The sequence below is a fragment of the Glandiceps talaboti genome, chromosome 10 (assembly GCF_964340395.1).
Source record: "Glandiceps talaboti chromosome 10, keGlaTala1.1, whole genome shotgun sequence".
NCBI classification, from domain to species: Eukaryota; Metazoa; Hemichordata; class Enteropneusta; family Spengelidae; genus Glandiceps; species Glandiceps talaboti.
This window is the reverse complement of record NC_135558.1, coordinates 23,076,954-23,137,901: the sequence shown is the minus strand read 5'-3', so window position 1 is coordinate 23,137,901 and position 60,948 is coordinate 23,076,954. Positions and strand designations below refer to the sequence as shown.

At 36.6% G+C, this 60,948-nt stretch overlaps 1 protein-coding gene across 1 annotated transcript; it reads right to left on the bottom strand.

The window, feature by feature from the left end:
- Positions 1 to 1,323: 1,323 nt before the first annotated feature.
- On the bottom strand, positions 1,324 to 58,958 carry LOC144441392 (U3 small nucleolar ribonucleoprotein IMP3-like). The gene is made up of 5 exons (XM_078130958.1): positions 58,817 to 58,958; positions 53,807 to 53,914; positions 3,367 to 3,573; positions 2,083 to 2,155; positions 1,324 to 1,444 (listed from the first exon to the last, which is right to left on the bottom strand). Exons 1-5 carry the CDS (start codon positions 58,951 to 58,953, stop codon positions 1,418 to 1,420), a joined length of 552 nt encoding a protein of 183 aa, XP_077987084.1. The 5' UTR covers positions 58,954 to 58,958; the 3' UTR covers positions 1,324 to 1,417.
- Between the last annotated feature and the right edge of the window lie 1,990 nt (positions 58,959 to 60,948).

Here is a 60,948-nt window from a genome sequence, read left to right as displayed (position 1 = left end):
GTAATAGTTTATGTTAACTTAATGCAATTGGAGGCTACACATAGGGTGATAGTTTATGTTAACTTAATGCAGTTGGAGGCTACACATAGGGTGATAGTTTATGTTAACTTGATGCAGTTGGAGGCTACACATAGGGTAATAGTTTATGTTAACTTAATGCAATTGGAGGCTACACATAGGGTGATAGTTTATGTTAACTTGATACAGTTGGAGGCTACACATAGGGTGATAGTTTATGTTAACTTAATGCAGTTGGAGTCTACACATAGGGTAATAGTTTATGTTAACTTGATACAGTTGGAGGCTACACATAGGGTGATAGTTTATGTTAACTTAATGCAGTTGGAGTCTACACATAGGGTGATAGTTTATGTTAACTTAATGCAGTTGGAGTCTACACATAGGGTAATAGTTTATGTTAACTTAATGCAGTTGGAGGCTACACATAGGGTGATAGTTTATGTTAACTTAATGCAGTTGGAGGCTACACATAGGGTAATAGTTTATGTTAACTTAATGCATTTGGAGGCTACACATAGGGTGATAGTTTATGTGAACTTGATAAAGTTGGAGGCTACACATAGGGTGATAGTTTATGTGAACTTGATGCAGTTGGAGGCTACACATAGGGTGATAGTTAATGTGAACTTGATACAGTTGGAGGCTACACATAGGGTGATAGTTTATGTTAACTTAAAGCAATTGGAGGCTACACATAGGGTGATAGTTTATGTTAACTTAATGCAATCTTAGAGGTATGAAAAATAGGGACAACAAAACATTTTGGATCAGTGTTTCTATAGTTTGATGAAAGTTATACTTTTTTAACATGTTTAGAATTGACAACTATTGCTGTACAGTTAGAATATTTCATAAATAGAAAAGCTGAGTTTGAGTTTGTTAAGAATTGAGCAGTATATAAGAGTTGAAGTTTTAACCATAGCAGTTGTAACTGAAATGCTATTTTATTGTATGAAATTCTAACCATAGCAGTTGTAACTGAAATGCTATTTTATTGTATGAAGTTCTAACCATAGCAGTTGTAACTGAAATGCTATTTTATTGTATGAAATTCAAGCACTTGTGAAAGTACTGCCACAGAGAATACTGCAAGCAATTGTGCAAATACACTAAGTACACCACACTTGCACTTGCAGGTCATGGGGTTCTGTTACATCATTTTTGTAGTAAAGAGGTAATCCTGCCCATTGAAGCTTTGGTGTATTTTGAGACTAAGTGTGTTACTTACAGCTACTGGGGCACTCTTAATTTGTTTCATAATACTCCATTATTGTCATTTGAAATGTACAAAGTTTTATTGAATGTTGGAATAAAAGTTAAATTACAATTTGATCCTAAATAACAATGTCAAATGGAAGGTAGACTGCTTTCTTGTATAAAGCTGCACCAGGATTGTTCATGCCATCAGATCAAAGTCATCTCTCTGAAATTAATCAAAATTAATGTTACAGTATAATTAGAAAATATGTATGTGTCCTTGTCTCTGTCTTTTTCTCATTAAATTCTGTCAGAAGACATAGCTATAGTACAGGTTTGTGGTAATTCCAATGGTAGTACATATGGGGTAGGTGTGGTAAGGTATGTGAAACAGCATGTCTGACATATGACATTAATTTGTAATTGGGTTCATGATTTGACAGATGATTGACATGTCAAGGGAGTTGTCTTCATGTGCATTACATTACATTCATATATATATATATATATATATATATATATATATATATATATATATATATATATATATATCTCTCTCTCTCTCTCTCTCTCCCTCCCTCTCTCTCTCCCTCCCTCCCTCCCTCCCTCTCTCTCTCTCTCTCTCTCTCTCTCTCTCTCTCTCTCTCTCTCTCTCTCTCTCTCTCTCTCTCTCTCTCTCTCTCTCTCTCTCTCTCTCTCTCTCTCTCTCTCTCTCTCTCTCTCTCTCTCTCTCTCTCTCTCTCTCTCTCTCTCTCTCTCTCTCTCTCTCTCTCTCTCTCTCTCTCTCTCTCTCTCTCTCTCTCTCTCTCTCTCTCTCTCTCTCTCTCTCTCTCCCTATCATAAGTGAGATATTAGTATACATACTTGATCATTGTATTCCATTACATGTTGCCTTATCTTTGAAGTGTCAGTCCAGGTTACAAAGTCTTCCATATTTCTACAACAGCAAATAACATTGGTGAAGTGTTAGGCAGATGAGAAGTTAATTTCAAACTACGTTTAGCAAATAAAAAGGATAACATGTAGAAGTTTGAAGTGTAATTTAATTGTATCAACAAATCATGAGGTGTTTGATTATTCCAACAAATATAGAATTATTATCCTGGTTATTATTATGACAACCTGTGTCTATTTACTTGGATCTGTGGTACTCAAAATATAAATCAAAATGTTCCATATCATTAATTTTTTTAATTGGTAGTCCCAATTCTTGATAGATTATGCTATAAGTTTTAACTTGTTATAAGGAATGCTGTAAGTCTCACCTTGTTATAAGGAATGTTGTAAGTCTCACCTTGTTACACAAGGAATGTTGTAAGTCTCACCTTGTTATAAGGAATGTTGTAAGTCTCACCTTGTTATAAGGAATGCTGTAAGTCTCACCTTGTTATAAGGAATGTTGTAAGTCTCACCTTGTTACACAAGGAATGTTGTAAGTCTCACCTTGTTACACAAGGAAGCTGTAAGTCTCACCTTGTTATAAGGAATGTTGTAAGTCTCACCTTGTTATAAGGAATGTTGCAAGTCTCACCTTGTTATAAGGAATGTTGTAAGTCTCACCTTGTTATAAGGAATGTTGTAAGTCTCACCTTGTTACACAAGGAATGTTGTAAGTCTCACCTTGTTACAAGGAATGTTGCAAGTCTCACCTTGTTACAAGGAATGTAGTAAGTCTCACCTTGTTATAAGGAATGCTGTAAATCTCACCTTGTTATAAGGAATGTTGTAAGTCTCACCTTGTTACAAGGAATGTTGCAAGTCTCACCTTGTTACAAGGAATGTAGTAAGTCTCACCTTGTTATAAGGAATGTTGTAAGTCTCACCTTGTTACAAGGAATGTTGTAAGTCTCACCTTGTTACACAAGGAATGTTGTAAGTCTCACCTTGTTACAAGGAATGCTGTAAGTCTCACCTTGTTATAAGGAATGTTGTAAGTCTCACCTTGTTACACAAGGAATGTTGTAAGTCTCACCTTGTTATAAGGAATGTTGTAAGTCTCACCTTGTTACACAAGGAATGTTGCAAGTCTCACCTTGTTACAAGGAATGTAGTAAGTCTCACCTTGTTATAAGGAATGTTGTAAGTCTCACCTTGTTACAAGGAATGTTGTAAGTCTCACCTTGTTATAAGGAATGTTGTAAGTCTCACCTTGTAATAAGGAATGCAGGATCAGTAATGACATCAGGACCAACTCTGACATGTCCCTGCTCTATAAATGTAACTGCAGTCTTTAGAGTCTGTGCCATTCTGTGTTTTACCATGACAACTGGTAGTCGTCTTCTGCAGAAAGCAGATGCTGTCACCTTTTCACACAACATCAAATTGCCTTTTGCTGGAACAAGTCCCATGTTATACCTGAAATACACACAATACCTAACATTAATTAAGTAATGTTACAAATATTGCTTGTTTACACATGTACACACACACACACACACACACACACAAACACATATATACACATGCACGTGTGAGTTCCTGCCATACATGAACCTAATACTAATAGCTATCAATAAGTGTCTGAACCATCACAATACACAAATTCAACCCATTATAAGGTGCCTGTACTTTATTCTCTGTTTCTCATCATAACACCTTTAATATACTGCCAATGGCGCTGCAGCACAACTATTGTTGGCTGTTGATAAGGGCATGGTCTTGTTGCCAGATATATTTTGCATACATGTTTGCAATCTTTATTAATTTGCCTACCCTTTTCGGTTTTCATCTTTGCAATATAAACCATCATTTTGCCGTTCCTATGGCTATAGTCCTGTTGTTAAGGCATATTTGCATACACTTTTCAGTTTTCATCTTTGCAATATAAACCATCATTTTGCCGTTCCTATGGCTATAGTCCTGTTGTTATGGCATATTTGCATACACTTTTCAGTTTTCATCTTTGCAATATAAACCATCATTTTGCCGTTCCTATGGCTATAGTCCTGTTGTTATGGCATATTTGCATACACTTTTCAGTTTTCATCTTTGCAATATAAACCATCATTTTGCCGTTCCTATGGCTATAGTCCTGTTGTTATGGCATATTTGCATACACTTTTCAGTTTTCATCTTTGCAATATAAACCATCATTTTGCCGTTCCTATGGCTATAGTCCTGTTGTTATGGCATATTTGCATACACTTTTCAGTTTTCATCTTTGCAATATAAACCATCATTTTGCCGTTCCTATGGCTATAGTCCTGTTGTTAAGGCATATTTGCATACACTTTTCAGTTTTCATCTTTGCAATATAAACCATCATTTTGCCGTTCCTATGGCTATAGTCCTGTTGTTAAGGCATATTTGCATACACTTTTCAGTTTTCATCTTTGCAATATAAACCATCATTTTGCCGTTCCTATGGCTATAGTCCTGTTGTTAAGGCATATATTCAATGTACTATGCATACAAGATAATACTTCCCATGTAATTTAGACTCAAAAAAATTGTGTTAATTATCTAATAATAAATAAATCAAAGAATATTCAGTTATACAAAGGCTGTTGGTGCTATTTTACACCTCATCACTTTTATTTTATGGAACAAATTCATTGAACTTTAAATCATTTCAGGACAATATTTCTGTGTAGTAACTTACAATAAGTTGACAACACTACTGTGCACAGTGTAGTAACTTTAATTTCAGGGCAGTAAGTTGATAACACTACTGTATGACATATGACACATCACACCTGACTGACAAACAGATCCCACATTACTAACAGAGCCCTCTATATACCAGGTTTATGTAGGACATTTCTCTATTTCAATGGTAGAGGGAGTCCTGTCAGAGGAGTGAGAGGACGTCTGCAGGCAACAAGGGGTGAATTTATTAAATGCTTGACAAGTCTTGTTTGGCAAGTTTCCAAGTTCCCAGCCTAACAGTGGCATGGATAGTGCCAGAGTTCATCATGGTTGTATACACAAATACCCACAGCAAAATAGTTTTGGGGTAATACAACACTGGTTCATGCAACAAACCATTGTAAGTACAGTTTGTCAGAGCTGAACTACACTTAATATATATAACATTTTACAAAGGTACTGAGAGAAAGACAATGTTATGGCACTCTGTGAATTATGACAATAAACGTGAGTCACATGAATTTTGAAATCATACAATCATGTATGCAATGATTGACAATTTACAGATGAAATCTGTCTGCTTCATAACCAGTTATGTTCATTGGTTAAATGTGTAATTGTTAATCACATACAATCATGTATGCACAACTCAACTCAGTGAAGCATAATAAGTGATGTGAATTAAGTTGAATGAATTCAAAATATAGGATTACAAATTTAATCAACAATAAAGTCATCATATCATTATTACCACATCCCTAAAATACAATAAAGTCATCATATCATTATTACCACAGCCCTAAAATTCTGCAACTTTTGAGTGTGAATACATTTTGGCCGTCTCTGGTCCTCTGCAGTTGATGACATCATCCATAGCAATTACCCATCTATTACAGTAATGACAGTTGTGTCAAAGTTGGTTAGCACAATCCAATATGAGTGCTCCAGTTTAATGACAAAATTCAAACTAAAGTCAACCCTAGTCCCTGTAATGTGAATCTAGTAATTGTTTTCATGATATAACACTTTAAAATGTAGTCTATATAAGTGAGGTACTGTCTATGGAATAATTTTTTGAATGACATTTCTTTGTATTGATTATTTCAACCACATTTACCAGTTTGATTAAATGTTAAATATTAAATCTTCCCAATCAAGCCCTCTCTCTTTATATACAAACTAAGCACTCCATAGCAGGAGCACTCGTATCTACATTTTTCTAAACTGATAATTTTACCTTCAAACATGTCAAATTAAGACTAAAATTCAACATTCCAAATCTGTATCTACGCTTTAACATTTTATGTTTTAAATATTTCATACTTGTATCTACTTTTACATAATTTGATTTAAATATTTCAAATCTATATCTGATTTCACATAATTTTATATTTTAAACATTACATATCTGTATCTAATTTTACATAATTTTATGTTTTAATTATTTCATGAAAAATTTCCTTGTACAGTATAGAAGTCAAGAAAGGTGATTTCATTATAAAATTTGTGAGTTATTAAATTTTATAATTCCTGTCAATCATCTGTTCAACTATTTCTGTCAAATTTTAAAACAAATATGAAAATCTTTCACTCAGTTTGAAAGTTTTACTGTAGTTTATAAAAATTGAGAAGATTTAAAGTGCAAATAAGTATCAAAGGATGAGTCAGACTGAATCATTAAAACAGTATACTAATAAATTATGCATAAGCAGCTGAACTCACTAACCAGCCATGTTTCACCTACATACATGTACAGCCTTAAAAAGTTCGTAATTTTTATCACATGTAATAAACAGTCATTTGATAGGCCTAGCATGTCTGGCATCAATTTTCATGATTTAAACCAGTGTCAAAGGTTAAACCAGTACACAGACTAGCATCGGGTGAGTGACTGCAAACTGCTCACCATACAGCCAGCCACACGCCTTTTGATGAGTCTTATAGCTAGCTGTGAAAATAACAAAACATGTCCAATGCTATCCACAACCATATAACATTTATAATCATCATGTCATCATGGTGTATGTAATAAAATGATGCACATACACTCAATATGACAAAACAAAACAAGACTGTCTTAATATAGTATGTATGTATGTATGTATGTATGTATGTATGTATGTATGTATGTATGTATGTATGTATGTATGTATGTATGTCTGTCTGTCTGTCTGTGTGTGTATGTATGTATGTATGTATGTATGTCTGTCTGTCTGTGTGTGTGTGTGTATGTATGTATGTATGTATGTATGTATGTATGTATGTATGTATGTATGTATGATGTTATGAAAACTGGTGTGTTCATTTTTTGAATATTTATCCACTTCCTTACTCAATCCTGTTGTCATTTTTGCAATGTACACCATTATTTGACTGTTGCTACAGGTGTGGTAATGTTGCTAAGCATATTTATGTTCACTTTTTGAAAGTTTAATAAATTGGCAAGCCATCCCTGTCATATTTGCATGATACACAACCACTTGGTTGTGGTGTGGCCTTGTTGCTGGGCATAAATGTAGTTTTTGGATGTTTATTCACTTGCCTACCCATCCTTGCAATATACATAGATGTCATCATCATTTGACTATTGCTATGAGTGTGATCTTGTTGCAAGGCATACATGTCAGGGCTCCCACTAGCAAATTAAAACATTTAGCCACTGAATTAGTCAATGTCAAAACATTTTTGCCACCTTCTGTGAATATTAGCCATTACGTTAGGGCTTTACAATAGTGAAATGTAGTGACGTAGGATATTTTAGCTCGAGAGGAGAAATGACTAGATAAAAGATGCATACGGGCATGGAAAGCTGCTGTGATTATTGATGACATGGAGCACCACACAGCCTGGTAAGAGAAATTTATTTTGAGACACGTTGGCCTCTGCTGACCATCATTTTCATTCAATACTATCGATATACTGAGTTGATATTTTGGTGGTAAAGGATAAGAAACAAATTAATTGTGTTAAAATTCTAAGTACTGTAAACATTTCTAATTAGACTAATTTTTCTTTAACGATAAAATAACAAAATTTGAAAAGCGTCACTCATATGCTTGACATACATCAATCTTGGGATCAACCATCAAAACTTGACAATATAACTTGGATGAATAATTACCGTCACCACATTGTTATTTGTTGACAAAATTTTTCATCATGGGTTACAAAAAATTAATGTATTTATGAATCATTTAAAAAATCAGCAGCACTTGGTTCACAGCTGACTTAGCGTAAGGTCATATACATGTTCATAGTTATGCAACATTACAGCAGCGATGTAGTTCAGTCTGAGTTTTGACTTCCAGAAGTAGAAATCAAACGGTCCAATCTCACTTCCAAAGGATTTATACATGTATTCTGTTGAAAAGTCACGAGATTTTCCCATGATTTATCAAAAATGTTGGATAGCATGATCTTATGATGTATAACAATTAGCTGCTTTATGATTTTGTAACACGTCTAGTTCAATCTAATGATGATGTATTCACATACTTTGTGCTAGATGACATCAATAGTTCTTACTGGGTTTTAAATCTACCCACTGTGCTAGATGACATCAATAGTTCTTACTGGGTTTTAAATCTACCCACTGTGCTAGATGACATCAATAGTTCTTACTGGGTTTTAAATCTACCCACTGTGCTAGATGACATCAGTAGTTCTTACTGGGTTTTAAGTCTACCCACTGTGCTAGATGACATCAATAGTTCTTACTGGGTTTTAAATCTACCCACTGTGCTAGATGACATCAGTAGTTCTTACTGGGTTTTAAATCTACCCACTTGCACTCACTACACTCATCAAAGTACGGGCACAGAGAACACTTCAAGTACTTGTACAAACACCCCGAGTACACCACACTTTCACTCACTACACTCATGAAAGTATGGGCACAGAGAACACTTCAAGTATTTGTACAAACACCCTGAGTACACCACACTTTCACTAACTACACTCATCAAAGTACGGGCACAGAGAACACTTCAAGTACTTGTACAAACACCCTGAGTACACCACACTTGCACTCACTACACTCATCAAAGTATAAGCACAGCGAACACTTCAAGTACTTGTACAAACACCCTAAGTACACCACACTTTCACTCACTACACTCATCAAAGTACGGGCACAGAGAACACTTCAAGTACTTGTACAAACACCCCGAGTACACCACACTTTCACTCACTACACTCATGAAAGTATGGGCACAGAGAACACTTCAAGTACTTGTACAAACACCCTGAGTACACCACACTTTCTCTCACTACACTCATGAAAGTACGGGCACAGAGAACACTTCAAGTATTTGTACAAACACCCTGAGTACACCACACTTTCACTCACTACACTCATCAAAGTATGGGCACAGAGAACACTTCAAGTACTTGTACAAACACCCTGAGTACACCACACTTGCACTCACTACACTCATCAAAGTATAAGCACAGTGAACACTTCAAGTACTTGTACAAACTCCCTAAGTACACCACACTTTCACTCACTACACTCATGAAAGTACGGGCACAGAGAACACTTCAAGTACTTGTACAAACACCCTGAGTACACCACACTTTCACTCACTACACTCATCAAAGTACGGGCACAGAGAACACTTCAAGTACTTGTACAAACACCCTGAGTACACCACACTTTCTCTCACTACACTCATGAAAGTACGGGCACAGAGAACACTTCAAGTACTTGTACAAACATCCTGAGTACACCACACTTTCACTCACTACACTCATCAAAGTATGGGCACAGAGAACACTTCAGGTACTTGTACAAACACCCTGAGTACACCACACTTTCTCTCACTACACTCATGAAAGTACGGGCACAGAGAACACTTCAAGTTCTTGTGCAAACACCCTGAGTACACCACACTTGCACTCACTACACTCATGAAAGTACAGGCACAGAGAACACTTCAAGTACTTGTGCAAACACCCTGAGTACACCACACTTTCTCTCACTACACTCATCAAAGTATGGGCACAGAGAACACTTCAAGTTCTTGTGCAAACACCCTGAGTACACCACACTTTCACTCACTACACTCATCAAAGTATAAGCACAGAGAACACTTCAAGTTCTTGTACAAACACCCTGAGTACACCACACTTTCTCACACTACACTCATCAAAGTATGGGCACAGAGAACACTTCAAGTACTTGTGCAAACACCCTGAGTACACCACACTTTCACTCACAACACTCATCAAAGTATGGGCACAGAGAACACTTCAAGTTCTTGTACAAACACCCTGAGTACACCACACTTTCACTCACTACACTCATCAAAGTATGGGCACAGAGAACACTTCAAGTTCTTGTACAAACACCCTGAGTACACCACACTTTCACTCACAACACTCATCAAAGTATGGGCACAGAGAACACTTCAAGTACTTGTGCAAACACCCTGAGTACACCACACTTTCACTCACAACACTCATCAAAGTATGGGCACAGAGAACACTTCAAGTTCTTGTACAAACACCCTGAGTACACCACACTTTCACTCACTACACTCATCAAAGTATGGGCACAGAGAACACTTCAAGTTCTTGTACAAACACCCTGAGTACACCACACTTTCACTCACAACACTCATCAAAGTATGGGCACAGAGAACACTTCAAGTTCTTGTACAAACACCCTGAGTACACCACACTTTCACTCACAACACTCATCAAAGTATGGGCACAGAGAACACTTCAAGTACTTGTACAAACACCCTGAGTACACCACACTTTCTCTCACTACACTCATCAAAGTATGGTCACAGAGAACACTTCAAGTTCTTGTGCAAACACCCTGAGTATGCCACACATACGTGGTCCTTTCAACTATCTACAATGACTTACAAAAATTCATAACAACTTGAAATGCAATTCCACTTGGCGGGAAATATTAGTCCCCGACCTGAACACCAGGAACACATTATGGCGGGAAGTCTGTGTCTCTTTACTTGTCAATGAACAACCTCCAGTGATGCACAGCTGTTACAGTATGTCTAGTTTGAAAGTGAATGAAATATTGGATGTCACCAGGTCAAGGTATTAATGAAATTGTACTATGTCTTGGGGAATGTCACCTTTGACCCCTGTACTAGACCTTAGCATTTTGTCATTGGGTGCTTCACATGACAATAATGTAATATAGATGTGGTTGAGGTCTATAGTTTATAGGTTGCTTTATGCATGACAGCATTTCATTTAGGATTTGATAAACTCTGCAGGAAGGTGTGTCAGTACACTGCAAAGTATGTTAGTGTTTTCCTTCTCTACATGAAATATATGCCTAGCATACAGGAGTGTTGACATACACACTAACTATACAATGTATATGCCTAGCGTACAGGAGTGTTGTCATACACACTAACTATACAATGTATATGCCTAGCGTACAGGAGTGTTGACATACACACTAACTATACAATGTATATGCCTAGCGTACAGGAGTGTTGACATACACACTAACTATACAATGTATATGCCTAGCGTACAGGAGTGTTGACATACACACTAACTATACAATGTATATGCCTAGCGTACAGGAGTGTTGACATACACACTAACTATACAATGTATATGCCTAGCTACAGGAGTGTTGACATACACACTAACTATACAATGTATATGCCTAGCTACAGGAGTGTTGACATACACACTAACTATACAATGTATATGCCTAGCGTACAGGAGTGTTGTCATACACACTAACTATACAATGTATATGCCTAGCGTACAGGAGTGTTGACATACACACTAACTATACAATGTATATGCCTAGCGTACAGGAGTGTTGACATACACACTAACTATACAATGTATATGCCTAGCGTACAGGAGTGTTGACATACACACTAACTATACAATGTATATGCCTAGCGTACAGGAGTGTTGACATACACACTAACTATACAATGTATATGCCTAGCTACAGGAGTGTTGACATACACACTAACTATACAATGTATATGCCTAGCTACAGGAGTGTTGACATACACACTAACTATACAATGTATATGCCTAGCGTACAGGAGTGTTGACATACACACTAACTATACAATGTATATGCCTAGCGTACAGGAGTGTTGACATACACACTAACTATACAATGTATATGCCTAGCGTACAGGAGTGTTGACATACACACTAACCATACAATGTATATGCCTAGCGTACAGGAGTGTTGACATACACACTAACTATACAATGTATATGCCTAGCGTACAGGAGTGTTGACATACACACTAACTATACAATGTATATGCCTAGCATACAGGAGTGTTGTCATACACACTAACTATACAATGTATATGCCTAGCGTACAGGAGTGTTGACATACACACTAACTATACAATGTATATGCCTAGCGTACAGGAGTGTTGACATACACACTAACTATACAATGTATATGCCTAGCATACAGGAGTGTTGACATACACACTAACTATACACACTAACTATACAATGTATATGCCTAGCTACAGGAGTGTTGACATACACACTAACTATACAATGTATAAGCCTAGCGTACAGGAGTGTTGACATACACACTAACTATACAATGTATATGCCTAGCGTACAGGAGACGAGTGTTGGCATACACACTAACTATACAATGTATATGCCTAGCGTACAGGAGTGTTGACATACACACTAACTATACACACTAACTATACAATGTATATGCCTAGCTACAGGAGTGTTGACATACACACTAACTATACAATGTATAAGCCTAGCGTACAGGAGTGTTGACATACACACTAACTATACAATGTATATGCCTAGCGTACAGGAGTGTTGGCATACACACTAACTATACAATGTATATGCCTAGCGTACAGGAGTGTTGACATACACACTAACTATACAATGTATATGCCTAGCTTACAGGAGTGTTGGCATACACACTAACTATACAATGTATATGCCTAGCGTACAGGAGTGTTGGCATACACACTAACTATACAATGTACATGCCTAGCTTACAGGAGTGTTGACATACACACTAACCATACAATGTACATGCCTAGCGTACAGGAGTGTTGACATACACACTAACTATACAATGTATATGCCTAGCTTACAGGAGTGTTGGCATACACACTAACTATACAATGTACATGCCTAGCTTACAGGAGTGTTGACATACACACTAACTATACAATGTATATGCCTAGCTTACAGGAGTGTTGGCATACACACTAACTATACAATGTACATGCCTAGCTTACAGGAGTGTTGGCATACACACTAACTATACAATGTATATGCCTAGCGTACAGGAGTGTTGGCATACACACTAACCATACAATGTACATGCCTAGCTTACAGGAGTGTTGACATACACACTAACTATACAATGTACATGCCTAGCGTACAGGAGTGTTGACATACACACTAACTATACAATGTATATGCCTAGCTTACAGGAGTGTTGGCATACACACTAACTATACAATGTACATGCCTAGCTTACAGGAGTGTTGACATACACACTAACTATACAATGTATAAGCCTAGCGTACAGGAGTGTTGACATACACACTAACTATACAATGTATATGCCTAGCGTACAGGAGTGTTGACATACACACTAACTATACAATGTATATGCCTAGCGTACAGGAGTGTTGACATACACACTAACTATACAATGTATATGCCTAGCGTACAGGAGTGTTGACATACACACTAACTATACAATGTATATGCCTAGCGTACAGGAGTGTTGATATACACACTAACTATACAATGTATATGCCTAGCGTACAGGAGTGTTGACATACACACTAACTATACAATGTATATGCCTAGCGTACAGGAGTGTTGACATACACACTAACTATACAATGTATATGCCTAGCGTACAGGAGTGTTGACATACACACTAACTATACAATGTATATGCCTAGCTTACAGGAGTGTTGACATACACACTAACTATACAATGTATATGCCTAGCTTACAGGAGTGTTGACATACACACTGACTATACAATGTATATGCCTAGCTACAGGAGTGTTGACATACACACTAACTATACAATGTATATGCCTAGCGTACAGGAGTGTTGACATACACACTAACTATACAATGTATATGCCTAGCGTACAGGAGTGTTGACATACACACTAACTATACAATGTATATGCCTAGCGTACAGGAGTGTTGACATACACACTAACCATACAATGTATATGCCTAGCGTACAGGAGTGTTGACATACACACTAACTATACAATGTATATGCCTAGCGTACAGGAGTGTTGACATACACACTAACTATACAATGTATATGCCTAGCATACAGGAGTGTTGTCATACACACTAACTATACAATGTATATGCCTAGCGTACAGGAGTGTTGACATACACACTAACTATACAATGTATATGCCTAGCGTACAGGAGTGTTGACATACACACTAACTATACAATGTATATGCCTAGCATACAGGAGTGTTGACATACACACTAACTATACACACTAACTATACAATGTATATGCCTAGCTACAGGAGTGTTGACATACACACTAACTATACAATGTATAAGCCTAGCGTACAGGAGTGTTGACATACACACTAACTATACAATGTATATGCCTAGCGTACAGGAGACGAGTGTTGGCATACACACTAACTATACAATGTATATGCCTAGCGTACAGGAGTGTTGACATACACACTAACTATACACACTAACTATACAATGTATATGCCTAGCTACAGGAGTGTTGACATACACACTAACTATACAATGTATAAGCCTAGCGTACAGGAGTGTTGACATACACACTAACTATACAATGTATATGCCTAGCGTACAGGAGTGTTGGCATACACACTAACTATACAATGTATATGCCTAGCGTACAGGAGTGTTGACATACACACTAACTATACAATGTATATGCCTAGCTTACAGGAGTGTTGGCATACACACTAACTATACAATGTATATGCCTAGCGTACAGGAGTGTTGGCATACACACTAACTATACAATGTACATGCCTAGCTTACAGGAGTGTTGACATACACACTAACCATACAATGTACATGCCTAGCGTACAGGAGTGTTGACATACACACTAACTATACAATGTATATGCCTAGCTTACAGGAGTGTTGGCATACACACTAACTATACAATGTACATGCCTAGCTTACAGGAGTGTTGACATACACACTAACTATACAATGTATATGCCTAGCTTACAGGAGTGTTGGCATACACACTAACTATACAATGTACATGCCTAGCTTACAGGAGTGTTGGCATACACACTAACTATACAATGTATATGCCTAGCGTACAGGAGTGTTGGCATACACACTAACCATACAATGTACATGCCTAGCTTACAGGAGTGTTGACATACACACTAACTATACAATGTACATGCCTAGCGTACAGGAGTGTTGACATACACACTAACTATACAATGTATATGCCTAGCTTACAGGAGTGTTGGCATACACACTAACTATACAATGTACATGCCTAGCTTACAGGAGTGTTGACATACACACTAACTATACAATGTATAAGCCTAGCGTACAGGAGTGTTGACATACACACTAACTATACAATGTATATGCCTAGCGTACAGGAGTGTTGACATACACACTAACTATACAATGTATATGCCTAGCGTACAGGAGTGTTGACATACACACTAACTATACAATGTATATGCCTAGCGTACAGGAGTGTTGACATACACACTAACTATACAATGTATATGCCTAGCGTACAGGAGTGTTGATATACACACTAACTATACAATGTATATGCCTAGCGTACAGGAGTGTTGACATACACACTAACTATACAATGTATATGCCTAGCGTACAGGAGTGTTGACATACACACTAACTATACAATGTATATGCCTAGCGTACAGGAGTGTTGACATACACACTAACTATACAATGTATATGCCTAGCTTACAGGAGTGTTGACATACACACTAACTATACAATGTATATGCCTAGCTTACAGGAGTGTTGACATACACACTGACTATACAATGTATATGCCTAGCTTACAGGAGTGTTGACATACACACTAACTATACAATGTAATGTGCCCTCTAATGATAGCCAAATTTTGTTGTTTTCTGTCAAAATGATAAAACATGGGATTTCTTTTGAGTCACCACATAGTGACTGTAATTACTAATATCAGTCAAAGATAGTTACAAATCTAGACTTCCATCACTAACATGCATACAGCTTGTCTCTGAGCCATGTCAATGTTGAATTTATCTGTAGCTGTATGTGGATTCCAGGTATAGCAAGATAAGTCTGACTGGACTTTTTCTTTAAATTTATTCACCTGAGGAAAACATGAGATATATATATGATAATTTGATATAGGCTTCAAGAATTCAAAGTATAATATAGACAAAAGCCTCATTATTTTCTGGGTAAATAATGCAATATTGACGAATGTCATACTTCTACCTCTGTAAGGGTAATGAAAAACAAAGAAAATTATTTTAAATATGTTTTGGCTAGAATTGCCAGCACTTCAACAGAACATAGACTGTTCAACATAACATAGACTGTCTAACATAACATAGACCGTCCATAACATAGACTGTTCAACATAACATAGACTGTCTAACATAATGTAGACTGTTCAACATAACATAGACTGTCTAACATAATGTAGACTGTTCAACATAACATAGACTGTCCAACATAATGTAGACTGTTCAACATAACATAGACCGTCCATAACATAGACTGTTCAACATAACATAGACTGTCTAACATAATGTAGACTGTCTAACATAACATAGACCGTCCATAACATAGACTGTTCAACATAACATAGACTGTCTAACATAACATAGACTGTCTAACATAATGTAGACTGTTCAACATAACATAGACCGTCCATAACATAGACTGTTCAACATAACATAGACTGTCTAACATAACATAGACTGTCTAACATAATGTAGACTGTTCAACATAACATAGACCGTCCATAACATAGACTGTTCAACATAACATAGACTGTCTAACATAACATAGACTGTCTAACATAATGTAGACTGTTCAACATAACATAGACTGTCTAACATAATGTAGACTGTTCAACATAACATAGACCGTCCATAACATAGACTGTTCAACATAACATAGACTGTTCAACATAACATAGACTGTCTAACATAACATAGACTGTCTAACATAATGTAGACTGTTCAACATAACATAGACCGTCCATAACATAGACTGTTCAACATAACATAGACTGTCTAACATAACATAGACTGTCTAACATAATGTAGACTGTTCAACATAACATAGACCGTCCAACATAGAAATTTTAAATTATAGACAGATTAACTCTACTTTTTAAAATGATTGTAATCTGTAACGTATGAAGTATCGTAAGCTCTGATCTGCTTGTTAAATAAACGTCTGTTTAAGCTATGGGATGTTTTGAACATTGTTGTGTTCTTGTTTCCCCAAAATAAAGTTTAATAATAAAAATACCCCCAATGGCGTTGTAGCACTACCATACATTTTTAAAAAATGTTTATCCATATTCTCGTCCATGCTAACATGTTGCTATCTTTGCGATATATGCGATCATTTGGCTGTTGCTATGGGTGTGGTCATGTTGCTAAATATATTTGCATATATTTTTTAACGCTTTTGTTCACTTGTGTATGAATGCCTGATATTGTTGCTAGGCACATTTGCATACATTTTTAAATGTTTATCCATTTGTCTATCAATCCTAGTTATCTTTGCAATATATGTGATTATTTGGCTGTTGCTATGGGCGTAATCTTGTTGCTAGGCAAATTTACTACACTTTTCAATGTTTATTTAATTGTTTATTAATCCCCGTTGTTATCTTTGCAATATATGTGATCATTTGGTGGTTGCTATGAGTGTGGTCTTGTTGCTAGGCTCATTTGCATACATTTTTTGAATGTTTATTCATTTCTCTTTGAATTCCTGTTATCTTTGCAATATGCGTGATTATTTGTTTGTTGCTACGGGCGTGGTCTTGTTGCTATGCAAATTTACATACATTTTTGGGAATGTTTATTCAATTGTCTATTAATCCCTGTTGTTACCTTTGTGAAATACACAACCTTTTGGATGTTGCTATGGGCGTGGTCATGGTTGCTATGAATGTGTGCATACATTTTTTGAATGTTTACTCACTTGCTTATCAGATAATGTTGTTATTTGACCAAAATATACTGCCATTTGGTTGTTGCTAAGGGCGTGGTCATGGTTGCTAGAGCCAATTGTGTCAAAATATTTTGAAGAATATCTGCAGAATAACACTTCTAGAAACATTTCACCAAGTTTCAATCTCATTGACCAAGTACTTTTTGAGATAAATATTTGACCAAAATTCACATTTTTAAACCTAATTTGCATATTAGTGATGAGATCATTATATGCTTAATATTTCTTTATCTATACACCCACAGATGCATCCCTATTAAATTTCAGCCAAATCTGCTGAGTAGTTTTGGAATCATAGGTGTTTTGACCAAAAAGACTAATTTTTAGCCCTAATTTGCATATTGCTAAAGGAATCATCATGTCATGAACAAATCTTAATTTATTCAGCCCTACAAACACCCACCAAATATTATGGCAATCGGGGGGGGGGGGGGGGGGGGGGAACTATCAGTCCAGCAGTTTTAAGTTGTTTACACACTCAACACACACACACACACACACACACACACACACACACACAGCACACACAGACAGACAGACAGACAGACACTTTGCCATGCCTATAGCACTAATGAACCTTATCAGTTCAGTTGTGCTAATAAACCAATCATGTATTTTCATCTCGGGATCAGAGTTGTAAAGTATCTAGTATTTTTGTTTGGGAATAGACTTTCTCAACAAATAGCTCCCTCTAGTGGTGTACATGTAATATATAGTAGTAGTAACAAACAATGCCTTGTAGATAAGTCATGTAGCAGCAAGGTTATAAAATCATGCACTTTACATGGTATTATATTTTCATATCGTTACAAACATTACACAAAGATGTCATTGTTGTGTGCAAGGTGTTGTGTTTCTATGTTTTCTCTCTCTCTAATCACATCACAACAGTGGCCCTGGAATGCCTAGTTATTTTGCCTTAAGTCAAATATACCATCCTTTCCCACATCCATCACCAGTAGCAGACAAGGCTATCAAGATATCAATTTAAATAAGCATAACTTTGAAAGGAGCCTCCCCTATTGCTGGAGGATGGCACCTAAATCTTGATGTCTACTAATATTGTGTTCTGTGCAAGAATACTGTAGTACAATAGTTTCAGTTAGTCAACTCTACTAAAGTCCACTATTATCAGTCACAAGTACCTCTTTATTTATTGTCTTGTCATTTTGTGTCCTCACATATAAGGACTGTGCAGTCTAGTCTGACTGTTGTCATACCAACAGCAACCCTCTGTTCACCCTCTATGCATGATGTTCTAACCAAACATATTTGGTAGCTGACCCTCGGAGCACTGCCAACCTGGGGCAATTCCAGCACTTGGCAGTACTCCAATGTGATGAACACACAGCACTCTTCATTGTATTGTTTACCATAGAAACAGGCCACCTTAGAAGTAACTGTACTTTTTCATTTGAGCTATAAATTGCTATACAAAGTATCATGCGCAAGGTGAAGTTAGAAATTAGATTAAAGAATTTGTACTCTACACAAAACAAGACAATTCAATTTGTACTCTACACAAAACAAGACAATTCAATTTGTACTCTACACAAAACAAGACAATTCAATTTGTACTCTACACAAAACAAGACAATTCAATTTGTACTCTACACACAAGACAATTCAATTTGTACTCTACACAAAATAAGACAATTCAATTTGTACTATACACAAAACAAGACAATTCAATTTGTACTCTACACAAAACAAGACAATTCAATTTGTATTCTACACAAAACAAGACAATTCAATTTGTACTCTACACACAACAAGACAATTCAATACATGTAGGACACATAGATGTCAATTAGCATAGGACACATAGATGTCAATTAGCATAGGACACATAGATGTATTTATTACATTGAATGTGGTATATTGTGCACAATGTATAGTGTATTTCCAATTGTTGCATTATCCAAATGATATAATCTCAACCCATAACGTCAGCACTTAGTTGACTTGTAGCAAAATGGATGATCTATCAAAGTCAATTTTGAAAACAGTAACAGTAAGGTGACCGGTGGCAGTCACACATTTGGCTAGACTAACATATACACTTTCTAGAAACAAAGGGCTAATACAAATATCATACTTCACCCAAGATGGTATATAACATATACACTTTCTAGAAACAAAGGGCTAATACAAATATCATACTTCACCCAAGATGGTATATAACATATACACTTTCTAGAAACAAAGGGCTAATACAAATATCATACTTCACCCAAGATGGTATATAACATATACACTTTCTAGAAACAAAGGGCTAATACAAATATCATACTTCACCCAAGATGGTATATAACATATACACTTTCTAGAAACAAAGGGCTAATACAAATATCATACTTCACCCAAGATGGTATATTTTCTATTGCTCTATTAGATTGTTGGATGATTGACCTTTAGGCTACAAATAATTAAAACAAGCCTTCAATTGAACACATAGTCCCAACTTGTGTGTTTTATGCCAAAGTTAAACACGGTCCCCAACTTGTGTGTTTTATGGCAAAGTTAAACACGGTCCCCAAATTGTGTTTTATGGCAAAGTTAAACACAGTCCCCAACTTGTGTGTTCTATGGCAAAGTTAAACACAGTCCCCAACTTGTGTGTTTTATGGGAAAGTTAAACACGGTCCCCAACTTGTGTGTTTTATGGCAAAGTTAAACACAGTCCCCAAATTGTGTTTGATGGCAAAGTTAAACACGGTCCCCAAATTGTGTTTTATGGCAAAGTTATCATGCAAATTTGAATGGTCTCTCTCTTTTTTTTAGATACAAAACTTAATTTATTGACCAATTTGCTATTTGACTTTGAATTTGGAGGTTAAAGTCAAAGGTCAGGATATGGAAAGAAAGCTGACCTTTGGGTTATAGACATTTAAATGGACTCCTTATGTATTCAACTTCCTAAGTTAATTTAGAAAGAAATATTTCAATCATTTCACGATGAAAATGTTTGTCATGGTCAAAGGTTATGATACATGATATTGTGAAATTTAACAACAAATATGGCTGCCATACAGCAATATTTAAATTGATCACAAAACAAAGTGACGTATATATGTCTCACATAGAATGTTATCTTTGTGAAAGGTTTGGTTGAAATCAGTTGGTGCATGCCGGAGATATGAGGGTAAATACACATAAGGAACTAATGCAGTGCTAATAAACATGGTGAACGATAATAATATGATGTGTATACAAAGTATATAATATGTATATTAAGTAATAATATGTATATTAAGCATGTAATATGTATATTAAAAAATACAATATGTATATTTTACAACAAGTCTACATACAGTAATTATTTGATGAGATCAAAATTGACAGGCTTTATGCCAAATGGGGCAAATACTTGAAATTGTAAACATATTTATGATTAGAAATGAAGCAATAAAGGGTACATTTATGTCTACTGACTTGTAAAATGCTTGGGTGCACTCCAACAGTCTGTGTTCTAAAACTTGATACAGCATAGCCTTTACTACACCCTAGGGAGCAATAAACAAACATTGGTAGATTTTATGAACCATCTTGACACTAAAATGTTTATCTACATTGTTCACCTACAAAAGATAGTTTACAATTCACTACAAGTTGAAAGACAAAAGCCATTACGAAATAAAAAGGTCAGATTAATTTTATGAAATTAAATTTATAGGTTCTTTAACAGGCCAAGTAATATATTTGTCTGTGAAATAATAAGGTTATTAAATGCAACAAAGACAGAGACAGTTCTTCTCAGCCTGCCCTCATTTTAGGTCGTATAAATGTCTTTGCTGTACACGTGCTTTGGAATGGTACATGAATCATTCTACTAACATTCTGTTCACAACAAGGTCATCCATCAATAGATCTGAAAAAAGCCTTTGTGACTCTTTAAAGCGTACAGCTCTATGCATGCTACTTCAGTATAGTTACTACTGGTATCTCTGCATTGAAATGTATGTTTGGGTATGTGTGTTACATAGTACAGTTACCATCTCTATTAAAATATACAGCTATGTTTGGGTATGTATGTTGCATAGCATAGTTACTATCTCTGTATTAAAATGTACAGCTATGTTTGGGTATGTATGTTACATAGTATAGTTACCATCTCTGTATTAAAATGTACAGCTATGTTTGGGTATGTATGTTACATACATGTAGTATAGTTACTATCTCTGTATTAAAATGTACAGCTATGTTTGGGTATGTGTGTTACATAGTATGGTTACTATCTCTGTATTAAAATGTACAGCTATGTTTGGGTATGTATGTTACATAGTATGGTTACTATCTCTGTATTAAAATGTACAGCTATGTTTGGGTATGTGTGTTACATAGTATGGTTACTATCTCTGTATTAAAATGTACAGCTATGTTTGGGTATGTATGTTACATAGTATGGTTACCATCTCTGTATTAAAATGTACAGCTATGTTTGGGTATGTGTGTTACATAGTATAGTTACTATCTCTGTATTAAAATGTACAGCTATGTTTGGGTATGTATGTTACATAGTATAGTTACCATCTCTGTATTAAAATGTACAGCTATGTTTGGGTATGTATGTTACAAGTATAGTTACTATCTCTGTATTAAAATGTACAGCTATGTTTGGGTATGTATGTATGTAACATAGTATAGTTACTATCTCTGTATTAAAATGTACAGCTATGTTTGGGTATGTGTGTTACATAGTATGGTTACTATCTCTGTATTAAAATGTACAGCTATGTTTGGGTATGTATGTTACATAGTATGGTTACTATCTCTGTATTAAAATGTACAGTTATGTTTGGGTATGTATGTTACATAGTATGGTTACTATCTCTGTATTAAAATGTACAGCTATGTTTGGGTATGTATGTTACATAGTATGGTTACTATCTCTGTATTAAAATGTACAGCTATGTTTGGGTATGTATGTTACATAGTATAGTTACTATCTCTGTATTAAAATGTACAGCTATGTTTGGGTATGTATGTTACATAGTATGGTTACTATCTCTATTAAAATGTACAGCTATGTTTGGGTATGTATGTTACATAGTATGGTTACTATCTTTGTATTAAAATGTACAAAAGAAGAAAAATGGATGAAATAACAAGATATCAATTTACGTTAAAAATGAAAAACAAAACATTACAAAGTAAACATGACAACAACAATAACAACAAATTACGTCCCTAAAATGATAAAAGAACACTACACTCAGTAAGATTCAATTGTACTATAATCCAAGCGAATGTTAAAAGGAAGCTGATTCCACAGAATTGGAGTTGTAGTTGGAAAATGCACAGAAATGATAATGTATATGTGAAGTACTAAATAGTAGTTGTATCAAGCCTCTTTGAAATCAATTTATCAGAAGAATGAAGTTTGAGCTTCGAAAGGTAATTTTGACCAGTAGAGTCCGTATGTAGGGCATTCACCAAGAAGAATTTCGAATGAGAAAAGGGCGATTTTGAACTTGTTTTTCTGCATTGTTGGGGGGGGGGGGGGGGGGGGGGGGGGTTATTACATATGATATAGATCGAAGCATCATCCGCATATAGCATATAATCCAAGCCATGAGAACAGATAAACTCATCGAGAGGAGTGGTGGTGTATAAAGTAAATAAGTATAGGCCCCAATACTGAACCATGTGGCACACCAAATTGGAGAACAATGTTCTGTGATGTAGTGGAATCAATCACAACACATTTTTGGAATCTTCATTCACTTGCCTACCCATCCCAGGTTTCATCTTTGTAATGTACATTATCATTTGACTGTTGATATGGGCATGGTCTTGTTGCTAGGCATATTTGCATATATTTTTGGAATGTTTAGTCACTTGTCTATTAATTCCTGTTATCTTTACAATGGACACCATCATTTGGCTACTGGTATGGGTGGCTCTTGTTGCCAGGAATATTTTACTCACTTGCCTACCAGATATTGTTATTTTTTCTTCCGTAAGGAAGAGATTATTTAGCGGGTGAAAGTCTGTGTGTGTGTGTGTATGTGTGTGTGTGTGTGTGTGTGTGTGTGTGTGTGTGTGTGTGTCTGTCTGTCTGTCTGTCTGTGTCATCGTTTTCTCTAAAACGGCTGGCTCAATTCAAACGAAATTTAACACAACTGTTCCATTGAGTAATGGCAAGAACTGATTAAGTTTTGATAAAATTCCCTTGAATTAACGATTTTCAGTAGCGGTATCATGCACTCTTCAAATTCCGTATAATTTGGCAGATACATTAACCTAAGAAAGCACACTTGTACAAAAAAAATACCGCCAATGGCATTGTAGCACAACTGTAAATTTTAAAATGTTTATCCATATGCTAGTCCATGCTAACAATAGGTGTTCATTTGCTGAATGACTATCCAGTTGCCTATCCAACCATGTTGCTATCTTTGCGATATACGCGATCATTTGGCTGTTGCTATGGGCATGGTCATGTTGCTAGATATATTTGCATACATTTTTGAATATTTTTGTTCACTTGTGTTTGAATTCCTGATATTATCTTTGCAATGTACGTGTTCATTTGGCTGTTGCTATGGGCATGGTCTTGTTGCTAGGCACATTTACATAAATTTCTTGAATGTTTATTCATTTGTCTTGCAATTCCTGTTATCTTTACAATATACATGATTATTTGGTTGTTGCTATGGGCGTGGTCTTGTTGCTAGGCAAATTTACATACATTTTTGAATGTTTATTCAATTGTCTATTAATCCCTGTTGTTATCTTCGCAATATATGTGATCATTTGGCTGTTGCTATGGGCGTGATCTTGTTGCTTGGCACATTTGCATACATTTTTGAACGTTCATTCATTTGCCTTTAAATTCCTGTTATCTGCAATATACGTGATTATTTGGTTGTTGCTAGGGGCGTGGTCTTGTTGCTAGGCAAATTTATATACATTTTTTGAATGTTTATTCAATTGTCTATTAATCCCTATTGTTATCTTTGTGAAATACACCACCGTTTGGCTGTTGCTATGCACTGCACACAGCCAAAATGGAGTCAAATTCATGAACTGTTGGCAAGGACATGTGGCCTGTCTACTAGCTAGGTTTAGCGGTTGCTTTGTATATAACACTTCCGACTGGAAAGCCAGGTCGCAGACAGGCTAGCTCTTCGCTTATTGACATAGGATTGATCTAAACCTGGATGTTTTCATGATTGACTAACGTCCTCTCAACATAGTCAATGCAACATGTATCAACCCAGTGATGGCTTCAAAGTACTTTTTAAATCTCTCACCCATCAAATTTTCAAAGTATTTTTATGTTACCAACTTTCAAAAAACACACTATGTGGTAACTATGTCATACTATAATCAAACTATAACATACTATGTGGTAACTATGTCATACTATAATCAAACTAAAACATACTATGTGGTAACTATGTCTAACTATAATCAAACTAAACATACTATGGGGTAACTATGTCATACTACATGTATAATCAAAATATTAAAAACATACTCCACATGAAATGTCAATTTCCACTTAAATAACCATTTAAATTAGTGATATTATGTATTTCAGTAATATTGGTAATATTACATTGATAATTGACATGAAATGTCTGGATGACTGAATGTACACAAATCTAACATATAATAGCCTTGAGATACACAACATCATCTTTTGTTATGCTTTCCCAAGTAATATTATTACACATAAATTAACAGTGTATCCCCACTACACAAAACATTACCAAATATTACTATATGAAGCCTACATTCACTGGAAACAATAAAAGTTGTTTGGGCATATTGGTGGCTTCTCTGGTGAAGGGCAGTACATGTGCGTGGATTTAACACATGCGGAGAACAGTGGGACAACGTGGGAACTTAACAGCTGTAAAACTGGGGAAGGACACACTTGATTGAATAAAGCGGACAAGGCCAGCTATGCAGCACCTGTCGAAACAACTTCCAACAACACTTCATCTGTCAGACTGGGTTTCTTTAAATTATAACTCACAGAAAATAATAAGGAAACAAAATTGTCACATTGAGCCAATATTTCTAGATGTATTATAAGCACAAGATACTTTTTCCTGTATTCACTGACCCTTGACCCTTGCAGTCGTGAGGTCACAAAAGGAATCCTTTCTAAATTCTATGGTGGCAGCTGCCGAGATTTTCTTTTCTTTTACTTTCTACTTCATTTCAAAATGACAAAACTAGATTACAGCAGGAGGATATTTCACAAAATGGCATCCATACAGATGCTTTGAAATAGTTTAAAGAATTACAAGAAAATTTTAAATTCTGAATCTTTCATATAAAACTGACCTCATGCCCTCTTGATTAACAATTGCATTCTATTTATGTCAGAGAGTAATATGACCCCCTGTATACATCATTACATGATTGTACATAATATATAACTAGTACAGTTTTTTTTAACTTTTTCATTTACCGTTTCACATATTATTATTAATAAAATGTGTCCATTGAATAGTAATAAATAGTTACATGCAATGATATGTGTATACACGTGTATAGAGATGACTTACAGTATATTCTAAACGTTACTGAGCCGTGTAGTTCACATCTAAATGACAAGTTTTATTGAGGGTGGTTGTAGGTAAACAAGTCTTCATAGAACACATACATGTACTGCCCCCTCTCAAATGTGACTGAATAGAGACATGATTTAAAAAGAAATTGGTAGCAACAAATAAATACTGCAAAGTATCTGTGATAATGCAGGGAATCGCTGAATTTCAGTAACTGAACATGATGACCCAGGTCTAGGTCAAAGGTCAATGAAAGTTTAACCTGGCAATATAGGGGTAGACACTTTAATGTAGTCTCCATGTATTAACATTTTTGTGTTAATTGGTAAATCATGATTGTTCACTACAAATATGGCTGGTATTGAGTAAACAGTGATATGAGCACCAAAAGTAATGTATGTGTAAGTTTATCTGGTTCTGCATTATCTATAGACATGATCTAAAAGACATTAGCCACACATAATTGCTATAAAGTGTCTTCAATATGTAAGTAATAGCTTAATTTTGATGGTCTATGAATAGAGTCTATGATTGAAGTTGTTTAGTTATGTAGTATTAAATGATTGCTTATGACAAATATGGCTGCCATTCAGTAAAAATACCGCCAATGGCACTGTAGCACAACTGTACAGTTTTTTAAAATGTTTATCCATATGCTAGTCCATGCTAACAATAGGTGTTCATTTGATGAATGACTATTCAGTTGCCTATCCAACCATGTTACTATCTTTATGATATACGCAATCATGTGGCTGTTGCTATGGGCATAGTCTTATTGCTAGGTACATGTACATTTAGATACATTTTTGAATATTTATTCACTTGACTATTAATCCCTGTTGTTACTTTTGCAATATATGCAGTCATTTGGATGCTGCTATGGGTGTGGTCTTGTTGCTAGGCATATTTGCATACACTTCTTGAATGTTCTAAGAATCCCTCTTGTTATCTTTGTGAAATACACCATAGTTTGGCTGTTGCTCTGGACATGGTCATGGTTGCTATGGGTATTTGCATACATTTGTTCAAGTTTTAGATAGATTCCTGTACCATGTACATTGCCTACCAGATGATGTTATTTTGGGAAAATATATTGTCATTTGGTTGTTGCTAAGAGCATGATTATTTGGCTGTTGCTATGGGTGTGGTCTTATTGCTAGGTAGATTTACATAAATCCTATGATACAATGGTATAGAAATCTATGTTATCCTATGGTACATGTAACATGGTATTGGAATCAATGTTATCCTGTGGTACATGTAACATGGTATAGGAATCAATGTTATCCTGTGGTACATGTAACATGGTACAGGAATCAATGTTATCCTATGGTACATGTAACATGGTATAGGAATCAATGTTATCCTATGGTACATGTAACATGGTGTAGGAATCAATGTTATCCTATGGTACATGTAACATGGTGTAGGAATCAATGTTATCCTGTGGTACATGTAACATGATATAGGAATCTATGTTATCCTATGGTACATGTAACATGGTATAGGAATCAATGTTATCCTGTGGTACATGTAACATGGTACATGAATCAATGTTATCCTATGGTACATGTAACATGGTACATGAATCAATGTTATCCTATGGTACATGTAACATGGTACAGGAATCAATGTTATCCTGTGGTACATGTAACATGGTACATGAATCAATGTTATCCTATGGTACATGTAACATGGTATAGGAATCAATGTTATCCTGTGGTACATGTAACATGGTACAGGAATTTATGTTATCCTGTGGTACATGTAACATGGTACAGGAATCAATGTTATCCTATGGTACATGTAACATGGTACAGGAATCAAAGTTATCCTATGGTACATGTAACATTGTATAGGAATCAATGTTATCCTATGGTACATGTAACATAGTACAGGAATCAATGTTATCCTATGGTACATGTAACATAGTATTGGAATCAATGTTATCCTATGGTACATGTAACATGGTATAGGAATCAATGTTATCCTATGGTACATGTAACATAGTATAGGAATCAATGTTATCCTATGGTACATGTAACATGGTACAGGAATCAATGTTATCCTATGGTACATGTAACATGGTACAGGAATCAAAGTTATCCTATGGTACATGTAACATAGTACAGGAATCAATGTTATCCTGTGGTACATGTAACATGGTATAGGAATCTATGTTATCCTATGGTACATGTAACATGGTACAGGAATCAAAGTTATCCTATGGTACATGTAACATAGTATTGGAATCAATGTTATCCTATGGTACATGTAACATGGTACAGGAATCAATGTTATCCTATGGTACATGTAACATAGTATTGGAATCAATGTTATCCTATGGTACATGTAACATGGTATAGGAATCAATGTTATCCTGTGGTACATGTAACATAGTATTGGAATCAATGTTATCCTGTGGTACATGTAACATGGTACAGGAATCAATGTTATCCTATGGTACATGTAACATGGTATAGGAATCAAAGTTATCCTATGGTACATGTAACATTGTATAGGAATCAATGTTATCCTATGGTACATGTAACATTGTATAGGAATCAATGTTATCCTATGGTACATGTAACATGGTACAGGAATCAATGTTATCCTATGGTACATGTAACATGGTATTGGAATCAATGTTATCCTATGGTACATGTAACATGGTACAGGAATCAATGTTATCCTATGGTACATGTAACATGGTACAGGAATCAATGTTATCCTATGGTACATGTAACATGGTACAGGAATCAATGTTATCCTATGGTGCATGTAACATGGTATAGGAATCAATGTTATCCTATGGTACATGTAACATGGTATTGGAATCAATGTTATCCTATGGTACATGTAACATGGTACAGGAATCAATGTTATCCTATGGTGCATGTAACATGGTATAGGAATCAATGTTATCCTATGGTACATGTAACATGGTACAGGAATCAATGTTATCCTATGGTACATGTAACATGGTACAGGAATCAATGTTATCCTATGGTACATGTAACATGGTACAGGAATCAATGTTATCCTATGGTACATGTAACATGGTACAGGAATCAATGTTATCCTATGGTACATGTAACATGGTACAGGAATCAATGTTATCCTATGGTACATGTAACATGGTACAGGAATCAATGTTATCCTGTGGTACATGTAACATGGTACAGGAATCAATGTTATCCTGTGGTACATGTAACATGGTATAGGTATCAATGTTATCATGTGGTGCATGTAACATGGTATAGGTATCAATGTTATCCTGTGGTACACGTAACATGGTATAGGTATCAATGTTATCATGTGGTACATGTAACATGGTATAGGTATCAATGTTATCCTATGGTGCATGTAACATGGTATTGGAATCAATGTTATCCTATGGTACATGTAACATGGTACAGGAATCAATGGTATCCTGTGGTACATGTAACATAGTATAGGAATCAATGTTATCCTATGGTGCATGTAACATGGTACAGGAATCAATGTTATCCTGTGGTACATGTAACATAGTACAGGAATCAATGGTATCCTGTGGTACATGTAACATGGTATTGGAATCAATGTTATCCTGTGGTGCATGTAACATGGTATAGGAATCAAAGTTATCCTATGGTGCATGTAACATGGTACAGGAATCAAAGTTATCCTATGGTACATGTAACATGGTATAGGAATCAATGTTATCCTATGGTACATGTAACATGATATAGGAATCAATGTTATCCTATGGTACATGTAACATGGTATTGGAATCAATGTTATCCTATGGTACATGTAACATAGTACAGGAATCAATGTTATCCTATGGTACATGTAACATGGTACAGGAATCAATGTTATCCTATGGTACATGTAACATAGTATAGGAATCAATGTTATCCTATGGTGCATGTAACATGGTATAGGAATCAATGTTATCCTGTGGTACATGTAACATGGTATAGGAATCAATGTTATCCTATGGTACATGTAACATTGTATAGGAATCAATGTTATCCTGTGGTACATGTAACATGGTATAGGAATCAAAGTTATCCTATGGTACATGTAACATTGTATAGGAATCAATGTTATCCTGTGGTACATGTAACATGGTATAGGAATCAATGTTATCCTATGGTACATGTAACATGGTACAGGAATCAATGTTATCCTATGGTACATGTAACATAGTATAGGAATCAATGTTATCCTATGGTGCATGTAACATGGTATAGGAATCAATGTTATCCTGTGGTACATGTAACATGGTACAGGAATCAATGTTATCCTGTGGTACATGTAACATGGTACAGGAATCAATGTTATCCTATGGTACATGTAACATGGTACAGGAATCAATGTTATCCTATGGTACATGTAACATGGTACAGGAATCAATGTTATCCTATGGTACATGTAACATGGTACAGGAATCAATGTTATCCTGTGGTACATGTAACATGGTATTGGAATCAATGTCATCCTATGGTACATGTAACATGGTACAGGAATCAATGTTATCCTATGGTACATGTAACATGGTATAGGAATCAATGTTATCCTATGGTACATGTAACATGGTACAGGAATCAATGTTATCCTATGGTGCATGTAACATGGTACAGGAATCAATGTTATCCTATGGTACATGTAACATGGTATAGGAATCAATGTTATCCTATGGTACATGTAACATGGTACAGGAATCAATGTTATCCTATGGTACATGTAACATGGTACAGGAATCAATGTTATCCTATGGTACATGTAACATGGTATTGGAATCAATGTTATCCTGTGGTACATGTAACATGGTACAGGAATCAATGTTATCCTATGGTACATGTAACATGGTATAGGAATCTATGTTATCCTATGGTACATGTAACATGGTATAGGAATCAATGTTATCCTATGGTACATGTAACATGGTACAGGAATCAATGTTATCCTATGGTACATGTAACATGGTATTGGAATCAATGTTATCCTATGGTACATGTAACATGGTATTGGAATCAATGTTATCCTGTGGTACATGTAACATGGTATAGGAATCAATGTTATCCTATGGTGCATGTAACATGGTACAGGAATCAATGTTATCCTATGGTACATGTAACATGGTATTGGAATCAATGTTATCCTGTGGTACATGTAACATGGTATTGGAATCAATGTTATCCTATGGTACATGTAACATGGTACAGGAATCAATGTTATCCTATGGTACATGTAACATGGTATAGGAATCAATGTTATCCTATGGTACATGTAACATGGTATTGGAATCAATGTTATCCTGTGGTACATGTAACATGGTACAGGAATCAATGTTATCCTGTGGTACATGTAACATGGTACAGGAATCAATGTTATCCTATGGTGCATGTAACATGGTATAGGAATCAATGTTATCCTATGGTACATGTAACATGGTATTGGAATCAATGTCATCCTGTGGTACATGTAACATGGTACAGGAATCTTTCTAAAACTCTACATAAGAGGCCAACAAGTCAACAGATATAATCTAATCTAAAGCATTGTGAAAATTTACAAGCAGAAAGGTTGTACTGAAAGCTTCATTAGTAATAAAAGGTCATTTCAATATATCAAGTGCTCATAACATTCTAACCAAAACCAACCTATAGCTATGTACAATGTTAATACCAAAACCAACCTATAGCTATGTACTACAATGTTAATACCAAAAGCAACCTATAGCTATGTACAATGTTAATACCAAAACCAACCTATAGCTATGTACAATATTAATACCAAAACCAACCTATAGCTATGTACTACAATGTTAATACCAAAACCAACCTATAGCTATGTACATGTACAATGTTAATACCAAAACCAAACTATAGCTATGTACAATGTTAATACCAAAACCAACCTATAGCTATGTACTACAATGTTAATACCAAAACCAACCTATAGCTATGTACTACAATGTTAATACCAAAACCAACCTATAGCTATGTACTACAATGTTAATATCAAAACCAACCTATAGCTATGTACTACAATGTTAATATCAAAACCAACCTATATAAACCACAAACCTATCCAACCAACCAATGTAACTCAACCCAGGCTAAATCACAAACCTATCCAACCAACCAATGTAACCCAACCCAGGTTTACCACACTAAATCACAAACCTATCCAGCCAACCAATGTAACCCAACCCAGGTTTACCACACTAAATCACAAACCAATCCAACCAACCAATGTAACCCAACCCAGGTTTACCACACTAAATCACAAACCTATCCAGCCAACCAATGTAACCCAACCCAGGTTACCACACTAAATCACAAACCAATCCAACCAACCAATGTAACCCAACCCAGGTTTACCACACTAAATCACAAACCTATCCAGCCAACCAATGTAACCCAACCCAGGTTTACCACACTAAATCACAAACCAATCCAACCAACCAATGTAACCCAACCCAGGTTTACCACACTAAATCACAAACCTATCCAGCCAACCAATGTAACCCAACCCAGGTTTACCACACTAAATCACAAACCTATCCAACCAACCAATGTAACCCAACCCAGGTTTATCACACTAAATCACCAACCAACCAACCAACAAACTGGCATCAATTAAGGTTAACCCCACAGCCTGGGCACGACTTTCTACTTGTTACATTACTAAAATTACTTACATACACCTACAATTTCTCGGGTTTATAACCTCCGATACAGTTTTAATGATCATTTGAATCTAAAGTCAAAACGGGTTTACTCTTGGGACACATTGACACTCTTGGGACACATTGACACTCTTGGGACACATCGACACTCTTGGGACACATCGACACTCTTGGGACACATTGACACTCTTGGGACACATTGACACTCTTGGGAAACATCGACACTCTTGGGAAACATCGACACTCTTGGGACACATCGACACTCTTGGGACACATCGACACTCTTGGGACACATCGACACTCTTGGGACACATCGACACTTTTGGGACACATCGACACTCTTGGGACACATCGACACTCTTGGGACACATCGACACTCTTGGGACACATCGACACTCTTGGGACACATCGACACTCTTGGGACACGTCAAACAACAGAGAGATAAACAACACTGTGTGTACGACATGTCATGTGACTCTTGTTAACGAAAGTTAACGGGAAGAGTTGATTGTTCGATCGTACCGGCCACATTTTATATGGTTGTCACCCTAATTGATTTTAACAGAATTTATGTGGAAAAGACGTTGTCAAAAAGGTTCAAAGCTAGGCCGCGCTGCATGTCATGTTGGGATAGGCCCGACATCGTGAAACTTGCATGAATGACAATCTGGAAATTACCGATGCAATGTCACGCATTTGAGGTCAACTCTGAAGCCTCGAAGACAGCCTGGTTCAGCATGATTAGATCTCTTTATTGCGGTGAAAACAAAAAGACCGATCGTCAAAAATAATTATTCAGCAATGATTTTAGTTATTTTGGAGAGATTTGTACATTTTTTCATGTGATACTTGAAACACGTGAAAGCCGTCAAGGTCAATGCTCATCACCGTCATTGTGCAGTGCCTGTTTTAATAAGTTTCGATATCCAGAAACAGGAGAATAAAACCACAGACACAGCGTGAAGATTCTATAAAAAGCACAAGGACTGGTAAATACAATATCCCTTTGAAAGAATGTTTTGCAGAGATAATAAAATGTTTTAAACTTTGAATGAATTTTGCTAGTTTAGTTTGCATACCGATGACGATGTAAATGGATGAATGAAATAGTAAGCGTTGCAATAGGACAAATCGTTAATGTTTCCATTTCCTATTACGAACTAAAACAAATGAATTAAGCTTCTTGTGGGCAGTAGGAGTTGGCAAAGGTGTTGGCAAAGGTGTACAAGTATCGATCAAAGTCTGTATACACTTGTCAGCTATTCTCGATCATCCTAAACTTCAATCATATTTATGTAAAATTGGGGCCAATATTACGTCACTTGGCACAAATCGATCGTGACATTGCTTTACCCATAATATAGCAGTCAACATCCAAATGTTCCTTCATCAAGCAACAAATAACTGTTGAGCTCTGGCAGCCCTCGCTTTGACGGATAACTTTGACAACAACTCGACGAGGTTATTTCCCGCGAGATCCTCAATTGCGTGTCATTATTGTAATGCACTGTGGCTACATCATTGAATCAAGTAAACAGGATCAAATTTAACGTGTCAGGACAGTACATCAAACTGAATCGATTCAAATCCATTTCTAACATTTCATGTTGGGACATAAACTGAATTCCAACAGGTTTAACTGAATCGATTCAATTTGATTTGATTTGAAATCGATTCATATGGGGACAGGGCTAGTCTTAATTTGTACCATGTAATTGTTGCTTCAACTCTAGTATTTACTGTATTTATCTGATCTTTATTTCAAACTTTGTCATGACATCCAAGCCCACCTGACTCTATTCAACTAATTCCAAACTTTGTCATGACATCCAAGCCCACCTGACTCTATTCAACTAATTCCAAACTTTACATAATACAAGCCTAAATTTTACAAAAAACTCCCGAATTTCTAAGTCCATCACAATCTGCCTTTCTGTGGATTAACAAGTACCTGAAGATTTCACTTGCTATGAAATTATGCATCAACATTTCAATGAATTTTAAAAACCATACAAATGGAGAAATGTGTCTTCATGCCAGATTTCTATATGTAAAATCATGGTGAAATGTACACGACTAAATTTGACCAAATTTAGACCTCTCTCTATTAAACAGGAGTTCTAAAACCCTAACAACAATATTGTGCTACATATAATTTATAAAGTACAATGTAATACAAGGTGCAAGTACAGTGTGCAGCTGAAAAGAAACTAATAGTTACACCTAACTATTGATTGGACCTGCAGGAAGTTTACATTGTCAATACTCCCAGGACAAATATAGACTTATTAGCATGACTGCACTATAGTTGTGGTTGTGACATCAATGGAGTAGGATACAAGTCATATCAAATATCAAAGAATGCAAACTTGACAATAATTACTCTCAAGTGGTTATATTTATATTCAATCAGGCAAAAAAAATGCTGGTCTACTTGATAGAGATCATCTTACACAGTACATTCCACTTTCTCACACTCCTTTATGAAGCTATGGGTTCTCAACATAGCTACAACTCTTACAAAATGATCTCAAAACTGCATAGTTGTGTTTCAAGTACAAAAGTTGCAAGACTGTATAAATAGTACAGGTACTTAGTTTGTCCATAGTACCATATACATTTATAGTTGCAAAATTATATTTTTATAAAATATTATTTAGTTTGTCCATAGTACCATATACATTTATAGTTGCATGACTGTCTATTTTTATAAAATATTATTTATTTTGTCCATAGTATCATATACATTTATAGTTGCATGACTGTCTATTTTTATAAAATATCATTTATTTTGTCCATAGTATCATATACATTTATAGTTGCATGACTGTCTATTTTTATAAAATATTATTTATTTTGTCCATAGTATCATATACATTTATAGTTGCATGACTGTCTATTTTTATAAAATATTATTTATTTTGTCCATAGTATCATATACATTTATAGTTGCATGACTGTCTATTTTTATAAAATATTATTTATTTTGTCCATAGTACCATTACATGTATAGTTGGACGACTGCATTTTGTCCATAGTATCACATGATATGTTTACAATTTGGACTAACTTTTTGTACTGTTTGCCACAATTTAGCTTTTGTAATGGGGACAAGGGTTTATATTTGTATACATGTATGTAAGTTGAAATGATTTGAATGAAATGAAGAAACCACTCTTCATCACCACTGTCCAACCAAGAATTCCAAAGATGACAGCATAAACCATACAACCCCCTTCTCTTTTTGGGGAATGAGTTTAACAGATGTGGCAAAAGTGTAGGGTATATGTCATTGAATATCTTGATACATTATCAGCACAGGTCAATCAACTACTAGACAGTTTTCCAGTCATTGTAAACCACAAGGTCAAAGGTCAGCATTGATATTATTTGGTGGCTTAAATGTACACCTACAATCTATTGCAGGTGACATGCCAAGGACTCTGTGTTAAAGCTTTCCCAACATTGGGTCTATGATGTACTTTGGGGAATGACAGTCGAAAGTCTCAAATTTGAATTTCAAATGAAGGTAACCACACGACAGCATTTTTAAAGGAAGGACAAGACCTGTCTCCAACTCAAGTCAAATATGCCTCTTACTGTGGTCACCACAGGCATATATTTCTCATCAATACCACGTAGCCTTACTTTGAGGCACACAGGGATAGAGGTTAAAGGTCACATCTCAGGTGAGACACTCAGAGCAGCACATTGAGCTGGCTAATACATATTAGCTACTTATCACTCCATTCTCAAAGTCAAAATAGTTTGTTAAGATAGGGTACTTTCTATAACAACTAGTTTAAATCAATTCAAAATAAGCGACTTGCACTTTTTATCCAAAGTACATGTACATGTATATATACATGTAGTAAATGAAATGTTCTAGACAGCATACAGACCAAGGGCATGAGGCAACAATTCTGGTGTCTATAACCGTTGTATATAGACAACATCAACAAATTCCGTCAAGTTCTTGTTTATAATTATTTCAGTATCTTGAATCACTAATTAATATCTAATTATAATACACAGAGAAATACATATATTTAACTCGATCGAATTGCGCTGAAAAGAGAATATAGGGGACACTGCGCTGTGGAGTGTACCGATTGAATAGCGCCATCAACGGTCGTAACATTTACTTCTCTATCTTGTCGCGCGATCACGAGATCGAATGATTCGAATCTTGGAATTTGAAAATTCAACCTCCACGAGCTCAGGATTTGCTCAATTTGCTCAATTTGCTCATTTGCTACTTTGGTGTTCTTTTTCGTCGCATACGTGAAACCACATCGCCCTCGTTCACGGACGCTCTCTGTTTCGGGTAAACTTACAAGTGTTTCTTTAATCTGTCAAATGATGTTACGTTTTCTCCTTCATTCAAAGTGTATATTTTGAAGAGACACAGATATGACGACTACTGTTAATGATTATTTTTACGTAATTTTATGAAAATAATATAGACCGGAACTGTGTGTTCGAGCCTACCGCAACTCTTGGACACCAAATTTTGATTAAACCAAGATATTATCAATTGCGTTTTTGTTTATTTCCCCCACAAAAGAAGTGACATTTCGGAGCTTCATTTCAAATAATGGGCGGTTTCGGCTATCTGTTTTAATGTCCCGCAAACTCCACAATGTACTGCAGCATGCGAAATATATATCTCGCCACAAGAGGGCAGTAGGTGGTGTCAAGCTTCGAGAGAAAATTCATGGGGCACATGTTCGATTTGAAGCGTCCTGATTGGTTTATTCGATGCCGTGTCCTACCCCTCTGTATTACTAGTTTAAGCAAGGAATGCATTTGAGCTCAAGCACGCCAAGCAGTGCAGCGCATCAGCTGTCGCGAGCGCACTAAGCGTCCATTTTGCACCATGTCTATTCGTATACTTTCTTTTTCTTTATTCTGTTTTGGAGTCTTCCATATTTATCAACTTTTTCTGCATATAGACTGCATTGTTCTAGACACAGCATATAGACTGCAATGTTCTAGACACAGCATATGGACTGCAATGTTCTAGACACAGCATATAGACTGCATTGTTCTAGACACAGCATATAGACTGCATTGTTCTGCATTGTTCTACTAGACACAGCATATAGACTGTAATGTTCTAGACACAGCATATAGACTGCATTGTTCTAGACACAGCATATAGACTGTAATGTTCTAGACACAGCATATAGACTGCATTGTTCTAGACACAGCATATAGACTGCATTGTTCTAGACACAGCATATAGACTGCATTGTTCTAGACACAGCATATAGACTGCATTGTTCTAGACACAGCATATAGACTGCAATGTTCTAGACACAACATATAGACTGTAATGTTCTAGACACAGCATATAGACTGCATTGTTGGAGTCATGATGGGTGAATGGCTAGCGTGACTGGCTTGGAATCTACAGGTTGCAGGTTCGAGCCCCGTCGCTGCCTGCTGTTTGTTTCTGAGTGGCTAAAGTCCTTGGGCAAGATTTGAACCACGACTGTGCCTCAGTCAACCCAGCTGTTGCGGTTGATACATGTATATTCACAGAAAACGATACATTTCGTCAAAAACACGTCTCCAAAACGATTTCTAGAATACTAGACTTGTTTGATTGATTGATTGCTAAAAAGATGACCTTCCGTCCATAATTAAAATAAATAAAACAACTTGAAGAGAACAACTTGCTGTCCACATTCTCAGCATTAACTTCTTATTTTGTTTTCACTATGGTCACTTGTTTCTTTGAATGAACTAAGAAAGAAACCATGGGTTGACAACATGTTAGAATGAACTAAGAAAGAAACCATGGGTTGACAACATGTTAGAATGTCTTTGGTAAAAAAGTCATTATTCTCTTTCAACCAGTCCTCATTCTAGTACTCTTCAATCTATTTGATGGTGAAACTTCAATATATCATACACCTGGCTACAAGTTCTACCGTATCCATAGGTTACGTTGGTGTACTTTTCAAAAGTACCAGCTACTGGAATTGACAACTGGTTTGTAATGCAAGCTGGGCTAAATTCCAGGGTACTTGTCAGTTACATTAATTTACCACCCTGTAAGTAAAAAGAGTGTCGTTCAGTTTGACTCTACCGAACGCAGGTTTTCCCCGGGCACTCCCGGAGACAAGTGTTTATATGCTTAAAGAACTATCCAGTATAAATAAAGATTATTATTATTTTTATTAATTCTGTATGTCACTTCAAGTCTCTACATCAATATCTATAGCAACATTAGCGAGTCCAATTACCAATCACTTTACCTTGTGTCACGCCTACACATTATTTGTTCAAAAGAATACAATTTCACATTTTTACTAATATCACAATTTCAGGCAATTCCACCGAGACTCTTGTGGATTACATTACCAGTCCTCACATATAAATTCACATGAACCTCACCAGAATGTTACACAAAATTTCACATGAACCTCACCAGAATGTTACACAAAATTTCACATGAACCTCACCAGAATGTTACACAAAATTTCACATGAACCTCACCAGAATGTTACACAAAATTTCACATGAACCTCACCAGAATGTTACACAAAATTTCACATGACCCTCACCAGAATGTTACACAAAATTTCACATGAACTTCACACAAAATTTTACAAGCCCGTCCACCTGAACCTTTCACATTATTTAGGCAGAACCTCACACATTAATTTCACATGAACCTCACACATTAATTTCCAGACCTCACACATGATTTTACCAGACCTCACATATCATTTTACCAGACCTCACACATGATTTTACCAGACCTCACACATTATTTTACCAGACCTCACACATGATTTTACCAGACCTCACATATTATTTTACCAGACCTCACACATAATTTCACCTTAACCTCACACATTATTTTACCAGACCCTTCACATGAACCTCCTTATATATCATTTTACCAGACACTCGCATATCTTGGGAAAGCTTTTCATAGTAACTTACTCACTCACACAAACCTGATCACTTCAAACTTTTTTCGCAACTGTATCATAAAATATCCACTCCACCTAACCATACTTGGCAATCAAAGACATGCACATAACAATCCATCGACCTGTATCTGGTAAAATAATGTGTGAGGTTCATGAGAAATTATGTCTGAGGGACTGGTAAAATATTATGTGAGGTTCATGTGAAATTATGTTTGAGGGACTGGTAAAATATTATGTGAGGTTCATGTGAAATTATGTTTGAGGGACTGGTAAAATAATATGTGAGGTTCATGTGAAATTATATTTGAGGGACTGGTAAAATAATATGTGAGGTTCATGTGAAATTATGTTTGAGGGACTGGTAAAATGGGTGGGTACAATGAGAGTGGCGCTAAGAAACTTATAGAGTGTGTGATGATTGGCTTTCTTTCCGTGAACACTGAATCACGCTTGTTGAGATTTTTTGCGTGATGCAGAGAAAGTTTGTAGGCCCTGTTGAGATTTTTATAATGCATTCTGGGAACAATTCAAAATGGTAGCTCACTTGGACAACAGATGAGGTGGGCAGTTATTTTTCTCATTTTAAAAAAACTCTGCAGTTTGAGGAAAATCACGTGGCCTAAAATAACCAGCAGTGTTCCTAGCTTACCCCACAGACTTTCCTATTGATTTATTTTTCCAAATATCTGTAAACTGCAAGGTACACCAAGGTATACACCAATGTATGGTATACTGCAATGCACACCAAGGTATACACCAATGTATGGTATACTGCAATGCACACCAAGGTATACACCAATGTATGGTATACTGCAAGGTACACCAAGGTATACACCAATGTATGGTATACTGCAATGCACACCAAGGTATACACCAATGTATGGTATACTGCAATGCACACCAAGGTATACACCAATGTATGGTATACTGCAAGGTACACCAAGGTATACACCAATGTATGGTATACTGCAAGGTACACCAAGGTATACACCAATGTATGGTATACTGCAATGCACACCAAGGTATACACCAATGTATGGTATACTGCAAGGTACACCAAGGTATACACCAATGTATGGTATACTGCAAGGTACACCAAGGTATACACCAATGTATGGTATACTGCAAGGTACACCAAGGTATACACCAATGTATGGTATACTGCAATGCACACCAAGGTATACACCAATGTATGGTATACTGCAAGGTACACCAAGGTATACACCAATGTATGGTATACTGCAAGGTACACCAAGGTATACACCAATGTATGGTATACTGCAAGGTACACCAAGGTATACACCAATGTATGGTATACTGCAAGGAACACCAAGGTATACACCAATGTATGGTATACTGCAATGCACACCAAGGTATACACCAATGTATGGTATACTGCAAGGTACACCAAGGTATACACCAATGTATGGTATACTGCAAGGTACACCAAGGTATACACCAATGTATGGTATACTGCAAGGTACACCAAGGTATACACCAATGTATGGTATACTGCAAGGTACACCAAGGTATACACCAATGTATGGTATACTGCAAGGTACACCAAGGTATACACCAATGTATGGTATACTGCAAGGTACACCAAGGTATACACCAATGTATGGTATACTGCAAGGTACTGCAAGGTACACCAAGGTATACACCAATGTATGGTATACTGCAAGGTACACCAAGGTATACACCAATGTATGGTATACTGCAAGGTACACCAAGGTATACACCAATGTATGGTATACTGCAAGGTACACCAAGGTATACACCAATGTATGGTATACTGCAAGGTACACCAAGGTATACACCAATGTATGGTATACTGCAATGCACACCAAGGTATACACCAATGTATGGTATACTGCAAGGTACACCAAGGTATACACCAATGTATGGTATACTGCAAGGTACACCAAGGTATACACCAATGTATGGTATACTGCAAGGTACACCAAGGTATACACCAATGTATGGTATACTGCAAGGTACACCAAGGTATACACCAATGTATGGTATACTGCAAGGTACACCAAGGTATACACCAATGTATGGTATACTGCAATGCACACCAAGGTATACACCAATGTATGGTATACTGCAAGGTACACCAAGGTATACACCAATGTATGGTATACTGCAAGGTACACCAAGGTATACACCAATGTATGGTATACTGCAAGGTACACCAAGGTATACACCAATGTATGGTATACTGCAATGCACACCAAGGTATACACCAATGTATGGTATACTGCAAGGTACACCAAGGTATACACCAATGTATGGTATACTGCAAGGTACACCAAGGTATACACCAATGTATGGTATACTGCAAGGTACACCAAGGTATACACCAATGTATGGTATACTGCAAGGAACACCAAGGTATACACCAATGTATGGTATACTGCAATGCACACCAAGGTATACACCAATGTATGGTATACTGCAAGGTACACCAAGGTATACACCAATGTATGGTATACTGCAAGGTACACCAAGGTATACACCAATGTATGGTATACTGCAATGCACACCAAGGTATACACCAATGTATGGTATACTGCAAGGTACACCAAGGTATACACCAATGTATGGTATACTGCAATGCACACCAAGGTATACACCAATGTATGGTATACTGCAAGGTACACCAAGGTATACACCAATGTATGGTATACTGCAAGGTACACCAAGGTATACACCAATGTATGGTATACTGCAATGCACACCAAGGTATACACCAATGTATGGTATACTGCAAGGTACACCAAGGTATACACCAATGTATGGTATACTGCAAGGTACACCAAGGTATACACCAATGTATGGTATACTGCAAGGTACACCAAGGTATACACCAATGTATGGTATACTGCAAGGTACACCAAGGTATACACCAATGTATGGTATACTGCAAGGTACACCAAGGTATACACCAATGTATGGTATACTGCAAGGTACACCAAGGTATACACCAATGTATGGTATACTGCAAGGTACACCAAGGTATACACCAATGTATGGTATACTGCAAGGTACACCAAGGTATACACCAATGTATGGTATACTGCAAGGTACACCAAGGTATACACCAATGTATGGTATACTGCAAGGTACACCAAGGTATACACCAATGTATGGTATACTGCAAGGTACACCAAGGTATACACCAATGTATGGTATACTGCAAGGTACACCAAGGTATACACCAATGTATGGTATACTGCAAGGTACACCAAGGTATACACCAATGTATGGTATACTGCAAGGTACACCAAGGTATACACCAATGTATGGTATACTGCAAGGTACACCAAGGTATACACCAATGTATGGTATACTGCAAGGTACACCAAGGTATACACCAATGTATGGTATACTGCAAGGTACACCAAGGTATACACCAATGTATGGTATACTGCAAGGTACACCAAGGTATACACCAATGTATGGTATACTGCAAGGTACACCAAGGTATACACCAATGTATGGTATACTGCAAGGTACACCAAGGTATACACCAATGTATGGTATACTGCAATGCATACCATGGTATACTGCAATGCACGGTATACTGGAATGTAATTCCATACTTGTCTCATTGAGAGAAAATCCTCCTCTGACAATTCGAAGAGTTCGCTATCAGTATCACGGCGGGCTACAACTGAACGCTCGTAGACGAACAAAATTTGGACAAGTGCCAACCGTGCATTATCGCTCTTTTTAGACGTGCTAGTTCGATGTCTAGACCAATCAGATCTCTCGATTTGCACCATCAATATACTGGTACAATATAATGTAATGCACACCATGATATACTGCAATGTACACCATTGTATACTGCAATGTACATCATGGTATAATGCGATGCACACCATGGTATACAATAATGTACACCATTGTATACAATGTACTGCAATGCACACCATGGTATACTGCAATGCACACCATGGTATACTGCAATCCATGGTATACTACAATGTACACCATTGTATACAATGTACTGCAATGCACACCATGGTATACTGCAATCCATGGTATACTGCAATGCATGGTATACTGCAATGCACACCATGGTATACTACAATGTACACCATTGTATACAATGTACTGCAATGCACACCATGGTATACTGCAATCCATGGTATACTGCAATGTACACCATGGTATACTACAATGTACACCATTGTATACAATGTACTGCAATGCACACCATGGTATACTGCACACCATGGTATACTGCAATGCATGGTATACTGCAACGCACACCATGGTATACTACAATGTACACCATTGTATACTACAATGTACACCATTGTATACAATGTACTGCAATGCACACCATGGTATACTGCAATGCATGGTATACTGCAATGCACACCATGGTATCCAATAATGCATGATCTACAGAAATGATGTAAAGCAATGCATGGTGTAAAGCAATGCATGGTGTAAAGCAATGCATGATGTAAAGCAATGCATGGTGTAAAGCAATGCATGGTGTAAAGCAATGCATGATGTAAAGCAATGCATGGTGTAAAGCAATGCATGGTGTAAAGCAATGCATGGTGTAAAGCAATGCATGATGTAAAGCAATGCATGATGTAAAGCAATGCATGGTGTAAAGCAATGCATGGTGTAAAGCAATGCATGGTGTAAAGCAATGCATGATGTAAAGCAATGCATGGTGTAAAGCAATGCATGGTGTAAAGCAATGCATGGTGTAAAGCAATGCATGGTGTAAAGCAATGCATGGTGTAAAGCAATGCATGGTGTAAAGCAATGCATGGTGTAAAGCAATGCATGGTGTAAAGCAATGCATGGTGTAAAGCAATGCATGGTGTAAAGCAATGCATGGTGTAAAGCAATGCATGGTGTAAAGCAATGCATGGTGTAAAGCAATGCATGGTGTAAAGCAATGCATGGTGTAAAGCAATGCATGGTGTAAAGCAATGCATGGTGTAAAGCAATGCATGGTGTAAAGCAATGCATGGTGTAAAGCAATGCATGGTGTAAAGCAATGCATGATGTAAAGCAATGCATGGTGTAAAGCAATGCATGGTGTAAAGCAATGCATGATGTAAAGCAATGCATGGTGTAAAGCAATGCATGGTGTAAAGCAATGCATGGTGTAAAGCAATGCATGATGTAAAGCAATGCATGGTGTAAAGCAATGCATGGTGTAAAGCAATGCATGGTGTAAAGCAATGCATGATGTAAAGCAATGCATGGTGTAAAGCAATGCATGATGTAAAGCAATGCATGGTGTAAAGCAATGCATGATGTAAAGCAATGCATGGTATATACAGCCATAATGGTATTGGTGTCAATGAACTGATAAATCAAATATTGAACAGTTATTAGTGTCAGTCAACTGATAAGAAATTCAACAGCAAAAACTAGTTTTGAACTTAGTGAAATCTTGCAGGAAAAGTAAGGTACACTACATGTATGTAGTGTGTTTATTTTTAATGTAATGAATGGCACTGTTAGAGGTTAAAGCCAAACAATTGGTGAAACTAACAACAAAACAAAATAGCTTAGGCTCATGTGACCAGTATATGTTTTCCCTTCTATTATGTCAAGTATAGCAAGAATAGGAAAGTTTGATACCTGCCAACAATAGAAAGTAGAATTGGGACAACAAAGACACTGTACCATGCCAGCCATGCATACACACACATTGCAGTGTGTGAAGTGTTGAGTCTTACACGTGTATCTGTATGACTCACCCAGACAGCCTACACCTGCTAAACGCCACTATTTACTCACAAACACAAGGCAAGTTTTACACAAATGTCCATTAAAGTCCACTTGCTTTTCTTCCTTCAATTAGAAGTTCAAAGAAATTTATGAATGTGTGAGTATGAGGTGATATGGTCCCTACATATGGTCCCCAAGTACAGAAATCAACAGTAACTACCATGACATCTATAATATGAGGTGATATGGTCCCCAAGTACTGATCTACAGTAACTACCATGACATCTATAATATGATGTGATATGGTCCCCAAGTACTGAAATCTACAGTAACTACCATGACATCTATAATATGATGTGATATGGTCCCCAAGTACTGAAATCTACAGTGACTACCATGACATCTATAATATGATGTGATATGGTCCCTAAGTACTGAAATCTACAGTGACTACCATGACATCTATAATATGAGGTGATATGGTCCCGAAGTACTGAAATCTACAGTGACTACCATGACATCTATAATATGAGGTGATATGGTCCCCAAGTACTGAAATCTATAGTGACTACCATGACATCTATAATATGAGGTGATATGGTCCCTAAGTACTGAAATCTACAGTGACTACCATGACATCTATAATATGAGGTGATATGGTCCCCAAGTACTGAAATCTACAGTGACTACCATGACATCTATAATATGAGGTGATATGGTCCCCAAGTACTGAAATCTACAGTGACTACCATGACATCTATAATATGATGTGATATGGTCCCCAAGTACAGAAATCAACAGTGACTACCATGACATCTATAATATGAGGTGATATGGTCCCCAAGTACTGAAATCTACAGTGACTACCATGACATCTATAATATGAGGTGATATGGTCCCCAAGTATAGAAATCAACAGTGACTACCATGACATCTATAATATGAGGTGATATGGTCCCCAAGTACTGAAATCTACAGTAACTACCATGACATCTATAATATGAGGTGATATGGTCCCCAAGTACTGAAATCTACAGTGACTACCATGACATCTATAATATGAGGTGATATGGTCCCCAAGTACTGAAATCTACAGTGACTACCATGACATCTATAATATGAGGTGATATGGTCCCCAAGTACAGAAATCTACAGTGACTACCATGACATCTATAATATGAGGTGATATGGTCCCCAAGTACTGAAATCTACAGTGACTACCATGACATCTATAATATGAGGTGATATGGTCCCCAAGTACTGAAATCTACTGTAACTACCATGACATCTATTATATGAGGTGATATGGTCCCCAAGTACTGAAATCTACAGTGACTACCATGACATCTATAATATGAGGTGATATGGTCCCCAAGTACTGAAATCTACAGTGACTACCATGACATCTATAATATGAGGTGATATGGTCCCCAAGTACTGAAATCTACAGTGACTACCATGACATCTATAATATGAGATGATATGGTCCCCAAGTACAGAAATCTACAGTGACTACCATGACATCTATAATATGATGTGATATGGTCCCCAAGTACTGAAATCTACAGTGACTACCATGACATCTATAATGTGATGTGATATGGTCCCCAAGTACTGAAATCTACAGTGACTACCATGACATCTATAATATGAGGTGATATGGTCCCCAAGTACTGAAATCTACAGTGACTACCATGACATCTATAATATGAGGTGATATGGTCCCCAAGTACAGAAATCAACAGTAACTACCATGACATCTATAATATGAGGTGATATGGTCCCCAAGTACTGAAATCTACAGTAACTACCATGACATCTATAATATGAGGTGATATGGTCCCCAAGTACAGAAATCTACAGTGACTACCATGACATCTATAATATGAGGTGATATGGTCCCCAAGTACTGAAATCTACAGTAACTACCATGACATCTATAATATGAGGTGATATGGTCCCCAAGTACAGAAATCTACAGTGACTACCATGACATCTATAATATGAGGTGATATGGTCCCCAAGTACTGAAATCTACAGTGACTACCATGACATCTATAATATGAGGTGATATGGTCCCCAAGTACTGAAATCTACTGTAACTACCATGACATCTATTATATGAGGTGATATGGTCCCCAAGTACTGAAATCTACAGTGACTACCATGACATCTATAATATGAGGTGATATGGTCCCCAAGTACTGAAATCTACAGTGACTACCATGACATCTATAATATGAGGTGATATGGTCCCCAAGTACTGAAATCTACAGTGACTACCATGACATCTATAATATGAGATGATATGGTCCCCAAGTACAGAAATCTACAGTGACTACCATGACATCTATAATATGATGTGATATGGTCCCCAAGTACTGAAATCTACAGTGACTACCATGACATCTATAATATGATGTGATATGGTCCCCAAGTACTGAAATCTACAGTGACTACCATGACATCTATAATATGAGGTGATATGGTCCCCAAGTACTGAAATCTACAGTGACTACCATGACATCTATAATATGAGGTGATATGGTCCCCAAGTACTGAAATCTACAGTGACTACCATGACATCTATAATATGAGGTGATATGGTCCCCAAGTACTGAAATCTACAGTGACTACCATGACATCTATAATATGATGTGATATGGTCCCCAAGTACAGAAATCAACAGTGACTACCATGACATCTATAATATGAGGTGATATGGTCCCCAAGTACTGAAATCTACAGTGACTACCATGACATCTATAATATGAGGTGATATGGTCCCCAAGTATAGAAATCAACAGTGACTACCATGACATCTATAATATGAGGTGATATGGTCCCCAAGTACTGAAATCTACAGTAACTACCATGACATCTATAATATGAGGTGATATGGTCCCCAAGTACTGAAATCTACAGTGACTACCATGACATCTATAATATGAGGTGATATGGTCCCCAAGTACTGAAATCTACAGTGACTACCATGACATCTATAATATGAGATGATATGGTCCCCAAGTACAGAAATCTACAGTGACTACCATGACATCTATAATATGATGTGATATGGTCCCCAAGTACTGAAATCTACAGTGACTACCATGACATCTATAATATGATGTGATATGGTCCCCAAGTACTGAAATCTACAGTGACTACCATGACATCTATAATATGAGGTGATATGGTCCCCAAGTACTGAAATCTACAGTGACTACCATGACATCTATAATATGAGGTGATATGGTCCCCAAGTACTGAAATCTACAGTAACTACCATGACATCTATAATATGATGTGATATGGTCCCCAAGTACTGAAATCTACAGTGACTACCATGACATCTATTACATGAGGTGATATGGTCCCCAAGTACTGAAATCTACAGTAACTACCACAACATCTATAATATGATGTGATATGGTCCCCAAGTACTGAAATCTAGTGACTACCACGACATCTATAATATGAGGTGATATGGTCCCCACGTACAGAAATCTACAGTGACTACCATGACATCTATAATATGATGTGATATGGTCCCCAAGTACTGAAATCTACAGTAACTACCACAACATCTATAATATGATGTGATATGGTCCCCAAGTACTGAAATCTACAGTGACTACCATGACATCTATAATATGATGTGATATGGTCCCCAAGTACTGAAATCTACAGTGACTACCATGACATCTATAATATGATGTGATATGGTCCCCAAGTACTGAAATCTACAGTGACTACCATGACATCTATAATATGAGGTGATATGGTCCCCAAGTACAGAAATCTACAGTGACTACCATGACATCTATAATATGAGGTGATATGGTCCCCTAGACAGTGACTATGGTCTGCTAGTCTTCAATTTCAAACCTACAGTGACTACCATACCATAGTATTGAAACCAACTACTGTGACTGTCTATATGTTAGATTGCTCCAAACATAAAAGGAGTTGCCATGGTCAGTCCTGTCACCCTTACATATCAAAGAAATGAACAAAGAAACAAACTGTGAAATAAACAAACGGTGTGTCATTCATAGCTGACATCTGGAGTTCTTCGCTATGAATACCTCCTACATAAACATACAATAAAACACTGCCACATCATCATTGCGAGTCTTTCCTCCATTTTAACCTTCACTTCAAATGTACAGCATGCAAATTGGCTAAGCAGATATTATTACATCATCATTGCCAGTCTTTCCTCCATTTTAACCTTCACTTCAAATGTACAGCATGCAAATTGGCTAAGCAGATATTATTACATCATCATTGCCAGTCTTTCCTCCATTTTAACCTTCACTTCAAATGTACAGCATGCAAATTGGCTAAGCAGATATTATTACATCATCATTGCCAGTCTTTCCTCCATTTTAACCTTCACTTCAAATGTACAGCATGCAAATTGGCTAAGCAGATATTATTACATCATCATTGCCAGTCTTTCCTCCATTTTAACCTTCACTTCAAATGTACAGCATGCAAATTGGCTAAGCAGATATTATTACATCATCATTGCCAGTCTTTCCTCCATTTTAACCTTCACTTCAAATGTACAGCATACAAATTGGCTAAGCAGATATTATTACATCATCATTGCCAGTCTTTCCTCCATTTTAACCTTCACTTCAAATGTACAGCATACAAATTGGCTAAGCAGATATTATTACATCATCATTGCCAGTCTTTCCTCCATTTTAACCTTCACTTCAAATGTACAGCATACAAATTGGCTAAGCAGATATTATTACATCATCATTGCCAGTCTTTCCTCCATTTTAACCTTCACTTCAAATGTACAGCATACAAATTGGCTAAGCAGATATTATTACATCATCATTGCCAGTCTTTCCTCCATTTTAACCTTCACTTCAAATGTACAGCATACAAATTGGCTAAGCAGATATTATTACATCATCATTGCCAGTCTTTCCTCCATTTTAACCTTCACTTCAAATGTACAGCATACAAATTGGCTAAGCAGATATTATTTCAAAGAATATCTCAAAACCTTTTATCTAAAAAATAGTGTCAATGACAGAATGCCAACTGTATATTGTATGCATATAGAGCGGGACTCGGTTAAGCTAAGGTGACGTATTGTACGCATAGAGCAGGACTAGGTTAAGCTAAGGTGACGTATTGTACGCATAGAGCAGGACTAGGTTAAGCTAAGGTGACGGGTTGTACGCATAGAGCGGGACTAGGTTAAGCTAAGGTGACGTATTGTACGCATAGAGCAGGACTAGGTTAAGCTAAGGTGACATATTGTACGCATAGAGCGGGACTAGGTTAAGCTAAGGTGACGTATTGTACGCATAGAGCGGGACTAGGTTAAGCTAAGGTGACGTATTGTACGCATAGAGCGGGACTAGGTTAAGCTAAGGTGACGTATTGTACGCATAGAGCGGGACTAGGTTAAGCTAAGGTGACGTATTGCACACATAGAGCGGGACTAGGTTAAGCTAAGGTGACGTATTGTACGCATAGAGCAGGACTAGGTTAAGCTAAGGTGACGTATTGTACGCATAGAGCGGGACTAGGTTAGCTAAGGTGACGTATTGTACGCATAGAGCGGGACTAGGTTAAGCTAAGGTGACATATTGTACGCATAGAGCAGAACTACATTGTAGGTTAAGCTAAGGTGACGGGTTGTTTGGTACCCAATCCCATTTTTATTTTGTACAAGACATATCTTTGCAAAAACTTAGAAGGACATGTAACAACTTTCAAATAAATCTCAGGCTAGAAGGACACCGACATACTATTCATATGTGTATTTTAATTTTATATATATCAAGGAACACTTGTATGTCACATCAAGGGACACTTACGAATACTGCATGGTTTCATCACACTTTACTCTTCATCAAGTTAGTTGTCGAAAAAGAAGTTCAAATGCCTGCTACCTATTCTCAGTACAGGAAAGCTTTACTCGACTTCACTCTGCCTCGCGATCCCCTACACCCGGGATTATGTACACTCATTTCCACGGCACAGCAAATAATAAACAAAAATTTTAACCCTTGTAACGTCACTAGTACGCATCAGAAAGTTTACACACTTCATGGTAAGCATGACACTGGTCTGTTCTTTGATTCTATATAACTTGTTTATGCCAATACCCATTATGTAACACTCAGTTCAAGAATTTCGTGATGCATGCCACAATGAAGTGAATTTCCATGGCTCTCAAGTTCACTTGGTTTCTCAAAATCTAAAAATCAGATCTGGAGAGAAACATATTAATATATATTTGATATACTGTACGTCCCTTTTAATACAAGCAACCCAAGTACTTTGAACGGTCTAGAACGAAGCCAATCAATGTCGGAAAATTGAGGAAAATTTGACACTGAGTACAGAGCCCAACATTGCAACACAGTAATAACACATTTACTTACTTCATTTGCATTGTCCTGATAATATGTTAATACGAATAAATGCACGTGTACGCACGTTCTGGCAGCAAACTCGCCCTCAGTTTCAAAAGATTTATATATAAAATATAGCACCAATGTCATTGTAGCACAACTCTACAGTTTTGAAAAAATGATTACCCACATGCTGATCCATGCTAGGTATAGTTGTTCATTTGCTGAATGATTATCCAGTTGCCTATCCAACCCCATTGTTATCTTTGCAATATACACGATCATTTGGCTGTTGCTATAGGTGTGGTCATTTTGCTAGATATATTTGCATACATTTTTTGAATGTTTGTTCACTTATCTATGAATCCCTGATGTTACCTGATTTGATTTATATGTGATCATATGGCTGTTGCTATGGGCGTGGTCTTTTGGACCCAAATAACTCACCGGTGGTAAGATCATTTTGATTTGAACAATTTCCCAACTAGACACCCAAAGTAATACACCTACCAAATATCATAGCAAAAGGTCTGGCAGTTTTTTACTTTAATGCATGCACGCACGCACATAGCATGCACGCATGCACGCACGCACGCACGCACGCACGCACACACACACACACACAGACAGACACACAGACAGACACTTTGCCATGCCTAGAGCACTACTGAACATTATCAGTTCAGTTGTGCTAAAAACAAAGAGAAGATTTTCAATTTTGATAGAAGAAGAGATCGTACAGATTTATCGTGGCGAATTCTCCAGCCTAAATTTTCACTAGAAAGCTGGTGATTTGACCGGGGATGTCGAAGGTGACTTGGTTTGACTGGCGATCTTCTCATGCATGCTTTCAGTAAACAGAAACACACAGGAGTATCGAACGAAGTAAATACAAGATTCTCAATTTTGAAATAGTGAAGAGATCGTATGAACTTATGTTGGCGAATTCTCCAGCATGATTGCCTGCAGATGCGATCTTATGGCCAACATATAATGTGAAGCTTTATAGAACGTTGCAGCATAGCTCTTACCGTAGGAGTTTTAAAGGCCAAGAAAAAAGAAGGAATTGTTTCTAGTCAGTGCGCATCACTGAAATACCCCGGCTTTGATCTTTTTTCCTGTGTTTTTGCAGCCAATGGAGTCTGCAGATCCAAGGGAAAACACTAAAATAACTCTAGCTACATTAATTGCTACTTCAGTAAAGACAACTGCAGAACTAATCATGAACAATGAAAATTTTTCTTTTTAAATTCGCGTCGTCACACTTTAGACAACACACACACACACACACACACACACACACACACACACACACACACACACACACACACACACACACACACACACACACACACACACACACACACATCTGCATATCCTACATACATGTCATTAAACCATGCCTAATGCAAGTTACTGGACCTCAGTTCAGTTGTGCTGAAACTGTCCATACACAATGAAATGGTACTTACAATTTCTCTAGTAGTCTGGATGTACTTTCTGTCCTGAAGGGGTCTTTTACTTCTAATTGTTTTATCTTCTCAACAAGTTGTCTTATATGCCGACTAAGTTTATTGTATCTGTAAAGTGTAAAATAGATAATACTTATTATCATATTCCTATGCCAAGATCAATTGTTCTTGAAATATCAATAGGGAACTTGCAATCCAGACTGAGCATGCTCAGATGCAAAGGACGATGGGATTATCTTTAGTTATCATAACACGTAATTTTGAGCTACTGATAAAATAACACCCCCCCCCCCCCCCACACACACACACACACAATGGTCAGGGTAACTATGAATTGATTATATCAACATTGTTTATAATACTAATTGATGAGTATGTATTATCACATTTCCCATGATGCAACATTCAACATGGCAGGTCTGCAAGTTCCTTATTATGATATGAAACATTAAATGTCATGATATTCAAGTCGTCTGTCATCACAAAACACCTTTCAGATTGGACAAGACACGGCAATGCCCAACATGAACAAATATAAAAAAAAAAAAGTGGTGTCCATTTTTTGACACTGATATTATTGTGTAGGACCACAAAACTGACACATCACTCAAAACACAGAAATTTTGATGAAACATCCATACCCAAATCACACTATCTATGATTGTGTAGTAAATTACAGTGAATTAATTCATAACAACACTGTGGGTACATGTATTTCGCAATGGATCACCAAAGCAACTGTAGGCCACCCACTATGTGTATGGTACACTGTAACATATTACCATAGTTACAATCGCAGTTGACCATCAAGTTTTATTAACATATTAAAGCATTTTCTCACATTATTACAGAACCTACTCAACCACCACAGTAGTCTTGCTGCTAGACTTTCGAGCTTTCTTTCGATACTATAAGCGAGCAAAGTTCACAGTGAGGGCTTGCCCGAACAGTCTGGCAAATGTCATTTTCATTCCATTGAGATTATGTTAAACAGGTGGGTTGGGCCATGTATGCATATATATACTTTAATATATTCAATCTCTGCATGCAGGTGTTGACAAACACATGTTACGTCATTACTATGTCTTATCGGTTTATGGTAATTGTGAGTTTGATGAGTGTGTAGACGTTGTCATTCACACATTTCAGTTAACGCATTGGTGGTTATTTATACAAGCCCCTCCTTAAGATGAATATGCATGAAAAATTAGCAATTGTCCTCTGTTTGTGCTTGTCACTAATACAGTTCTCTGATTGGCATTTATTTATATCCTGAACTGCAGAGATGACATTTGCTAGACCTTGGATGTTCCATCCTCGATAGCGATGTTCGGTCATGTGTCGTATTCTATCGGAAAACATCCGAGGTCTAGCAGATAGACTACTAGTCTTGCTGCTAGACGTTCGGGCTTTCTTTCGATGCTATAAACTATAAGCGAACGAAGTTCGCATGTGAGGGCCTGCCCGAACAGTCTTGCGAATGTCATTTTCAGACCGGACATTCCATTGAGATTACATTGAGTGGTGGGTTGGGCCATCTATGCATATATATATACTTTAATATATTCAATAACCTATGACCTCAGGGAATCTCTGCATGCAAGTGTTGACAAACACATTTACGTCATTACTATGGCTTATCGGTTTATGGTAATTGTGAGTTTGATGAGTGTGTAGACGTTGTCATTCACACATTTCAGTTAACGCATTGGTGGTTATTTATACAAGCCCCTCCTTAAGATGAATATGCATGAAAATTTAGCTATTGTTCTCTGTTTGTGCTTGTCGCTAATACGGTTCTCTGATTGGCAGTTATTTATATCCTGATGACATTCGCTAGACCTCGGATGTTCCATCCTCGATAGCGTTGTTCGGCGGTGTGTCGTATTTTATCGGAAGAACATCCGAGGGCTAGCTGATAGACTAATAGACTACCACCACAGTTGTATTTTGAAATATTCATAAAAAGTTACAACAAAATCTGACGATAAGTTGATGGTCAATTAAAACATTCCATCAAAGTAGGCTGTCATAGTTACAGGTGCTCATCAAGTTTCTATATCATACTCATAGAGAACTATATGGATGAGGCAGTTAGGCCAAACATGAGAGGCACTGAAATTTAGTACCAACATTTTGGTACTTTCAGTACCTTGTGTGTTCAGCCTTTAAAGACCAACTTCCATAGTTCTGTTATAACAACTTCATGACCACCTGTCAACACGGTCAGCAGACAATGTGCATGTGAATGTCATCTGAAACAAGCCATCATAGATGACATAGGCCCCGCTGTTTGGGAGCTGTTGATCCCTGTTTGGATTGTAACACTTCTGGTCTGTGATAGGTGTAATCACAAATTGACATGTATATATACCTAATAGTACACTGCTCTGATACCAAGATTGACTGAAATTGATCTGCTCAGACATGTCTGTCAAATGGCTCCAGACATGACAAAAAATCATAACAGAATGGCTGCCTGGAAGTCCTGTTGGATCATATCATGACACAAGTTGACATACATAATTATATACATCATAGTACATTGTCTTTAAATAAAGTTTTAATGGAAATTGTTCATGCATATCTGTGTAATGGTCCCAAACATGGAAAAACCATAACAAAATGTTCAAAGCCATTATACAGACATGCCTGTACAGATCTCATTCAAAGTTTGTATAAGGACAATGTCAAATGTTTGCCCAGTGGCCATATTGGATCATATCATGACACAAGTTGATATGCATGTGAAGATTATGGTACAATATATATCCTTGTACCCAGTTTAAATCGGTTAAAACAGAAAGGTCACCCAGCGGTCATGTTGAATCATATCGTGACACAAGTTGACATTATACATAATTAGTACATTGTCTTTGTGTAAAGTTTTGATGGAAATTGTTCATGTTCACCCAGTGGTTATATTGGATTGTATCATTACACAAGTTAACATGCATATGAAGAATATGGTACAATATATTTCCCTGTACCCCAAGTTTGAAAGGAACTAGTTCAGACACATTGAAGTAATGGCTCTGGACATGAAAAAATGGTAACAAAATGGCCACATGGCAGCCATATTGGATTGTATCAAGACATAAATTGACATGTATATGTATGTCATAATGTGTTGTCCTTGTACCAAGTTTCATAGAAATTGCGCACCATTTTGAAATGAGTTAATCAGTCGCATAAATTGTGTCTTCTTTTGCGGTGATTGAACCTGTGCGATCACAGAAACAAGTGTAATTTTACCCCTTTCATATATAGTTGGCTAAATACGTAAATATTAACGATATTATCAACATTTTATTGTATTCTGATAGAAATATTCTGAGACATAACTCAGGAAACATATGCCTGTGGCAAGTCCACTCACCACGAGATATTAGGCATCCAGACTACAACTCGAGATATAGACTTTATCCCGCGGTAAGTGGACTTTCACAATCATAGAAACAAGTGTAATTTTACCTCTTTCATACACAGTTGGCTAAACACACCAATATTATCGATATTATTATTGTCATTTTATTGTATCCTGATAGAAACATTCTGATACACATGTGGGGAAACAAGTGTCTGTGGCAATGTACATGTTGTAAGGGAGAATAAGTGATATATGACTCTATGAGAGACTAATAAACAATATGGAAAAGCATGGGATAACGTGGTCAGTTCTTCACTGGGTCCAGGCATGCAGGTTATCAAATCGTCAGCAACAGGTAGTAATAAATGGTTCATCATCAACGTGGAAACTGGTCACCAGTAGAGTACCTCAAGGGTCTGTGATTGGTCCCGTGCTATTCCTGATATATATAAATGATATTGATTGTGGAATGCTGTCTAAAGTGAAGAAATGTGCTGATGACACCAAGCTGTACCACCCAGTTTATGATGGAAATGACACCAACACATTACAAACAGATTTGGACAAATCGTACAAGTGGTCACAAGATTGGCAAATGAGTTTTTATATCAAGAAATGTAAATCAATGCATATTGGTACAAATAACCCATCAAACGTCTATCAGATGAACAGCATACCACTACAACATACTGAAGAAGAGAAAGATCTTGGTGTAATACTCCACTCAAATCTAAAACCTTCTACTCATTGCATACAGTCAGCGAAAAAAGCAAACAACATGTTGGGAATTATCAAAAGAACTATTACACACAAATCGAAAGACACCATTAAGTTCCTGCAATTAGTGAGACCTAGACTAGAATACTACAACCATGGTCACCATGGCTACAAAAAGACATTGCCACATTGGAGAAGGTACATGTACAACGACCCGACTTGTTCCGAAGCTAAGAAAATTGCCATATAACCAGAGACTTCATCATTTTGGTTTAACAACGCAAGAGCAAAGAAGGACTCACGGTGATATGATGCAGACATACAAGATTCTAAATGGTCTGGATTCCTGCAATGTCTCATTTCAAATGTCATCAACGTCTACATGCATCCTACATGAGGTCATAACTTAAAGCTTGCAAAGCCATCCGTCAGACTAAACACAAGGAAATATTTTTTCACTCCCAGGATCATAGACAAATGGAACAGTCCAGGATCACATGTGGTGAATGCAACATCAGTCAACGTTTTCAAAAATCTGTACGACGCTCTGCCTTAGTATTATTCTTGAACTAAAGGGATTTCTATTATCCATCTTGGGTACCTTATCCCTGAACTGAGCTGAACTTATAATATTTATGCGACTGGAGCAATGTACAGAACGACGGCAAAATCATTGAATATTTTTTTATCGAAATGCCTGTCCAAAAAAGGTTCAGTGCTGACCTAATACCTAAACTTCATCGTAGCGCTCATGTAGAATAATGTAACATGGCACGTTGCTCATGTAACATGGCATGTTGCTCGCGATTTTCCAACATGGCAGCGCCCATATACCACACCGTACGTCCATATACACATGTATGTTGTTGTAACGAGACAGGCTTTCTCTTTGTCAAATGTCAATCATAAATGGTTTTGCTTACTTTGTGTAGTCTTCCCGTTTCTGGATACGATATTTTCTCATAATCCGTACTTCGTGGAGGTTGTTATCGACCTTCCATGATATAAAGTCGACTTTTTTCAGCAGCTTCTGTTCATGGAACTTCAACTTGCGCACCATTTTGAAACGAGTTAATCCGTCGCATAAATTATGTAAATCACCAATCCTATTTCCGGATGTTCATGATACAAGGTAAAGCACAGGGCACTCAGGCTTAGTTAGAAAACAAACAAACAAACAAACAAAAATATAAATAAATAAATAAACTCGCAAACAATAAATAAATAAATAAATAAATAAATAAATAAATAAATAAAGAAGGTCCTAGGTAAAAACGAGTTTTTCCTTTGAGTAGAATTAAAACGTGCCATTTTATATGTGTAGTGGGAACGGATATTCCTGGATGGCACATGAAACGGAACATTGGCAACAATATAAGCATTTATATATAAATATATATATATATATATATATAAAGACTGCATCCAGCAATTTCCTACGAGATTGAAGACTTTGAATATTAAAATACCGACAACGATTACTAATCAAGTCTAGGTCTTTAAAATCTCGCTCAAGACATTTCATTGGATCATGAAAGTTTGTTTGAACTTATAAGTTTTCTATCTTCCTGTATGGCATTAACTCACTCAAGACATTTCATTGGATCATGAAAGTTTGTTTGAACTTATAAGTTTTCTATCTTCCTGTATGACATTAACTCACTTCGTCATGGTTAGATATTAATAAGTTTCTTATCCTATTATTGTAGAAATATCTCATGTTTTGTTTGAAGCCTGTCCTCGCTTACAAATGTGGCCTCCGTCAGTATTGTTTTAACAGTTGGATTGCCACCAACAAACTTAAACGCATCCTTCTGATTATATTTAGGGAACGAGGTGAACATCTACCAGATTTAAAGTGAATGCCTCCCGTAAGGGCAAAACCATAGAGTTTGGGCCGACACATATTGTTGGAATGCAAAATTATGAACTATAGCTATTATACATGATGTACCACTTGGAAAGTAATATTGCCTAATAATCAACATGATTATTTATGCAGATTAAACATCACAATTAAAAACTACATATGTAACTACATCAAACACGTACGATTTGTTGTTGTTGATGTATGTCCCAAATTATATGGAAATTGCTAAAATCATTAATTATTCATATTACTCATTAACAGAAAAGCTATATGAATGAACTATTTTATAGGACATGTGCACATTGTTATGGTTAGTTTCTACAACAAATTATATGAAATTTGAAGCTTGCATTCTTAACATATAACCTAAGTACCGAAAATCAATAATTGTGCAAAGTATTCTTTAAAACGGCAAGGCAAATTAATGTGTGCTTTGTTATGGTTAACGTATAAACAAATAATATTGAATTTGAAGTATGCGTTAAAAAGATATTGCCCAATTACTAAAAAATAGTAATCATGGAAATGACTAGTTAATGTTCATATGGATGTTTACCAAAAGGTAATCAGTTCTTGCCATTACCATATGGAAGATGTGAACCGATGAGGTAGTTTTTGAGATATCGTGTCCACATACATACATACATACATACATACATACATACATACATTGTTGTTGTTGTTGTTGTTGTTGTTGTTGTTGCTATTGTTGAAAAGGCTGACCAACTATTAAAATATTAATTTTCCCATGTGTAACGAGTTATGAAGTCAGGTACCCCTATGACCCACATTATTTTTTCAGCTACCCCCCCCCACATATTTTTCGAGTACGCCCCCCCCCCCCCCCCCAATCTCCCGACCCCCCCCCCCCAAAAAAAAGTTTTTGTGAAAGCAGCCTTACACCAAAAATGACGGAAAAAAACACAGGTCTTCTTCACAAATATTGAAAATATTAGCGCCACCGCTAGAGAAAATGAGAGAATCCGATTCCCAAATTTTGCTGGTTTCAGCACATCGCAACAATTTTTTTTTACTTCTGTCTTTCTCAAGCCGTTTTTTTTTCTCCTTCACCTGCCGACAATTTCCCACCCTCAAAAAAGAATCCTCCCCCCCCCCCCAGCAATCAAATGGTTTTCCGCTTAAATGTAGTTTTCAGTCTTTTCCTTCGTTTCATTTAGGCTTTAT

What these genes read in the sequence shown, in the direction of transcription:
- LOC144441392 (XM_078130958.1), bottom strand. Translation starts at nt 58,953, where the DNA reads ATGGTGCGCAAGTTGAAGTTCCATGAACAGAAGCTGCTGAAAAAAGTC. An exon ending in TCCAGACTACTAGAGAAATT is followed by an intron (nt 3,574 to 53,806) that starts GTAAGTACCATT and finishes TGTGTATTTCAG; the next exon opens with GTATAACATGGGACTTGTTC. An exon ending in TAATGGAATACAATGATCAA is followed by an intron (nt 1,445 to 2,082) that starts GTATGTATACTA and finishes GATTAATTTCAG; the next exon opens with AGAGATGACTTTGATCTGAT.